This window comes from Acanthochromis polyacanthus, chromosome 16 (assembly GCF_021347895.1).
Source record: "Acanthochromis polyacanthus isolate Apoly-LR-REF ecotype Palm Island chromosome 16, KAUST_Apoly_ChrSc, whole genome shotgun sequence".
NCBI classification, from domain to species: domain Eukaryota; kingdom Metazoa; phylum Chordata; class Actinopteri; family Pomacentridae; genus Acanthochromis; species Acanthochromis polyacanthus.
In genome coordinates this window covers 2544689-2616514 of record NC_067128.1, presented here as the reverse complement: position 1 = coordinate 2616514, position 71826 = coordinate 2544689, and the positions used below count along the sequence as shown (strand labels likewise).

The 71826-nt window shown below is 39.9% G+C and overlaps 3 protein-coding genes and 1 long non-coding RNA gene across 4 annotated transcripts; 2 read left to right on the top strand and 2 right to left on the bottom strand.

The window, feature by feature from the left end:
• The first annotated feature begins 21843 nt into the window (after window positions 1-21843).
• On the top strand, window positions 21844-23931 carry LOC127530268 (uncharacterized). Its single transcript, XR_007936727.1, has 2 exons — window positions 21844-22207; window positions 22352-23931. It is a non-coding gene; the product is annotated as an uncharacterized LOC127530268 (long non-coding RNA).
• Window positions 23932-25365: 1434 nt separating this feature from the next.
• Window positions 25366-37263, bottom strand: brms1lb (BRMS1 like transcriptional repressor b). Its single transcript, XM_022210227.2, has 10 exons — window positions 36977-37263; window positions 36666-36756; window positions 36059-36186; window positions 34574-34653; window positions 34293-34389; window positions 30886-30975; window positions 30710-30774; window positions 30573-30612; window positions 30207-30336; window positions 25366-27059 (listed from the first exon to the last, which is right to left on the bottom strand). The coding sequence occupies exons 1-10, from the start codon at window positions 37110-37112 to the stop codon at window positions 26942-26944; spliced, it is 975 nt and encodes a 324-aa protein (XP_022065919.1). The 5' UTR covers window positions 37113-37263; the 3' UTR covers window positions 25366-26941.
• A 16091-nt stretch (window positions 37264-53354) lies between these two features.
• Window positions 53355-55777, top strand: nfkbiaa (nuclear factor of kappa light polypeptide gene enhancer in B-cells inhibitor, alpha a). Its single transcript, XM_022210226.2, has 6 exons — window positions 53355-53669; window positions 54261-54366; window positions 54488-54695; window positions 54800-54888; window positions 55000-55260; window positions 55352-55777. Exons 1-6 carry the CDS (start codon window positions 53434-53436, stop codon window positions 55379-55381), a joined length of 930 nt encoding a protein of 309 aa, XP_022065918.1. The 5' UTR covers window positions 53355-53433; the 3' UTR covers window positions 55382-55777.
• Window positions 55778-57466: 1689 nt separating this feature from the next.
• Window positions 57467-61900, bottom strand: psma6b (proteasome 20S subunit alpha 6b). The gene is made up of 7 exons (XM_022210228.2): window positions 61719-61900; window positions 60517-60611; window positions 59757-59838; window positions 59073-59228; window positions 58779-58957; window positions 58448-58542; window positions 57467-57666 (listed from the first exon to the last, which is right to left on the bottom strand). The coding sequence occupies exons 1-7, from the start codon at window positions 61792-61794 to the stop codon at window positions 57609-57611; spliced, it is 741 nt and encodes a 246-aa protein (XP_022065920.1). The 5' UTR covers window positions 61795-61900; the 3' UTR covers window positions 57467-57608.
• Between the last annotated feature and the right edge of the window lie 9926 nt (window positions 61901-71826).

Below are 71826 nucleotides of genomic sequence, written 5' to 3'. Positions count from 1 at the left end.
TCATCCATCCGTTCTCTATACACGGCTTCAACGCACACAGCGCGACTCACATTTCCGGGTTCATTATTACACACAGAAAAAAAGATTCCACAAAAAACGGGCATAATCCAACCTTTTACATCCAGATGACACAAGCCAGTAAACTATTTTGTCCAAAACATGTCTTGAAGTCGGTATAAAATCCACGAATCGGTCGTTTTCAAGGAAATGCACCTCGCAATGCGCGTCCAATATTCCCTGTATTTTTCGTAATTTTTTTAAGTTAAAAATAGAATATTAGCGATTTTTTGTACTGAAAACGGCTGGAATTGACTGAAGCTTAAAGGGTTAATTCGCCTTTTTAAAACCTGACGATTTGAAATCGAGGCAAGCTTAAATATATAACAATACAGATTCTTCTTCTGCCTTTCACGACTTGTGCACTGGCGTTTGCTTCCGCCTCTCATCTCCTTCCACCAAAACACTCACACCCCCGTCATGGCGGACAGAACAGCAGACGAAGAGTTGGTCACGAGAAAAGGGCCTCATGTTACATCGATTATATGGAAGTGGTTCGGCTTTGACAAGACTGACACAGAGCAAACTACAGTCATGTGCAAGGTTTGCAAAAGTACTGTGAAAACGAAGCACAACTAACCTCTTTCAGCACCTCCGGCAGAGGCATCCTAAAGAATGGGAAAAGTGCTGGCAGCTACGGAAGTGCGGCATGGCTAGCACGAGCCATAGCAAACAGACCGCAAAGAAACAACAAAAATCGATTAAAATCGTAATCGTCCAAGATGACTAAAAAAAAAAAAAAAAAAATCAAGATTTTATTTTTTGGCCATATCGCCCAGCCCTAATTTGGTGTAATAATATACAGACATCAGTCTTCGATTTCTTGTTCATTTCAATGCCTGGTACCAACTAGCTGCACCTGTGTGAGTCAATTTAAACGGGGGTGAATATCTTTCAATTGCAAATTTAATATATTGAACTACTGACATTACTTTGTAGAAATCTGTTTTTCACTTTGACAAGAAAGAATCTTCATTTGTAAATTCTTTTAAAATTCTAAATTGTATTAGTACAATTTTTATATGCAATAAAAGGAGAAAACTTCCAAGGGCTGGAATACATTTTACAGGCACTGCAACCATTTGGGCATTAAAACCTGGTTGTAATTTTGTGCCACTACTGCTACAAGCCCTGACCCGATGAAACATTAATGCATGTAGGTGTACTCTTAACAACCTCACTGAAAAATCCGACTCAACCTTTATGGAAGTGCTCACTCATATCATCATTACTATGCCATAATACGGCGCAGTTACATCAGACTGTGTACAGTTATAATCGCCAAAGAAGCAGGGAAAATGTGTTGCTATTAAAAGCCTATTGGAATTATTCGGACTTGAAAATGATTGGATGATGGTGAATTCCATTAGTGCATCCTCTCTCTTTTCTCTGCATCACGTAGTCTCTCTCTCCTTCCCTCACTCTCCAACCCATTAAAGGATGCATCCATTTCACAATAAAAGCCCTTTTTTCCAGCCTTCCCCCAGCCCCCTGCATTAGCTTGCTGACAGATAAAGGGAACAGAACGTTTCCTCATAAAGAAAACACTGACACATCAGCCTATTCATTTCCGCTTTAAACATGTATGTGGACGGATGGATGGGTCAGGTAGAAGGAGCTGTACTTCTGCTCTGAGGGCCCTCTGTCTTTATGTATGTTCCAGTACGCAGTCTGCGGGGCTTAACACGCACCCTTGGGCATCACTGAGGCTCAATGAAGCCAGCACATAAAGACAGAGCGAGCCGGCTCCTCTGCTTGCCCTCCTTCTGAGGGTTACATAAGAATGGAAGATGCAGGCATACTGGTGCTGCTGCTGCAGCCAGAGGTGAAAGTAGGCCTGTTCAGCCGAAGGGGCGTTAGGTGTGTGTGTGTGTTGATGTTAGAGAGGACTGTGTGAGGAGGAAAGAAGAAAAAAACCAAAACAGCTAGAAGCAGTGGGCTGAGCTGAGGCAAATGGAGCCGCTGCTGGACAGGCAATTCTGTTTACTTATTCATAAATAGAGACCTCGAGGGCTGGTTTCCAACACATCCACTGAGTGTGCTTCTTTGAATGTAAAGCAGTGATAATTACACCTACATCAAAAATAAATCAGGTAATGCAGATTACATAATTAGCATTCGTGTCTTCTCGGTGTCACAATCTGATTTTAAAGAGACAGAAACAAGAAAACAAACAAACGGGCCTTCGTCAGAGCCTTGATTGACAGGAACTCCCCCAGACGCCAAAAGATGAAGCTGCAAAACAACACTAATTGAACTCCCCCTGACCCCCACAAACAACCCCACGCTTCAGAGGCCTCTGAGGAACAACACAAGGCTTTTACCAAAGACAAGAAGACCTCATGAATATTCATGTCGTAAACACGGGTAGAGACGAAACAAAATTTGCCGAGATCAGCGCCGAGAAATCCCCATTGTGTGAAAACACACAAGTACACTCGTGCTGTACAGTATGCATGCACGGTGGGGCTCTCTCTCGATTTCTCTGAGCTTCTCGAACATCCTGCCCACCCACGCACATCCAAATGTTGGAAGTGTTCACGCACAAGCACAATCCTCCTACACGCTTTCATGTTTACATGGTCGAACTGGTGGACACGGAGCTCCACATAAACTCGACTATTTCTACGTCATGCTTGATCATCCGCCCGCTATAAATCTGCTAGGTTGATATACACATGTGGCAGTGAGTTTGGGTTGTTTGTGACGAATCCATATCGGGACAGCTGCTTTTCTTTCGCATTATTACCCACAAAAAAACACACGTGTGAGAAATTGCATTGAGAATCTCGGCACTTGGACAATTTCACGGTGCGTTCTCTCGTGCGTTTATGAGTCAGTGCTTCTCATCATGTCCTCGGATGGCTCGGCGTGACGTGCTCAACACCTGCCTTTCATCTCCTCAATTGAGAGTCGCTACAGTGGCTTCGACAACACAGAGGCAGACTCTTGATCATAAATGGAGATGACAGCCAATCTGATGTCAGCTTTGGAGAGCTGTGACGAGGCCAAGCCGATGGGCCCAGACATTGACGAGCACCCTCTTATTAGCGCGCTACTCTGTGATCCCCTGGCAGCGTTGCTCAGATCACCGCTGTGCATTTGATGTGGCGTTATGAGAGGAACAACACGGGTAACACAGACACTAGTGATTTTTGGAAACCGAGTTCCTTTGTACTAAAATATATTTGTGATGACGTGGCTCAGAGCATAGGTTTTAGTAAATTAAAGTTTGATACAAGTGTAGAAGGATATAAGTCTTGGTTTGCTCAGTCCTGCTGGGAGAAAATCTTTCAGCAACAGTTTATGTTACTCTACATTAACGAAGTAAAGCTGAAACGAAAAGCTGATTAATCTGCAACTGTTAAGCACCACGTTAGCAGATCTCTCTTGCAGACGTCACTTGGTTGTCATGGAGAATTTCTCCGTACTACGCTGCATTAAATACCCTCTACCTTTAAAAGCCTTCCAGGCTTTCCGCTGCAGAGAAACAGCCCCTCATCATGATGCCGCCACTACCATGCTTTAACGTTGAGATGGCAGCATCGTAATGTGGGGATGCTTCCGGGGCCTGCTGTCAAGAAGCATCCCCACATTGTGATGATGCTACCACCATGGTTCACAGTAGGGATGATGTGTTTGTGATGAGGTGCAATATTGATGTTGGCCATTGGTCATTACTTATTACATAGCATCTAGGCTGATGGCCAAAACACTCACTTTTGGTCTAATCAGACCAAAGAACTAGGGATGGACCCGGAATCTGAGAATATTCGGTCGTTGTGGTGGTATCCAAGTATTGATTTTGAGACCTGCATGCTGTATCACGCAGACCTACCAACTCTGACATCACGCTTCACTTTGCCCGTGTTCGTAAACAGAAGAAAAAAGCCGAAGATGGAAATATCCATGCTAATGCTATGCTAAAGCTGTGGGACTCTGATGATGAACACCCTGAGAAGCCGGATCAGAGCTCCCGAAAATGGCATTTAAAAAAAAATTTTTTGCATCATCAACGTTAGTGTATTTTGCTTACGATTTCCACTGGAAGTTGCCGTTAAAAAATACGATCAAGGCTAGAATACGGAATTTTAGGTATAACAACTAATGACGAAAACCACAACTTCCACAGACAAAATCGAGATAGTTCAGTCTCAACCACAGCTGTGGTCCACTCTCCGTTCATTATTTATTGAGTGGGCCTTTTTTTTAAAGCAAAAACACAAAATATTCCCTGCTTCTTTGTGTCATGGAACGAGAAATTAAATGTTTGTTTAGACATTTGGATGGAAGAAAGGCAAAATTCCATGACCTCCACTTAGCTATACAACAAAAACATTCCGATTAGTTGAGAAAATAAGTGTCAGACGTAATCTTACAAGTCATATCAATAGACTTGCTACCTGTGGTGACCACAGTAAAGGCAACTAAGGCTGCAGACGCTGGAAAACATGCAACGATGGTGGACGCTAAGAAAACCAGTGTGTCTGATGACACGCATTCAGTAAAACTGCCCTACATATATGTAAACACCTCATGAAAATTCTGTTTTTCCAATGGGACACGTGTTTTGACCAAAGCTGTCTGAATCATTTTCCTCTGGGAGGAAATGTGCTGTAATGAGCTCTGTGGCGCTAACCTCCGTTAATGCATCTGTGGTAAACCCCAAACGTTTTCCTTGGATTCCAGTGTGGCAGGAAGACATTAATGTCACCGGCTGAGTGTTATCTTCTTTACATTGTGGTAATATGAGAAGACGGCACATCGAAGGCTGCTGTACGTTCCAGTGAAAACCACAAAAACATAGCTCAAAAGAAAAAGGCAAGGGATGAAACACGTCACAAGCTATTTGCTCAGCTGGTATTACCAGTTCCAGTGGTGGAGAGTTATTAAAATTGGAACATCATCTGAATATTTCAAAATGTTAAAACTATCTATAGTAACAAGAGGTGAACTCTCAGCGCTTTGAACACACTGAACTCAAGCAGTCCTGTGTCCTCAAAGTCTCTTAAGTCATTTCCTCTCCATGACCTTCTTTCAGCCGGTGAATTATCTGATGAAATTAAAAAAAACAAAACACCAATAAAAGCTTTGAATCCACAAGCAGCTCTTTATTATTTCTATAGTTGCCAAGTCATTAAAAAGTTAAGAACGGAAAGGTGATTTTAGAAAGGTGAATTGTTAACCCAGATAAGAGCCCATTAACTAAAGCCGTCATCTGAGAAAGAAAACTGGACAGAGGGAGCAGGAATTAAGAGTGAACGAGAGCATAAGAGAGAGAAAACGTTTGGCAAGGAGAAAGTGATGTAACATTAAAGAGTCTGTCTGAGAGGAGGGAGCACAGCGCTGAGAAGAGAGACGGACTGTATTTTTAAAAATGTAGGGTCGTCTCCTGACGGGCCAAAACATCCGTCTGCTTCCCTTCCCTGCATTCAGCCAAACAGCAGTTTCACCTTTTAAACTTAAGAATTAAGAACGCTTGAGCTCCTCTCAATGCAGAGCCTCTCATGGGCTTTGAACATTAGCCTCCTGCTTTTTCTAGAAGATGCTCAGGAAGAATTAACAATAACTCTGCTGCCATGACACAAACGGTAGATTACAGTCATGATACAACACTATTTAAGGGCTGTTAAAGTCATTAAATTAATTCACTGGCTGTGTAGTAAATGAATTAACAACAAGACTAAAGGCTTACTCATGTCTTCTGTGTTGGTGTTCGCAAGGCTGCGCGTGATGTAAGGGTTCGTGCAGACAAATCTGCAGACATCCAAGTGCAGTTCAAAATTTGTGACTATGTGGACTCATCACAAAAGCTCATTCTGACCAGAGATTATACGAGGAGATTCTCTGTGATTCGCATATCCAGAATTTCTCATTTAAGAGTTGCAATCGAAGTAAAGGCTGCTGGACTTCCACAGGCAGTGGCCAAAGACATTGGGAAGCTCTAAATTCTCTAGGAACCCTGTGCTATGTCCACCCAGTGTGCTCAGAAAACCTGAAGGAATAATCCCACTGACATGGTGCTACAGGCTAATCTGCAAGCAACCTTCAAATCCAGTAAAAAGCACAGCCAACTTTTCATAACCATCCACAGGCCAGCGTGTTTTTTCACATTCAACATAAGGGGCGATGCTAACATCTGTTTAGCACCTATTATCGTACGAAAACAACCGTGCACGCTGTTCACATTGGACCTGCAGACACTATGAACTGGCCTTAAGAGGCTGCAACCATGCTAGCATCTGTCTGAGGCCACATTTAGGAGCAGCATGCGAACAACAACAGTCCCAATATGGTAATGTAGGGTTACCAAACGACCTGTTTTCACATCCTGTTCTGGCCGTCCTGGTTGTTTTTTAGAAAGTGAAGAAAATGTCCTAGTTTTAATCATATTTCATTGGGCCGCTAAACTGACCGGTGGTAGGCTTATTTGTTAAGCAACAAAAAACTGCTGGGAAAGATCAGCGCTACAGCAAAATATAGATATAGGCAAACAAGGAGGACGAGGAAGAAAAACAGGACGAAGAAGAAAACTAAAGATATATGCATTCTTTTGTTAGCTTTTGTAAGTTTGTGAGAGCTATTTTTGTTAAAGTTGGATTGCTAATATAGCAGAGGTAATTTTTTTTTCTAATACAGAAGAGACATTATTTCTATCATTATTTCACTAATAAACATGTTAAGGAACCTCTGAGAAGCCTGTACGAATTTGTGTCTTTGGTTATAGATAGTTTTTGGAAATATTACAGTTTTCTATCCATACAGAGGAGATATACTTTAAATGTATTGACATTATCTCTGAGTAAACTTTGAGTATCATTTGAGTATCTCATTGCCAGGCCGAGCGTCCTGGTTTTTGGTCATCAAACTATGGTCATCCTGTGTTAATGTATATCATAATTAGCATCTTAGACTGTTTTCACTTGGGAAAATTATTTGCAAATGAAAAAGAAATAGCAACATGTGTAAAAGATCAAGACAATTTGATATTTTTCCAAAATTGCTCAGTCTTACGACAGACCAAGTCAAGCTAGCTGCATCCTCCTACTGTTTTTATATTAACTATAAATCATCTTACAGTGACTAGTTTGAAGTTGGTGTGAAGAAGTTGAACGTCTTGATCTTGTGCTAACAGGCTAACAGGACTACATTGAAGTATGTAATCATGAGTCAGTGTATCTTTTATTAATAAGACTGTAGATTCAGATTTGTATAACTTCCTTTAGTTTTCATGGAGGATATCAGTCCGGCACAAATCTGTGATGAATATTCACAGCTTTTATCTGCTGCTCTTTGCTAGAGGTTTTCACTTTTTCCTCTTCAAATTCTCGTGTGATCATTGCAGTGTGTTGATCACAGTCTGAGTGGAAGATTCCTCTCCTGTCAAGTTTCTTGAGACTAGCAGGCATCTTTTCCATTTACGATTTGCATAGACACGCTTGCATTCATGGTGCCATCTTTAATGTCATGTCCCCTGCACCTTTTGCACTCATTCAGCCTCTTATCGGCTCAGTTTCTCCTCTATGAGTCATCGTCACTGTGGCAGTCCTGGCCAGGTGCATGCCAAAACTTCACAGTCCAAACAATTTTACTTTTGGTTTCTGACCAAAGAATGTACTGCCAATGTTGATCAGGCTTCTTTTCATCTTCTCTGGCAAAGTTTTGAGCAGTTTCGTGCCATTTTGTGGGCACTGGTGTTTTTGCACATTGTTGACAGAGGCGATGTCACTCCCACTGTCTGATCGTTACTGAAACACCAGTTTCTTCACATAATTCTTGTCTCAAGTCAGAAGTACAAAACAAATCGTCTGTGCCGTCATTCGTAGATGGTTGCTGTGCCTTCTGTTGCTGGTAGTATGTACGCCTCTTAACCACTGCTACAACTAGGTCTTGTATTATTTTGAGTCGTCAAGATCGTCTTTTTCGTTAGGAAGATTTGTAACTGAGTGAAATGGCCTAAAAGTGGCAGCCACAAGACCTAGTTGAGTTCTCTAAAATTCTAAGGAAAGGTGCTTCCATGTTTCCTTTCTTTCTGCCTTCAGCAGAGGATATGCTGGTCCATCCTTTACAAAATGGGATAATGTTGTTCCAAAATTCCTTGGGGCATCAACATTCAAAGTGACGCTTCATCGACATCACATTCAAGTCAACAACAAAGTGTAGTCACATGATTACATAGCACAGTGTCAGAACAGACAGATTTTCTTGTCTTTTACTATGTCCTCATGAATTCGGATTTATATCCCTCTTTGACCTTGTGATGCGAAAAGGAAAGGGGTTTAAGGAAAGACATGGGATGGTTTTGAATTTGTTTTGGACCATTAGTCTGCAGCCGTGCTCTAATATTCTCTCCCATCTTTAAGAGGTCTCTGGTTCTTACTTTTTCAGGCAGTTTCTCACCATGTTGCATCAGGCTACGACTTTGAAAACTGTGGTGTTCATGGAGTCTTTTTATAACCCTGTTCATGCAGTCAGCCTCAGCAGAAACTACACGTGTAATCACATCTGTTACAGTGGTCACAGGTTCACAGGTCACATTTTCAGTATAGTTTATTTTTTTGTTTCTACCTAAGATCAGATACTCTATATCTCAGCATGGAAACAATAATTTTGAGATGATTTTGAATCATTTCACGTTTTAGTTATTACACAAGACTTCTAAGTTTTGCTGTATCCGGTACATACAGTGCCTATAAAAGTAATTCACTCCCCTTGGAAGTTTTAATCTGTTATAGGTTTTCAATCATGGTCAATTTAATTTGCCTTGACTGGGCTGCAATTACAACACTGAACTTGTGTGGACAGGTCTCAATCAGTGTTGCTGGATGCTGCAGTTTTATCCCATTCTTCTTTGCTCAACTGTTCAAGCTCTGTCTGGTTACAAGAGGATTGTGAGTGAACATCGCTTTTTAAGAAAAGCTACATAAACCTCAGTTGGACTGAAGTCTGGCCTCTGATTCTCCACTCCAGAACATTTACCTTGTTGTCTTTAAACCATTTCTATGTAGCTTTGGATGTACGCTTTGAATCACTGTCTTGCTGAAAAACAAATCTTCTTCCACTTCTTGTGCAGACTGCATCAGGTTGTCCTCTAGGAATTTTTATTTGCTGCATTCATTTTACCCTACTAACCTCACTCCTGGGTAAGACATTAAACTGCAACCAGGTAAAATGAATAGGTCATGTGTGGGGGTTAGTAAGTCCCATGCTAACGTCTACAAAATGCACATAGTTGACTGCTAATATTCACTCTATGACTGGTGGGTCAGGTCGGCACCATAAAAATCGAGCTTCCCCGGATATCTGGGGTTAGGGACACCACATGTGGACAAATAGGCGGCTGTGGGACTGCAGCACAGGTGTATCTCATCCAGTGTAAGAGCTCTCCTGACGGCCACTGGTGGATTGAGAAAGGATGGCAGGCGAATGATTCCATAAGGAACAACGGCTGGCACACATCTCCCAAGTTAGCTGATTATTGTAACTAGTAGTCTCTTAGTGCACACCATGGATCAGAAAGTAGTATGTAGTGTCGATCTTGGCAAACGGAGCACCAGATTGGACTCTGGTGGCCCATCCCGGTGTAGGCCATGTGAAGAGATGGGCAAACCTGCATCGTCATCAAGTGACTATCTCAAAATTGGAACATGGAGTGATGACACCAAGAGGTGGAGTGCAAAAAAGTTAAACACTAAAGCGAAGAGAGCTGCGGAAAACAGACACAAATGGAGATCTATGGTGGCCAACCTTTGGAACAAAGACGGCATATGATGATGAACCATTACAAGCCTTCAGGTGCCTGTTGCCAAGCACCTTATCCACGTGATGATGCTGCCACCACCATGCCTCATGCTGGATACAGTGTGTTTGTGACGGTGTGCAGTGTCTGGTGTCCGTCAAACATAGCGTCTAGTCGGATGGACGAAAAGCTAAGTTTTGTTATAATCAAAGAAGCTTCTTCAGGTTGTCTTTATTCTACATGTCTGTGGGTGAATTCCAGGTCAAATTTAACATGAGCCATACTTATTCCATTTTTTAAATCATAGATATAGCTGTACTCCATTGGACATTCAGTCACTTGGAAATTTCCTTGTACCCATCCCCTGAGTTATGATTTCAATAACCTTTTCACAGAGTTGCTCGGAGTGTTCTTCTGTCTTCATGGCGTAGTAACAGCCAAGAGTACTGATTCATCAGTGACTGGACACTGAGATACAGAAGTCTTTCTACTACAATCGCTTCAGACACATTTGCTGCGCTCAGATCATCTCCATGTCACTAATGGTGTGAGTTCTAGCACCAATTCGCTGCACAACACTTACGTAATCAGTTACTTTACGTTTTAGATTTTTAATTAATTGGCATTGCTTTGCAGAGACCCGTTTACATACTGACATCATAGCTCCATGTTTTTGTAAATTGTTTAACCACGACTCAATGTGAAAAAGCAATATAAGGGGAAAGCTTCCAAGGGAGTGAACACTTTTTTCTAGGCACTGTACATGATGGACAGATGGTGAAGTGATACTGAAATCATTTTCCAAGCATGTTAAACTACTGCTTTGAGGAAAAATAACATTTTTAAAAAATATGAGCGCAGAAGAGACCAAGGCAAAATTTTAAAAAATATGTAAAACGATGATCCTGACTTTGCTAACCCCAGGCAGGTGTTTCACCTTCCAGTGCAAAAGCACGTCTCCTTTATCCCCGAGTCTAGACTGACGGACACGATGATGCTGTGTTATTCTTCCTGAACATGACTGGCTGAGTACAGCGCCGCTACACTTCTGAAAGGCATACAGTGTGTGACATAACTTCACATGAAGTGCACGCTATGTGAAAAGACACCTGCAGGGATGTGAGAGTCCGTAAAGGTATTTATGAATCAGAGAAAGAAGTGCATTAAGTGATATCATTGTCATCTGTCAGAGTAAAGTGTTGACTGAAAAGCACCCTGAAGCTGCAATCTTTCTCGTCTTTAGACATGGTTCATTTCAGATGCTGCTTCTTCCACTAGCAGCGGTCCATCAAAAGCCCTGAGTGAGCATGTGCTTTCCTCACACAGGAAGTGTACCATTATGATGAGTGCTACTCTTATTATCTGAACTCAGGACATTTGACTCTCTACGTTTTAAGTGCAAGGCTAATTAACACTTTGCCGTGACGTCTACTGTATATGCACCTACTGTACGTTTACACGGTTTTATTATACAAGAACTTAATCTCAGTATGCTCTTGTGAATACAACACATAGAAATAAACGAGCACATTTATGTCTGAAAATGTGCAGGTGTGTTCACGTGTTTGTGCATACATACACAAACACTCAAAGGGCCAAACAGGTCACCAGCAGTAAACCACGCAGGCCTGATAAGCACCAGAGAACAGTCTCATTAAGGCTGGCCTACCTCCAGCTTCCACATTCCTTTTTTTCTGCATCCAAAGACTGGAAAAACAGCAAGCTTTGTAACTTGTCAAAGGGCACCGCTTTGGGTTTTTTATACCTGGAAATGAGTAGAGGAGGGAATTCCTCTGAAGAAATACTTTCACACAGCCAGCAGATGAAACGGGGGAGAAAGCGAGTACCTGTCTGTGCAATGTGCTCTGTCCGCATCCTGTCAACAGCACACAGCCAATTAGGACTGCAGCCAAATGGCTGGGTGAGCTTTCTGTTTCTCACTCCACTGATTCTGCGTCCAGCACAAACATACACATCCTGATATGCACAAACACACATGCAGTAAACAAGGTCGACACACACTCAAGTGTACGTTCAACTGAAACATGTAGATGTGTACGCACACATTTGTGCACGCGTGTGCTTTTACAGTAAACAATAACAACCTATTTCTGGAAGGAAAAGAAGCCTGAATCTTAGTTAAAATGCAGGAGAATAGCCCTCATTCTCTGTAGTCTCCCGTCACTGACGCCAGTTGGCCATTTGACTACATTTTCATATTGAGCCTGTGAGGTTGAGGCGGATAAGAAGTGTGTTTATCTGCTCGGTGGAGATGATGCTGAATTTGATACCCTGTCTGTGTAAAATCTTAGCTGCAGTCCTGCCACTAGCTGGGGAGCCCATCCAGACACAAGAAGACAAACAGGGAAGGACAGAAACACACATCCCCACTCATGCACACACACACACGAACACAAAAACATTGCCTCTGTCTGGAGCTGCCATGCTACAGTGCTTCCCGGGGCTACTTTACATATCAGACCTGACATAATGAGGAGATACTGTATGGTGTCTGCGGACAGTGGGTGTGGAGTTGGAAGGTGATACTGCCACCTCGTCTGGTCTGCTAAATAAACCTGACACATGCAGGCCCGCCAGCTCGTTGGAGCTCTTCAGTTTCAAGCTATCAAGTCAGAAAGAGTTACAACTCCAGAAATCAATGCACTTCTGCAGGACAAGAGCAGAGTCTCAAAGGAGGTCGGAATTTTTAGGTAGGAAAAGGTCAGCGCCGCATGGCATCAATATTTTAAACAGCTCACGGACACTCGAACACTTTGTGCAACGTAGATTAATCAGTAGACCCTGACCGATGTGTAACATAGAAAAAGAAGCCTTGGTTAATTTAATATCAGCGTCCTCATATAGTTTGTCCAGCAGAGCAGTCAACTGTAATGTTTTAATAGTCTCAGTGCCCATCTGTAGCACAGAGCAATTTAAGAGAACTATTCTCACCTTTTAACCGTTGTGTCGTCCTGCAGGTCAAAACTGACCGTTTTAGTTTGTAAATGTGGACAAAACATATATTTTCACAGTGAAACTTCTGATGCCCACATTTTCAACATTTTTTGGTGGAAATAAGGAAATGTTAAAAATGTTTCTTCAGAACATTCACAAAAAAAATCTTTTTTTGGTGAATGTTCTTAAAGAAAATAGAAGTTTTACTGATATATATGTAATCACTAGATTTTTTTAGGATTTTTTAAAAGATTTTTACACATTTTTTGAAAATATTTACAAGAATTTTCTTGTTAAATATGGGGAATTTTTTTTTTAAAAAAAAATAAAACTTATAAGGAATTATTGGAATTTTCTTCCTGAAGGTCTTGCAAATTTTCAGAAATTTGGGGATTTTTTTTGCTGAATTTTTGGATTTTTTTTCAATATTTTCAATACTTTCAACAATATTTATTGGTGCTCATAAATGAAGACAACAGGAGGGTTAATTAAATGCATTTTTAAAAATCCACCTAGCCGATTTAGATAAACAATTTAAGTTGCCAACATTATTTTGACGGGTTAGGTCGACACCATAATGTTGCATCAACTTTATATTTTCTGTACTTTAAACTCAAATTACTGCATTAGTTGACTTCAAGCAGAGGTAACTTAATGAAGCTGGTTTGATAATTCAACATTTCAGTAAGTTATTATACAAAAACTTCCATATTTAAAAAAAATGTCTTTAGAATTGTGGTTAAGTAAATAATTTCCATGCACTAGTAGTTGGAAAATGTTTTTTTTAATAATAATCAACTTAAAAACTTGATGTTTTTAAAGCTACAGACCATTAAATAAATGGTAATTATCCAGCCCGATCTCACGAGGATTCGTGAAACTGTCACGTAAGTTTTAGTTTCGGTTTCGTGCGCACCAACACGATTTCGTCATGTTTTTCGTGCCGCTCACCACGAAATGCGCACCAATGTATTTTAAACGGCGGACTTTTCGTGCCACCCAGAACGTATTTCAAACGAATGTGTGTATTATATTTTTAATGTAAAACCATGGCGAATCCAACGCTATATTTTGCATGACATCGTCCCTAACCATAACCCTAACCCTAACCATAACCCGGTGGTACACTTACCTTTTTTTTTTTTTTTTTTTTTTTTTTTTTTTTTTTCCCAATTTGCATAGGAATTTCAAGAATGTCCGGCGGCCGGCGGCCGCAAACGCGATCACACAAGCAGTATACGCCGATGGACAGCTTAGATCGTCATGAATCCGCTGGTATAAACCACTTTCAGCTGTGATTACCACAGCGGGTTTCGTTGTGAGCAACACGAAAAACATTTCGTGGTGAGCGGCACGAAAAACATGACGAAATCGTGTTGGTGCGCACGAAAAAGAAACAAAAATTTACGTAACAGTTTCACGAATCCCCGTGAGACCGTGTTGAATTATCAATACCTTTGATTCTCTTCATTCGCACGAGGTTGTTGGATGAACATAATTTCATTAGAAGTTGTCATAACCCAAACAGATTGATGATACTGTACATTAATTGTGTTGCAGAGTAGTTATCACAGCTGAGCAGATGGTGGTGCAGAGTCAAGCTTTTTCCTGAACTAGTTTATGAAATACCTTGCTGTAAAGTTAATACACAATGACCCAATGATTCTCCTTTTTCAGTATAATTCTAACTTACATACATAAGCAACAATGGCCAATATTAGAACTTATTACTCCCTAAAAGTCACTATCAGCCCCAAAAACCCAGTGTCGGTCAGCTCTATTAATCAGCTTGACTGTAAATGTGTAAATATTAGCCAGACACACACAAAATAACCAACTGTTTCAGTATTTTAATCACGAGTACTCAAACTAATCTACATTCTAACCTAGAACATTAGCCCACAGACGAGTCTCCAACAGCTTTGCCACTTCCTGCCATGGAACTGTGCATTTAAAATGTGCATGTAGTGAAGAAGAACTAAGCAGCCTGGTTGGCACACCAGGCTTCCTGGGGAAAGTCCAAGAGGATGCAGTATCCTACTCCAACTGACAAGGGCGCACCAACTGTTCAATGAATAGTAATTTAGCAAAGTGAATCATTACACCTACTTTGTAAGTGATTGCAGGAGGTGTTGGGGACCTGGCAAAAAGGAATTCTGCTCTAAGATCCTGGTACAGAGAAAGAACTGACAGCGACTCGCATATTAATCACATAGCATTTAAGCCAGGGGTGTCCAACATGAGGCCCGTGGTCCAAAAGTGGTCCTCCAGAGGGTCCAATCCGGTCCTCAAAGTGGAAAAATTACAGAGAAGACATTAACTGCAGATTGTTAATTAGTAAAACTATAAATATAAGATAATTTCTAGACCATGATGAATTGTTTTGATCATAAAGTAAAACACTAGATTGTTCATTTTGTGTCTCATTTTTGTAATATTTTGTCTTGTTTTTTAATTTTTTTTGTCTGACTTTTGCTGTTCGTCTCATGCTTCTGTCGTTTTGTTTCTTGTTTATGTCATTTTGTGTTTCCTTTTTGTCTCGCTTGTGTTTTTTTTTGCCATTTTATGTTTCGCTTTATTTGTTGTTTTTTGTATTGTTTTTGTCGTTTTGTGTGGTTTTTGTCTCGCTTGTGTTGTTAGTCTACTTTTTTGTCATATTGTTTCTTGCTTTTGTCATTTGTATAATTTTTTATCTCATTTTTGCTTTGTTCCATGTTGTTTGACTAATTTTTTTGTCTTTTTTTCATTTTGTGTCTCATTTTAGTTATTTAGTGTTTTGCTTCATTCCTTGTTTGGTGCATTTTTGTCACTTTGCAACTTTGTTGTCTAATTTTTTGCCTCTTTTGTTTTGTTTCGTGCTGTTTGTCTCATATGTTGTCATTTTTGTCTTGTTTTTTGTCTTATTTTTTCTCATATTTTGTCTTGCTTTGGTGGGGTTTTTTTTTGTCTGACTTTGTTGTTTAGATCATAAAGTAAAATACTGTATTATTCAGTTCTAGATAACTGTGATTAAAATTTGGAGTTGTTGTTATTTGTAGGTTATTATGCTGTGGTTTTACTGGGCCGGGCCACTGGAGATCAAATTAGGCTGAATGTTGAACCTGAACTAAGATGAGTTTGACACCCCGTGATTTAAGTCAAAGCTAAGAGGTAACACCTGATAAAACGCAGGGCCTTTAACCATAAACCTAACATACAGATGTCCTCAACAGATGTTCAGCTGAGTAAGGCTGCTGCACTTCTTGTTGCGTATTCTCAGACAGCTAGCCTTGCACAGCCAATGGTAGCGCCTCAGGGGGTCCACTAACAACTCTGTCCGCAGAGCAGAAAAAGTGCTGCGTATCATGCCAACGCTCACACAGGGCATGGATGATGCATTTTTTTTCCATTCCTCTGAGCAGAAAAAGCACTGAAACTCAGCCACAGTGTTCCTAAACAACCTCGGCTAAGCAGGAACGTTCTGTCTGAAGGTAACGCCTCTCGCCTCGCTTCCACAAGCAAACAGCTTGGGTGGTATGAAAGGGCAAACAACTTATTCACCCTATTAGCTGTTGTCGCAGCTTGATGGATAACTGCTTTAGAGGCACCTGCCCGACGGGTATAAGCTGGAATTTTCTACCGAGGGGCAGAGGAGAGAACCACAGGATGCAGCCGCCTCAGTCAAATTCAGCAGAGGGCGGTTAAAAATAAACTCTATCCAAACCCCATATGACAAGAAGAGATCAGTGATGCATGCGCTTTAATAGTAGAATGTCACAGACAGGAGAGGGAGAACAGAGCAGATTGGGTCGACTCCCTCTCCTCGCACTGCTTCCAAAAGCTCAGCCATTTTGCCTTGCAGACAGAATTTATCTACTTTTTTTTTTTTTTGCCACCACTGCCAGGGTCACAATGCATCCTGTTGGTCTCAGAATCCAAGCCTTGAGAGGTTACTTCAAGTTGAGAACTGTGACAGCCTTGCCATTCGCCCGTGAACCCCAGCACTCACCCCAGTTTGGGGTCAGTAAGGGGTGAGTGTTTTGCTTCCGCTCAGATGGAGGAGAGGCAAACTGTTAAGCAGCCTTTTTTGGCCACGGCCCAGCGAGCATATCTGTTCCCAAGGCTGGGTGATCCTGAGGTGTCAGGGACTATGTGTTTTGATTCAACAGTCAGAGCAGGGTACCTGGAAAGACCTCGCCATCCTACCGCTGCAGTGAATCATAATCAGCCAGAGCTGCTGCAAGAGTAGCTGGGACATGGTGGGAGTTACAACTTTCACTGGGGCAAACTGACCCCCAATGTTCTGTGACCTAAGAAGAGAGATCTGTAATTAGTGTTTATTAGATTTGACCCTTACAATGTCATGTTATTTTATATATTTGCATGTACAGCCATATTCCTGGAGAAGTACATATACTAAAACCACCTGATCCATAAAAATATCAATCAAGTCTTGCGAAGTCACATTGTCGTAGACGTTCGCCATTGTGAATGTCGGCCGTGTTATTACGGTACACAGCCCCGATAAGAGCTTCGTAATTGCGGCTTCGTTATAACGGCTCATACGGCTTTATCGTTTGAAATAAGCAAATTCGGGGCCAGTGTTTATATCTTACCATTGATCGACTTAAATATACGGGTGTGTGCATATTTTATGTTAATTAGCAATCATACACAAGTCACACGTGTTGAGCCGAGAATGTTCGGTTTCGGCTATGTGTACGAGTAAGCGGGAACGAGTGTACTTGGTCCCGGCTTTTTAAGGGTTAATGATATTTTAAGATAACTGGGTCAATATATAATTGTGGGACTTTTTGTAGCATAGTTAACAGGTATCATAGTCAACATTTTTACTGTTTTGAGGTCTAAAATCAACATGGCCACCTATAACCAAACAGCATATGGCATTTTTACAGAAAGATTATTCTTAATTTTATATATACAATTGAGTAAAACTGAAACTTTTAAAATTTAAATAAAATTAAAACTTTAAAATTTTGTCTGCAAGGCAAAAACGGCTGAGCATCTGGAAGCAGTGCGAGTGGGTCGACCCAATCTGCTCTGTGCTCCCTGCTCCCAGCTCTGCCCCCAGTGGTGTACGAGTGTAAGTGCAAATGGGGAAACACTGTCAAGTGCTTTGAATACTACCATGGCAGACAAGCGCTGTATTAGTGCTAGCCATTTTTCAGATTATTTCTAAATTGTTGAATTTTATCACATGCAAAAAAAACCAAAAAAAAACCCAATCCTCAATATGACTTTAGCTTTATATTAAATTTCCCCGCTGTGGGATTAATAAATGTTTAATCTATCTATCTATCCATCTATCTATAGTTGGGTTTCCATTACAGTTTTTCACAAAATAAAAGCGATATTTCTAAAATTTCAACAAAGTATATTTGCGCTTTGAACATGTTTCCATTGAAGGTTGTTCTGTATCATCCCGCAAGATTTCACTGCATCTCCCTCATTTCCTCTTCTATCTCCTTCTAACACTCTGCATTCCTCTGCTGTGTGCTGTCTAGTATGGCAGTGGTGTTTTTCTCAAGAATAATGGCAAGAAAAGCCTCAGTCTCATCTTCTGTCCACACGTACCGTGCCATGTTTACTCCGAGAGAACTGGTCATGTGACCAGGTACGTCACGTCCGTTGACGTATAATTGCGGAAAAAGTGTTTCCATTGCGCTTTTGCGATATTTTTCAATATCGAAACGTCTGAAAAACCACCTCATGAGAGCGAAAAAACTTTTTAGCGTTATTTTAGTCCTTTTTCGAAATTCAGGTGTTTCCATTACCAGTTTTTTTATTGCACTATTTACATTTTGCGCATATCTAAGGGTAACGGAAGCGCAGCTTATATCTGCCATCGACCACTACTATGGAGCAGTTCTAGCGAAGTAAAGGGTGCATTCCAATAATTCCAAAAAATACCCACATTAACATACGATAGTTTGCCAGAAAATGTTGTGCTATGTCCTAATGCATTGCATGTCAAATTTAGTACACCAAAATTACGAGGACGCTCTACTACATCCGCTTGCATGCTGTTCTGGCCATTCTGACCCACAATCCTGAAATATGGCACATAAGTTGCAGTGTTTTGCATGATTAGAAACAAGTTTTAGTCATCGGGAGTGTGCAGACAAATCACAGCTCATTTCACACTACAGACTGCAACATTAAGACGAAGCAGTATGTCTCAACTGTTCACATACTGCATGAAACCGTATATTTTACTGAAAGGACAAAGAATGCAACTTGGAATGCAGCCATAAATCTGACACAAGCCAAAACATGCTACGCTGTAAACTACATGTGCTTCCTTCCTCGCTGCCAGAGAAGATGATTCTGATGAATCACCTTGTCCTTACTCCTTCAGCCAGAAAGTATAGTCCTGACACAAAGACACAGGTCAGAGGTCAGGGGTACGTTTCGAAAGCCAGGACACGTTGATAGAGCATCATGAAGCGGACGGATGCTGAGGAACAGTCATCCTCCTTCAATCATGTAGGAAGCCAAAGAAGGTGGTCGCGACTAATTTGAGTTAATGGAGACCAATAAAGGACCAAGCTAAAACGTTCTGACCTCAACCGCTTCATGCAGATCTGTGTCTTCAGAAATGGAGCTCGGAAATAGTCAAACTGTTGCTTGAGCTTCACTGGTTGAGACATGCTCAGAAACAGATCTGCAGTGATCCTTTGGGTTTCTGACTGATCATTCATCTAACTTCTGGTACGCACAGGTTGAAGCGTGTGAACGTTTCGCAACAAGCGATGCCTCATGGAAGAGACCTTTAAGTAACCCACAGTTGGCTTTAGAGTAGTTCTTCTTTTGCCAACCCTCCAATTTAGCCGTCAATCATCAATTTAAGCTGACTAATGCTCCATTTCCCAAAACATCAGCACTGTCAGGTTTCAGTCACGTGGAATTTGACATTTTTCTCCACCTAACATTTGTCATCTTGAGGGTTTATTTATTTATGCTTTAGCTTCCCTAAAGTGAGTCTCAGTATTTTTTACATGGCAAATGAAACCGTGTTGAAAATAAAGACATTTCTAGTGAAAGGAATGCTTAATTAAAAGTTTTAAAAAAAAGCGTTTTATTTCTCGTCCTCCTACTGTTTTTTGCCCCACTTGGAGTCATTCTGAAGGAGTTTGGTAGGTGGATCAAACGTTTCTACAGATTTATCTTTTAAAATTAGTCTTTGGATATCAAAAAAAAATCTATAAAAACACAACAGGATGTAATTTTAATGGAGAAAAAACATTCAGAAGCAGCAACTTGATGCAAGAAGAGTCTCAAGCAGGGGTGTCAAACTCCTTCAGCCCAATTTGATCTCAAGTGATCCGGGCCAGTAAAATGGCAGCATTATTAACCTATAAATAACCACAACTCCAAATTTTTCAAATCCAGGCAAAGAACACAAAAAAAACAACAAAAAAAGACAAATTTTAACAAAAATGAGACAGAATGAGAAAAGTGAGAAACAAAATGACAAAAAATGAGACATGAAGCAAAACAAAAGAGACAAAAAACAGACAAAAAGCTACAAAGGGACAAAACAATGTAAAAAACAACAGAAACAAGACAAAAAAATGACCAAAAAATTAAACGAAATGACAAAAACAACACAAAACAAAAAATAAAGCAAAAAATGACAAAAATTAAACAAACAACACAAAACAAAAATGAGACAAATGATACGAAACAAAGATACAAAAATAGACAAAAATGTTATAAAGTGACAAAAAAATTGACGAACAAAACAAAAAATTACAAAAGCGTGAAACAAAACAACAAAAACAACAGACAAAACAATGAATAAAGCAAAACACAAAATGACAAAAATGAGACAAAAAGGAAACACAAAATGACAAAAATATGAGACAAATGACATGAAGTAAAACAAAAAATGGGACACAAAAAATCAGACAAAAAAGTTACAAAGGGACAAAACAATGAGCAAATGACAGAAACAAGACAAAAAAGAAACAAAACGACACAAAACAACAAATAAATGATAAAAATGTTACAAAATGACAAAAATGAGACAAAAAGGAAAAACAAAACAACAAAAATTAGATAAATGACATGAAGTAAAACAAAAAATGGGACACAAAAAAATCAGACAAAAAAGTTACAAAGGGACAAAACAATGGACAAATGACAGAAACAAGACAAAAAAAGACAAAACAGAAACAAAATGACACAAAACAACAAATAAATGATAAAAATATTACAAAATGACAAAAAAATGGACCAAAGTGACAAAAATGACAAATGCATGCAAAACATAAAAACATGAGACAAAACAATGAATAAAGCAAAACACAAAATGACAAAAACGAGAAACAAAACAACAAATACATGAGACAAACTATAAAAGCCAGACAAAAAAAACAAGATAAAATATTACAAAAATGAGACACAAAATGACAAAATGAGCAATCTAATATTTTACCTTATGATCCAAACAACTTGTCATGGTCTAGAAATGATTTTAAATTTATAGTTTTACTAATTTACAATCTGCAGTTAATGTCTTCTCTGGAATTTTTACTCTTTCAGGGCCCTCTTTTCTGGACCCTCTGGAGGACCACTTTTGGCCCACGGGCCCCATGTTGGACACCCCTGGTCTAGACAGTATATAGTGGAGAAACAGCTATACCTCGGGTGCTAACGGTTAATTCTAGGGCACTGTCACTGACACCCTTAGAGAGGTGATACAGGATGCTCACTGCAGCCTCGTCCATTTGAACACGCCTCGATTTTCCCTCTTTCTCTCTCGACGATGAGCAGCTTGCCTCATTCATTTGATGGGAACTTATAGATGTATGCATTTAGCATTCTCTTACACCATCAGCATCAAACGTACACACGCCCACGCTCAGGCCCTGCACACGCAGCACATGCATGCATGCACAAAGAGATTCCACATGCTGAGGCCTCACTCTGGTAAAAAAAAACAAACAAAAAAAACACACACACACACATAGCTCTGCTGCACATACATCACACAGAGGGGCAGGGATATAAGTAATTTAGCACAGTGTGACACTTTCACGGTCTAATTAGCCCCAGTGTTGCAGTAAACACGTCCCAATGACCCTCCAGTTCCGGTTACTCATCAAGTATAGATGGAGTCGAAGATGGCCATCCTCTCTCATCCGTCAGGACCCGACTCGTCACAGCGGTGGCTCCCCAGAACCATCCAGAACCTCAGATACAACAAGCAGTGTCACACAATTCAAACAAGGAACCCCCACCCTCCCCCTCCCCTCCCTTTGCTGTTATGTGTTCTATCATTCATACGTGCTTTGATGTGCACGCTGACAGGAGGCAGATTGAAGCAAAGCTCTGGAGAGATGCTGCACGGCTCACAGAGAGGAAGACAGCCCCTGTTGCTTGCTTGGTTTGCTGCTGTTTCTGCCTTTGACGCGGTGATGGGGATTTTCCTCTTTCTCTCCCTCTCCCTAGGTTCGTCGCTCTGTTGCGGTAGCAGACGTGGCCAGCGAGCTGTGATCAAACTGTGCCTTCATTCCTCCTCTCTCTCATCAGCTGGAAAGCTTCAGCAGCAGGGTGCCCCAGATTAACAGACTACCTCCCTCCTCCCATCTACAGGCTGCTTCCTGCCTGCTGTGGAGTTATACTGACACCTTCTGGCCAAAGAACAGGAAGGAACTGCAGCATACAGGTACAGGGAGATGTGGTCTGAGGCGTCCATACAGAACTCACCACCGTCTCTGATGTGATTGTAGTCTACACCCAGAAGACATTTTCACTGGGCTCACTTCATTTTCTAATGTGTGAATCTGTTTTTCCACGTCCCCAGAATTTTTAACCCTCTTGTCTTCATATTGTTTCCTTGTCTGCAAAAACATAAAATAAAATTGCCCAAATTTCAGAAAATTTGCAAAACCTTCAGGAAGAAAATTCTAATAATTCCTTCAATGTTTGCCTTAAATGTTTAATTTATAAAAAATCCCCAAAATTTGGGACAAGATTCTTGTAAATATTTTCAAAAAATGAGCAAAAATCCTCCAAAAAATCCTAAAAATATCTAAAGTGATTACACATGTATCAGTAAAACTTCTAATATTTTCTTTAAGAACATTCACAAAAAAAAAGCAACCAAAATCCAGTGAAATTCGCTGGATTTTGGTTGATTTTTTTGTGAATGTTCTTAACATTTCTTTTTTTTTTTTCCACCAAAAAATGTTCAAAACGTGGACATCAGAAGTTTCACTTTGAAAATATCTGTTTTTTCCACATTTTCAAACTTCAAAATGGGTCAATTTGACCCGCAGGACGACACGAGGGTTAAAGAAGTCGGACGTCGGTTATTTCTACACAAAGCTCCCTCTGACTAGAATAGCTTCAGGTCATCTTCACTTTACAGGATATGTGCAATAACAGCAGAGAGATATTTGCAATATAATCATGTGTAAATGTTAATTAATTACTCCTTGGTAGCTGCCTTGGTCCCCCAGTTTTTGTCTGTTATGTGCGCTACGTGTTATCGATTGTTGTTTTTCTTTTTTGTATGTCTTTGTTCAGTTATAGTTTTTATATCAAGATTAATTTCTTTACCTCTGATCGGCCAATCGGACTCGAGATGGAAATTAGCTGCACGGCTACAATCTCTCATACTTACATGGAAATGTACATTCATATGAACTGTCCCATTTTTAAAAAGAAACTAATTTTGCATATTTAGTTCATTGGTGCTTCGAATTACTGCAAAATCAAACCGCTTAAGATGCTGAAGCTTTCATGAGTCGTGTTTGCTTTTCTTTTCTGGTCCAGCTTCATTTCTGACTCCTCATCAAACAGAAAACACTCACAAGTTAAAATGTGGAGAAAACTTTTGCAAACTTAAAACGGTGCCAGATGATGAATGACTAATTACATTCCAGCCTTACAACTTGTGTGTGCTACAAGTTAAAACTAAATAAGCTTTAAATATATTGTGTATTTAGATACAGTGGGTGTGGGATTTACAGACATACTGTTTCTGGCTGAGTGCAAACATTGTAAGGAGTTATCAGCTTCTTTACTAAGCGTTAGATGATCATCATTTCTCCACTTTTGCCTCTGTACATTAAATATTATGAGATGCTACATGTCAAAGGGCTTTTCTTTCAGTAAACTCAATGTGAGATTTAGAAATGCATTCCCTTTAATAAACTTAATGCAGTGTGCTAATAGATTCCAGCACCTCATTTTTGACCCTCTGAACTTCAGACTCTGCCGCAAGTTTTGAGTAAAGAATCACTAAAATTGGAGCCTCAAGTTGCAAAAACAGAAAAAAAATCGTCCGATTTCAAATTCTCTGCAGTCCTCAAGCTGATCTTGTGTGATATGTGGTTCCATTGAAGAAACGGACCAAATCTAGGTGTAAAATTATTATATTCAGTCTAAACCTTGTTGATTCAACACGTCTCAAAATGGCCAAATCTTAAAAAAAAAATCTAAATTCTGTGCTCCCCGGCTCTTTTGGCTAAGCTGTGACCAACAGTCACGTGACTTTTCAGGTTAACTCAGAGCAAAACAAAGCATAACTGAAGAGTAAAACAAATGCAGCACGGCTCAAAAACGGTGTGCAGAGGAGCACGTTGCTGGACAACACATTCAGCACGGTGAAACATCTTTCTAGATGTCAAAGCACAAAGTTTGCACGGTTTTCCCCCCCGCGCTTTTTTTTTTATTTTTTTTTAGGCTTTATACCATTATAACATATTGAACTGCACAAAAGACAAGCTTCAGATCCGTTTATATCTGCACCACTGTTTCCATAGAGGTGCAGGACTTTATATTGCAGTGAAAAATGAGCCCACAGTGGGTGAAAATGCCTAGAAACTGCTTGGCATCCAGAGGGTTAAAAAAAAAAAAAAAATCGAAGCTGATTATACAGCTCAATCTAGCGTAGCCCAATTACCCTTTGAATTGATTCCCTTATTTTCCAGGCTAGGCTACCACCTCTGATCAATATTCCCAATAGATCAATCAAAGGTTGCAGCGGTTCAGTTTGAGGTTGCTGCAGGCAGACGGAGGGCAAGAAAGTGGTACATCAGCGTCGATGCTGAACGGACAGCAGTGTGTGGTGTTAATCCAGTGAGTGGGCCTTTGGCAGAAATAAGTGACAGAGGTTGAACAGCGCAGCAGACCAAAGAGCCATTATCAAATAGAACCAGCTCAGCGCTTTTCTTCCAAATAAGCCACTTCTTTTCTTTTTTTTTTTTTTTTTGTGGTGGTGGCAGGAGTGTAGCCAGGGTTCAGCCCACCTCGGGGTGACTTTGGGTTGAGCACTGTCAGGGACTTTCTCCCTTTGTTACACTGGAGTATTATATAAGATTGCATCTGAGCTTTTTGTGCACGCTACGCCAAATCCAACAGGATATTCAAGTTCTATGCAAAGCCCTGATTTTTTATTTTATTATCCAAATCTGCAAAGTTCAAGAAAAGGAAGTCAGCTTGACTAAAGCTGAGAAGTGCAATGATGATACTCTAATCACTGAAAAGCACAGACTCCCTCTTTCATATGAGGGACAGATTATGATGATGAGGATTAGTTACTTGCGTGCAAATTAGACTCTCTTCAAATGACAGAAACAAAATCTTTCATCAGTTGTACATGCATTGGCACAATGTCAAGTCTTTATTTTTACCTGTAACGTGGAAAAAGGGAACAATGATGCATAAAAAGGTAAAAAAAAAATGAAAGTAGAAATGAATGAAAGAGACTTGCAGCAAAAAATGTCAAATGTTCTGCTCAGTGGAGACCACATGAGTCCTCACAGACATTTTGTTCCTCATGATACATGTTGCAAGCGCCTCTTCTTCACAATACTGTTGGCAGGTCATACTTTGAAATACGTGCGCAGTGCTAAAAATAAAGCCCTGTAAATACAAAGCAAGATCTCCTTCAATCAATCAAGCGTAATTTACAAAGAAAGTTTGATCGGACGGATCACACACACTCACAAAAACAACTTGATTTTTCTTTGTTCTGTTGATACATCAGCGTTGAGGAATATTTTCACTGACAGGAAAGAAGAAGACAAAAGAAACAGAAGTGACAACAAAGAGGAAGGAACAAAGACAACAGGAGGACAATGAATAGAAAACGCTGAAAAATGGCACCGCAGATTTGAGGCTTTCATGACCCCACAGAGGAAAAAAAAAAAACAGCCCAAACCTGTGGAGTAGAGCTTTTTTAGTTCCAAGTCTTGACTAAACTAAAGCCTGGACCCTGCCTTAAATGTAAAGTTCTAGGCACTATGAGACGAATGGCAACATGACAGGAATTACAAAACATCAATGTGTCTATTTACAGGCAGCTCCCATGACGGGACGCTCAAAATGCAGATTCAAACTGTTCTGGTTTACTAAGTGCAAGAGGTTGTTTTGAACTTAAAAATGTAGGGAAATATTACACTAAAACATCAAAAGATCATTTAATACATCGGCTCCCCAAGTGGGTCTAAACCAAACCCCGGTCAGCTTAATCTCATTATGTTCACATGATAACCATTTACTCAATATTGATTAATCTTTCTCCGTCTCCATATTGACACATTTTTTTTACTAAATCAAACTTGTTCTGGGCTCCCTGGGGATCCTAATACAGATTTATTATACTCCGTATGAAATTCAAGTCTTACCGGTGCGTCCGGAGAGGCAAACCAAACGCACCTCTGACGTTGACTCGTTCACTGACCCGCTTCTGTCCTCCTGGTGCTAACCCAGCACAGAGTAAGGCTTCACTGCGTAGAGATTCATAGTTCAGGGCTAGTTTTTTTTGTTTGTTTTATTTCATATTTCAAAGCCCCGCATCAGTCGAGGCGTCGTCTCGTCTCAGAAAGGCACGCGACTGAGCTCCGCGCTTCACAGTTTGCTACTGCTCCGGTTTTTCTCCCTTCCGTTTTTTTCTTTTTAGCAGCACTTTGCATTGATCTCCGTTCCAGAGAAAATGACACTTTGTGACCTTGTCGATAATATCAACAAACATATACATATGTACAGTCTCCTAATACCAGCATGTCTGTTTTTAGACAGCATTTTTTTTGTTTGTTTTTGTGCACACGGGGCGTGAAGTGAGGTGTGCATCAGTTTGTGTGAATGTAACAAGATGCCACACAGAAGAGGAGACGACAGGAAACACAGCAGAGATGATGGTCTTTGTGTGTACATGTGAGTAAGTGTGTGCTTCTACGAGTGTTTGATCGTGTATTTGCCTTTCTGCAGCTGGGAGATGTACAGCTTTGACTTGGTGCCGTCCAGCCGCTTGAACCAGACCTCGTCGTTGTTGATGGTGGTGATGACGGCGCTGCAAGATACACAAAAAGGTCAGCGCGAAATGAAGCCCCACCAGAGGATAGAAATGAGATGCTAGCATGTGCACAAGTCAGCCTTCATCATGAGGAAATAAACACTGACCACTCTGATTTCGTGAACAGTAAAGAGATGCTGTGCATGTTTGTGTTTTTTTTTTGTTTTTACAGATTGACCAAAAACTACAAAGATAAAAAACCTAAACTATAAAGATAAAACTCTTAAATTTACCAGTGGAAAGTTACTAAGTCCATTTACTCAAGTGTTGAGCTTTTGGTACAATTTTGAGGTGCTTTACTCGGGTATTTCCATTGAATTTGACTTTCATTTCAGAGGAAAATATTGGACTTCTTACTCTCTGGCAGCTTTAGTTACTTGTAGGATGAAGCTTTTACACAATGGATAAAATAAACAAGCTGTAGGAATCCAGGATTACAGATTAAAGTTTAAATGAGTTGTTAATAGCTTCATGAATTTGTGATTTTTTTTCCCCCTCTTCCTCTTTCTTTCTCATGTGGTTTCATTTCAATGAATGTTCAAATACTTCCAACTACTTCAGAACAGATTTGTGCATCAGAACTTTGCTTCTTCTCTCTCAAATTAATCAACTGTCACTCAGATTTATCTGCTAATCTGTTTGTAATTTTACGTCAGTAAAAGATCTGAACATTTGTGAACCTGTATGTGTACTATTGTTACTATTAAAGCAGAATTAATTGCTTCTTTGTGATCAACAGCAACTATCTGACTCTTTTCTATTTATTCTGTCAGATTTAGTGAAGCACTTAAAGCACTTAAATTAATGAAACGGACGGTGCTAAAGGCTTGTGTGTAATGACGGCCGCTCTGTTGTTGGAGAGCCTCGCTGATGCAGCAAAGTATGAGAAAATGCACAACTGATCTACATGTTTCAACATTTTTATACTTAACATGAGACAAACTGTATCTTTATCCACATAAAAAGGAGCTAAAGGAGTGATTTGTGCAGCTTAATATGAAATATGAAAAATGAAATGCATAAAACAAACCATGCATTCACACAGCACACACAAACCTACCAACAGTTTGATGCATTGGGTGTCTGCGTGTCCTGAGGCTTTGTTTTGTGTACTTTATCTTCCCTAGTGTGGAGTTATATATACACAAATGGATCTTTTGGCATCGAGTCTTCAGTTCTCTGGAACTGTACTGGATGGATGAACGGTATATAAAGATATAAACAAGTCCCCTTTTGGTGTTGCCATGATGTTTTTAGTTCTCATCATCGAGTTCCATCACATACAACTAATATAACATTTAATACTAAAGTAAATCTCATTGTTCTGTCACTTGTGTGTTTGCTTAAGGAATGCCTGTACATACCATTCAGAAACAACTATCCAAACAGCCAAATAATAACAACTCTGACAGATCACGGTAGTGGAGCTGGACCTCTGTGGGTTCTGTGTCAGCGAATGATCGTGAATGTCAGAGGAATAAATCTGTGCATGTGTGAGAAAGCTCAACTTCTGGCTGCAGTTTAATGTCCACTTGTCACCTGGTGTGAACCAAACCCTCCTCTACCTGTTCATAGCAGTCATCTGTAACATTTGTTTTACACTCGGTGCTGCAGTGGATCCATACTTTGTAGTTACTACGGATCATGTGCTGTCAGGATGCACAAAGAGCAAAATGTGGAACCACAATCAGTCAGCCTCATGCTCAGCATCGTCTCTCTTTGCTTATCCATGAGCATTTAGAAAAGAGAAGCCACGTGAGCACACGGCCATGATTTCGAACTGTCCAAAATGCAGCTGCTCGTCTTTTAACAGGAACTAACTGGAGATCCCACATCACCCCAGTCCTATCCTCTCTGCCCTCGCGCTCCATCAATTTTCGCACATTTTAACTAACTTTCAAATCTTTACGTGGCCAATCACCACGGTATATTTCCGACCTCCTCCACCTGTATGACCCCAATAGAGCTCTCAGGTCAGGCCAACAAAAATGACTTGTTGTCCCTCTAACCAGGTATAAACCCGTGGGGAGTGTGCTTTGAAAGCTCTCGCACCAAAACTGTGACAGGGTTTTGGTTAACCTGTAACTGCTTTATTTTATTTATTGTTTCTGATGCACTGTATTTTAGCTGCGGCTCCCGTTTTAACAATTGATTGCCTTTAGCATTACTGTTTTTGTTTTGTTATTGCTGTAAAGTACCTTGTGATTTTGTACCTGTGAAATCTGACTTACTTACATGACTTCCACATGAAAGAAACACCAACATGCAGGTCATTTTGTGTCAGAATTTACGATTAATGATGCATAATGGATTTTCCCCCCCATTTCATTTGCTTCAGGATGTATATGACCTCTTCAGATTTCTGGTAATTTGGACCTAAACCCACCCCCTAAATCCTCGCCTAGGATTTTGCACTATTTAACTGCTTATTTCTCAGCCTCTAGACATTGTTGATGGCTGAAATTTGGCAGATAAGCTCACAGCAACCATCTGACATCACATGTAGCCTCACAGCCTCCTAGCTACTCTCTACAGACTACAGGAGCCTTCTAAAAATCCTAAAAATTAAGAAAAACACACACGGATGTCAGATGGTTGCTGTGAGCTTGTCTGCCAAATTTCAGCCATCAATTATGTCTAGAAGCTGAGAAATAAGCAGTTAAATAGTGCAAAATCCTAGGCGAGGATTTAGGGGGTGGGTTTAAGCCCAAATTCTAAAAAAAATTCAAGATCCCATAAGTTTGGAACTAATAGAGGTAGAGCTCAAATTTTTTTGCATGGAAAGTTGTTTAGTGTTTATCTTGCATCACAAGAAAATGCAGCCAATTTGTAGATGGTGCAGCAACACCCATTATCGAAACCACATGAAATGACCCACATCATGCGCAGTAAGCTCATCTTCAGCCCTCATTAGTCAGGGTATCAGATTTGGAAAGCACAACCATCATCGTTTGTGGCTGATACACAATTCCTCTGGTTCAGCTTCAATTGAAATGCTCCATTGCAACTTGACATCTCACACACAGAATATGCAGGATGTGCATATTACAGATTGGACGGCTGCTTCTGTGCATGTTGCAGATTGTTTAATTGGATGAAACAGATGGGCGTGCATGTGTGCATGAACACTCCTCCTACACTCACCTGGTCGGGTACTCGTCCTTCCTGTTGATGCAGATGGCCTGTCCCCTGCAGTACCACTGGTTGTCGTAGAAAAGTCGACCGTCCTCGGAGCGCGCCACGTGGTGATGTCTGTCAGGCTTCACTGCAGGGACTGCAAGGAGAGAAAGCCGGTGAGGAAGACGCAGGAAGTCGAGCGCAAGGGACGGCGTAAGGTTAAAAGAAGACAACACAAAATATGAACAGGGAGAGCAGGCTGTCTCCGTTTCAACTCCAGTCTTCAGTACTTTTAGGAGGAGGTATTGAATCAAGCCCTCCTGTGTGAGCGCAGGTCGATCGCTGCACTCAGCCAGATATTGACTGTAACTGAGGACGAGGAGTAACTCTTACCGTCCACCTTCACCCTGTGTGGCCCCAGCGATGCCATAGCCTGTGAGGGGGAGGAAGCAAACACAAGCCCAAAGGTCAAATCACAACTTGGATGCATCCACCAGGTGACTACTTTATCCGTTTTCCAACAATGATACCTTTCTTATTGCGGTCCAGTCTTCAAGAATATCCAGATCTTGCAGCATGTAAACAATATAAGGTCGTAATAAAGGTTAAGGAAGCCAAAAAGCAGGAAGCATCTGTCTCAACAATGTGTCAGTGGAGATGAACGATGGGAGGAACGGGACAAGGACAGGACAGTGCGGAAGGATATCGGAAACAACAACGGGCTTCTTCTTCTTGACGGGGCAGAACGGGTCCTTTTTCTTGTTTTTCCGTGAGTGTAATCCATCATTCCACAACTCTGGAAAGCAAAAAGGACGGATTAGAAAGAGGGAAAGTGCTCTGCTGCTGTGTCGCTGACTTTCTGAAACATACAGACAGATGACAAATTAAAGGAGAAGCTGAACACCTTGACGAGATCTGGTGGCTCCGTTCGGCTGTGGGGGCATTTTACCAGCAACATCAGAGAGAACAACCTTTATCTTATGACAGAACATTCACAGGGCACGAGGGGTCACTGAGTGGTTTGATGAAAATAATGTGAATCAGATGTCTATCGGATCTCTAAACCAAACAGGTCTGGGAGATTAAAGAGTTCCAAAGACTTAGAAAGGTAAACGGAAGCTTTTCTGGCTGCACACAGCTGTCCAAAACCTTACTACTTAGAAGACACTTGTCCTTTAATTCCAAATGAAACTTGCAAGGTCTATTCACCAGCTCTTCATCAACGCCGAGGGAGTGTGTCCACGAAAGAATTTTTAGCCTGAAACCAGCATATTCCTTGAACCATTCGCGATGGGAGCGCCGCATATTTACACAGTAATGAAAATTCCAGCAGCGTTACAAAGTGTTGAGCTTTGATTGCGGCTGAGAACAGATAAAAATGTTCAATTTTGGGTAAAACACGGCACTTTGTACCCTTTTGTCTATTGATAGAGGAGCGGTTAATAATCGGATTACAGCCTTTTACATTTACGTCAAATTATCAGATAAAATATTCAGTATTTTAACAGCACTGTTGTGTTTTTTAACTGATTCTAAGTGAAGCAGCCTCTCTGTATCTGACGTTATAAACAATATGCTGCCTGTAGTCTTATGGGAATGGTTGTACGCCACGAGGAGGACACTATCAGCACTAACAGATAAATGTTGGAAAGTGTAATTAAACATACACACGTGGACAAAATTGTTGGTACCCCTCAGTTAAAGAAGGAAAAACCCACAATTCTCACTGAAATCACTTGAAACTCACAAAAGTAACAATAAATAAAAATTTATTGAAAATTAAATAATCAAAATCAGCCATCACTTTTGAATTGTTGATTAACATAATTATTTAAAAAAACAAACTAATGAAATAGGGCTGGACAAAAATGATGGTACCCATAACTTAATATTTTGTTGCACAACCTTTTGAGGCAATCACTGCAATTAAACGATTTCTGTATTTGTCAATGAGCGTTCTGCAGCTGTCAACAGGTATTTTGGCCCACTCCTCATGAGCAAACAGCTGCAGTTGTCTCAGGTTTGATGGGTGTCTTCTCCAAATGGCATGTTTCAGCTCCTTCCACATATGTTCAATGGGATTCAGATCTGGGCTCATAGAAGGCCACTTTAGAATAGTCCAACGCTTTTCTCTCAGCCATTCTTGGGTGTTTTTGGCTGTGTGTTTTGGATGGTTGTCCTGTTGGAAGACCCATGACCTGCGACTGAGACCAAGCTTTCTGACACTAGGCAGCACATTTCTCTCCAGAATGCCTTGATAGTCTTCAGATTTCATCGTACCTTGCACACTTTCAAGACACCCTGTGCCAGATGCAGCAAAGCAGCCCCAAAACATTACTGAGCCTCCTCCATGTTTCACCGTAGGGACAGTGTTCTTTTCTTCGTATGCTTGGTTTTTGAGTCTATGAACATAGAGTTGATGTGCCTTACCAAAAAGCTCCAGTTTGGTCTCATCTGTCCAAAGGACATTCTCCCAGAAGCTTTGTGGCTTGTCAACATGCATTTTTGCAAATTCCAGTCTGGCTTTTTTATGAGTTTTTTTCAGCAGTGGTGTCCTCCTTGGTCGTCTCCCATGAAGTCCACTTTGGCTCAAACAACGACGAATGGTGCGATCTGACACTGATGTACCTTGGCCTTGGAGTTCACCTTTAATTTCTTTGGAGGTTGCTCTGGGCTCTTTGGATACAATTCCAACGATCCGTCTCTTCAATTTGTCATCAATTTTCCTCTTGCGGCCACGTCCAGGGAGGTTGGCTACTGTCCCGTGGGTCTTGAACTTCTGAATAATATGAGCCACTGTTGTCACAGGAACTTCAAGCTGTTTAGAGATGGTCTTATAGCCTTTACCTTTAAGATGTTTGTCTATCATTTTTTTTCGGATGTCCTGGGACAATTCTCTCCTTCGCTTTCTGTTGTCCATGTTCAGTGTGGTACACACCTTTTCACCAAACAGCAGGGTGACTACTTGTCTCCCTTTAAATAGGCAGACTGACTGATTATGAGTTTGGAAACACCTGTGATGTCAATTAAATGACACACCTGAGTTAATCATGTCACTCTGGTCAAATAGTTTTCAATCTTTTATAGAGGTACCATCATTTTTGTCCAGGCCTGTTTCATTAGTTTGTTTTTTTAAATAATTATGTTAATCAACAATTCAAAAGTAATGGCTGTTTTTGATTATTTAATTTTCAATAAATTTTTATTTATTGTTACTTTTGTGAGTTTCAAGTGATTTCAGTGAGAATTGTGGGTTTTTCCTTCTTTAACTGAGGGGTACCAACAATTTTGTCCACGTGTGTATGTTTTCTATTGGAGGTGGTGCTGACATTAATATTTTTGTTTTTGCTGCACTTGTATATCAGTTCCAAGACTCAGGTCTCGGCCTCTTTGATTACTACTAATAAATATACACTTACACCCCCTGTCAAAGGTTTTCGGATGCTTTCTCATTCAAATGAATGAGAAAGCGTCCTAAAACTTTTGACAGGGGGTGTATGTACCTTGAATTTCCCTTGGGATTAATAAAGTGTCTGTCTATCTATCGTAGGAGGGAAGGCACCAATGACACACCAAGAAATCCTTCCATCACATTCTGCACTCGCTGACAACAAAGAGAAAAAGTAATGAATTACTGCTGCGGGTCTCTGAGCGCCCATGACTGTACTAAACAACATCCCCAAACCACCACAACATTACTATGAAATGTCACCGTGAGTTTACCGGTAAGCAGCAGCCAACTGCCAGATAATCTGTACGTGCAACTCATCACTTCTGTGGATATTTAATATAACAACAACCAAAGTGTATCAGCTAAAAAAAAAAGCAATGCAGCACCACCAAAGTCTTCTCAAGCGCTCCCAGCTGACAAAACAAGCTTTAGTGGACTCATTGTCTCATTATACCCTGCTGTGTTGGTACTTCCTGTTACTCAGTACTAGGTTCTGCTTCATATGAATATAAACGGATAACAAAAAGAAGTAAGGAACTTCAATATGTCACTGCAGGCCCAACTTTTGATGGATTTCTGACATTCTATCGACTCACTGATGAATAAATGGATCAAAAGAAAGAAAAGTTTAGACAACAGTCGGTTGAAGCGCCGCTTGGTACCTGAGGTAATGTCGATACTGTGTCTGTCTTCCTCCAGTCTTCTTATCTTCTCCTCTAGTTCACTCTGTACGGTGTCAAAGAGCAGCAACTTCTCACTCTAGAAGACAGAAAAGACAAGCTGGTCAACACACAGCTATATTCATCATCAAAAGCCTTCTCCAGAGGCAGGACCGGGGTTCAATTCAAACGTTTCTTCTAAAATTTCAATGCCTTTCCTACTTTTTTTAAATCTGATTTTCTGTTTGAAAAATGTGGGTTTCTCTATTTGGTTGGCCTCTCACCTCCCAGTGTTGGCAAGCAGCTTGGATCTCACACTCATATTTGTTCTTCACCGACTCCAAGCACAGCTCCCTATAGATTCCTGCCAAAATAAAATAAAATAAAATAAAATAAGCTAGTGGTAAATCAGTCTGAGGGAACAGAAGGAAAGACGTCAATTTGTCTTGATCCAATTGACATGTACACTATAAAAAATAAAAATAAAAAGACTCATTTGTAAGCTCATAAGTTATTATTGAATCATTTCACTTTCTATTTTAATCTCACTTACAGGTTTATTCACTTTCAGAGGAAATGCTTTCAGGTTAAAGAGATCTCAGAGCATAATGAGAAAATCTGAAGAAGCTTTCTGGTATGATCACGATTTCTTAGGCTAAACCAGGGGTGTCAAACATGTGGCCTGCGGGACAAAATGGGCCCTTCAGAGGGTCCAATCCGGCCCACAGTACGACTTTAAAAATGGAAAAATTACAGAGAAGACATGAACTGCAATTTGTAAAACTATAAATTTAAGACAATTCCTATACCACGACAAGTTGTTTTGATCATAAAGTAAAATACTAGATTTTTCGTTGTTCTTTTGTCATTTTGTGTCTAATTTTTGGAATATTTTGTCTTGTTTGTTGTCTGACTTGAATCATTTTTTTCCTCATTTTTCTCATTTTGTGTTTTCTTTTTGTTTCGCTTGTGTTTTTTGTCTCATTTTTCTCATTTTGTCTTTTGCTTTATTCATTGCTTTTGTTTTTTGTCCATTTTTTTGGTCACTGAAACTTTTCTCAGTTTTTTGTCACTTTTTTGTTTTGTTTCGTGTCATTTGTCTCATATTTTGTAATTTTGTTTCTTACTTTTATTTGTGTGCCATTTTTGTAATATTTAGTTTTGTTTTTTTGGTTTTTTTTTTGTCTTTTAAAAAGTAAAATGCTATATTGTTCAGTTCCAGATAGCTGTAACTATATGTTGTGTTCCTTTGTAGATCTGGAAGTTGTAATGTGGAAATGATAAACTGAGGCTGAATGCTGCTGAAATAGAATTTATTTTTCTGAAGAAATTTCAGGTTGGTTATAATGTTTCGTAGAAAGATATTTCCTTAAACGTGAACATTTTCAAAATGTACTTTTTTGCAGTAAAATAAAGGAAAAATTTAGAGTTGTTAGGTTACTATGCTGTGATTTTACTGGTCCAGCCCACTTGAGATCAAACTGGGCTGAATGTGGAACCTGAACTAAAATGAGTTTGACACCCCTGGGCTAAACCTTTAAAACCACTCAAAACAAGCTGCAGCGCTTGCACTGTCTTCCTATCTTTCTTTTGTAACAGATTAGAGCATAACCTAGCAACCTGTCAGGGTTTTACGTTTTATTTTTAAAGATCACAGTGTTTCTTTCTCCATTAGAAACATGCAGGCTAAGCTTTGTGTAGCCTCTACTGTTGTAACAGTTCCAGAGCTAATGATCCCTAAAAGAAATCTAACATATTATTTGACTCACCGGCCACTTTGGTCCTAATCTGCATGTTCTCCTGTAGGTTGGCCAACGGTTCCAGGTACTCCTGGGCACAGCCGGCCATCACCTCCTGCAGCTTGATGTCTACCTGGCTCAGGCGCTCTTTATACAGCCTGAACGGCAAGCAACAAGGAGGCAAAGCACATCAATTCCAAACTAAAATGTCCTGGCATCACTACTTTAGGTGTAGTGATTTGAAGCCATCTTGTAAGAGTAGCACAGAGGTCGCTCAGTACTCAGTCTTACAGATTGTGTTTAGTGGTAGTTCAGCCAAATCTGTCATAGTATGAGCCAATAGCAAAACAACTGCAGCTCCAAATAAAGTCAGTTTTGCACCAAAATTGCTATTAGAGAAGATTCTATCAGCAAAAGTCAAGTCTTCCTTCACTTTTACGACTGCATTTGGTAGATTTTAGTGCTAGAAGGCCCACATTACCCACTGTGTGATCAGAGGAGAGTATTAAAAACAGCTAGACGAGATGACAATTATCTCAGAGTTTCTGACACAGACTTAAGACCTTCAGACATCAGACAGCAGCAGGTGGAGGTTGAGTTTATTTGGAAGCAACATGTCAGAGAACTTAGGACTTACTGCTCCTTCAAGTCAGTGAACTGTTTCTCTAGTGTGGTCATCTCATCCAGACACTCCATCCTCCTCCTCTCGCAGTCCTCATCGTCCATCTCTGCTCACATGAAGACATGACAGGTTTGACATCAGCTCCACATCAGCTGCTGTCCTTCTAAACCCCACACAGTACCTCCACTCCAGGCTGTATTTCTACACATTGCTTAAAATGTCAACTGTCAACACTAGCCACATATTCTGTTAAACCCACAAGACAGAGACAGGTGTGTTTTAAAGAATTCCAGTGTCGGCTGATGTTTAAGGCCTATTTTTCCTACCGGAGCTGTCTCCATCTTCAGACACGGACGAGCTAACGGTGTCCTCCTCGTCTGTGCTGCTGCCGTCTTGCTCTGGAAAATCCACCTCCATTTCTTCGTGGTTGCTTTCTTTCTTCTCCCGCGAGTGGACCGGCATGGCGACTTTCACAAAAGCCGTCGTTAACGGGTTGGCAGGGCCGCTCCGTTATTTTTCACCCCGAAGAAAGAGGCAAAAGCGGCTCATATGGCTAACCGGTTAGCTAGCCCGCATCCACCAGCTGGAAATACAAACATGGCCACCGTTGACCAATCACAAGACGCTTTGCTGAAATAGACCAATCAAATGTTGGCGCGAGCCACTAAAAGCGACCGTAGGCTTGCAGGAATTTGTAGTTTTTTTCATCTACATATATATATGCTTTTAAAAGCTTTTTTTGTTTGTTTTTCTATTAAAAATTAATGAAATCATAATCATCGTAATTTTCATCATAATAAAGGGTATAATCATGTAGTTAAATAAATTTAAGTCAGGTTTAAAAAATACAATAAATTAACTATATAATTCCAATAATTATGATTTTATTAGTAGTAGTAGTAGTAGTAGTAGTAGTAATGATAATAACAAAATAAACAATAATATATATATATATATATATATATATATATATATATATATATATATATAGAGAGAGAGAGAGAGAGAGAGAGAGAGAGAGAGAGAGAGATACTTTACTGATTCCACAGCAAGAATAATAATGATAATTATATATTAATAATAATATTAATAATAATAAGAATATTAATAACTTAAATCTTGTTGGTTTGTTTTTAATCTTGACCAGACAACCATTTTTGTTATTCATTCCTTATTATTGTTGTTGTTGTTGTTGTTATAGTAGCAGTAGTAACAGCAGCAGCAGTATCATCATTATTAGCAATATTATTATTTTATCTTTTAAAAAATATTTACAGACAATAAAATTTATAGTGAAAGTTTGATGTTTCATATTTTTAGCTGTCATTTTCTTACTGTTTAAATGTCTGTATTTCTATGTCTTCCTTTTCTTTCACTCTTTTCTATTTTTGCCGCTTTGCTTTTATTGTAACTCATTCCTGTATTATGAATATTATATATTATAGCTACTACTTTCAAAGCTACTCTTTATTTATTATCTTGTACTTGCACTTTCGTGACTTTTTGCACTCCTCTGTTTTTTGTTCCTAAGAGCCCTGTAACAGTAAATTTCTCCTTTGTGAGATCAATAAAGTCTATCTTATCTTATCTTATCTTAAAAATTATTTTCTGAGTTTCTGTAGGTGTCCATTTGCTTCTATAATTTATAGCTCTATAGTTCATTACTCCTCTTCCTACCCTTTTACCCCTCTCTGAGAACAGTCCAGTGGGACATCCTGCAGCATTTTATTTATTATTGAAGACTTCCTGGCATGTATAGAGCATCACATGATGACTTATTAATCAAATGACTTGCACCTCCTCATAACCCAGAGGTGGATCTTATTGATGCAGTTTTATGCTTTATTGTACTGTTTCTTGTCCAAATAAAGGATGAGAAGCGTATGACAGAAGGTGTGGAGGTGTCATGAGCTGCAGAGACGGCATCCTATGAGCCGGCTGCTGACTCATGAATGACGGCGTGTTCGTCCTGTGTTTGGCTCTGGAAGCAGACAGGAGGTTTTCACAGTGAATGCACCCCACACAGCTGCAGGAAAACATGGCAGAGGTGTTGGAGAGCCTCTGCTATCTGACTGGCAGATGATTGGTGCACCCCGGGGTCGAAGCTGTCACGGCTCTCAGCCCGACTCTCCTCTCACTCACCTGGGTGGCAGTGATGGACGGACGGAGCTGAGTGGAAGCTGGAGTCACGGTGCTGCTTGGAGTGTGATGGACAGCTGGAGGGATCAGAAGAGAGGATTTTCTTTTACCTGAAAACCAGTCAAGCACAAAAATGTTGCCTGATTCCAGCTTGGAAAATCTGAGTTGCCATAAAGAAAATGCTATAATGGAAAATCAGCAAATGTCCAATTGTGTTAATATCCACTATTTGATCAAATGCATCTTTGATTGTTCAAAGAAATCACAAAATCACTGTGTTGTTGTTGAGCTGAGACAATAACCACATCAGGTTCCGTAAGTCTACAGACATTTCACACTATTTACAGGATGTTTCAACCTTTAGAAAATGGAAACTAGTTTTGAATATAATTAAAATTCATTATGATTTGTACTGTTTGTGTTTAAATTTGCATTTAGGGCTGGAGAACACAACATTGCAAGACAATTTGAATGTGGTAATACAAGGTAATTATGATTTAATATTTCTAGTTAGGCCACTGTGGGCATACATGTTGCAAATGTAAATATTTCTATTTGAAATTAACAGATTTTTTAAATATTTTTTACATCAATATAAAGAAATTGTTTGATTTTTCAGTCACTTATTAGCTGGATGAACCTAAAACAAAACGTCTTCTCTGGATATACAAAATAATCAAACAGTACATAATTCCTCAATTGATTTTTCGCAGAATTTACTGCGTTGTAACAGAAAATCAAATGTATTTTCTTCAAGGTTTGTGTCAGAAGGAGCGGCAATCCCACATTTCCACCACATGAGGGCAGTAAAGAGCTTTGGTGGAAGTTCTTCAAATCATTCCTAATGAGTCTGATTTATTCAGGAACAGGAGGAATTAATAACGGTAATAAAACTGCAGCAATATAAAGGAACATTATTTGAGAATGTAAGACTGCGAACATAAAAGAAAGCACAGCTGAAAAGGCCTTAAATATCACACTGTAATGCTTGCTATATATGAACGTAATAAAGATATGATATGGCACCGGTGGGGGAGGAAATGTGAATCCCTCAAACTGTAACTCACCATTTAAATATAAAGTTCCTCAGTTATCAGTTTAATATATTTATTTGAATGGAGACAATGTACATTAAATCAATATACAGATAAATGCAAACGTAAAAGGCACATTTCAGCAACTCCTTTGAAACAAAAAAGGACAATAAAACAAATAACAGTACAGATAAAAAGTTCACTTACATGGAGCATTATACAACCCAAAATACAGATATGTTATGAAATATGATATGATGTAATGTAAGGCTCTGGGTCTCACTAGCCTATAAATTTCCCAGTAAAGACACAAGTGTAGCCATCTTTTTAAAAAATAACGTACAGTCCCTAAATCTGTATCATTTGTAAGATACATGCAAAAACACCCCAACTTTCTTTAGTATGGCATTCACAGTGAAGTCCTTTATGTCTGGTATTTTCATTACTTGAACATTTAGGGGCTATTTCATAAATAATTCCCAGTGAGCTCTTCTGGACAAATGATTATAAGAGACATAAGCTGTGTTTGAGGAAGGGAACCTTTTGTGTGGCTGTTTTATTTTCAGAGACATTAGACAAAGCTGATTGCAGTGTAATAAAAGGAGCTAGATATATTAGATAGATTAAACCTTTATTATTCCCACAGCGGAGAAATTTACACAATTTACAAATTTATAAGCTGTACTCTTGTCCCAGTATTTTGGTGTGTTGTTGGTCCATGACCCAATAAATAAATAACCAACTATACCTCCACAAGTCTGAGACAAGCACCTGTTAATCTCCATATTAATGACTCTTCTTCTGAATCATAACTCTATTTCTATACAGTCTAACTTCAGAGCTTCTCATAATCCCTTTAGGCCAGGGGTGCCCAGGGACCAAAAGTGGTCCTCCAGAGGGTCCAATCCAGCCCTCAAAGTGTAAAACTTCCAGAGAAAACATGAATTGCAGAAATGAGTAAAACTATAAATTTAAAATCATTTCTAGACCATGACAAGTTGTTTTGATCATGAAGATTGTTCATTGTTCTTTTGTGTCTCATTTTTGTAATATTTTGTCTTGTTTTTGTTGTTTTTTTTGTCTTTTTATTGTCTGGCTTTTGTCGATCGTCTCATGCTTTTTTCATTTTGCGTCTCATTTTTGTCATTTGTCAATTTTTTGTCCCTTTGTAACTTTTTTGTTACATTTTTTGTCTCTTTTTTGTTTTGTTTCATGTTGGTTATCTCATTTTTTTCATTTTGTTTCTCATTTATGTAATATTTTGTCTTGTTTTGTTGCTTTGATCATAAAGTAAAATCCTACATTGTTCAGTTTCAGACGCCTGTGACTAAATGTTGTGTTTCTTTGTAGACACTCTGTGATCTGGAAGTTGTAAAGTGGAAATGATAACCGAGGCTGAATGTTGTTGAAACTGAATTTATTTTTCTTTTAAAAATTTAGGTTGTTCATAATATTTTTGAAAAAAAAAAAAAGAAGATAATTCCTTAAATGTGAACTTTTTTGCACTAAAACATGAGGAGCTGTGGTTATTTATAAGTTTTTATGCTCTGATTTTACTGGTCCAGTCCACTGGAGATCAAACTGGACTGAATGTGGCAGCTGAAATGAGTTTGACACCCCTGGTTTAGGCTTTAAAGTATGTTACTGAGCCTCCACAGCGTCCTCTACTGGCCACACTGTCACTCTGCAGCTACACAACAGTGAACTGCTCTCCACTAAGTTTGATGAGGTCAAGGACATTTACTTCCTTCTTTCTGGAGTTCAGCCTCCTTAAACCTACCATTTTTCGATGTTTTCCAAATAAAGCTCCACAGAAATGCAACTTCAGAATTCAAAAAATCAAACGTCATCAACAAACGAACCATGTGTGCGTCTTATGAGTGAATTACAACACTCTCTTCCTTTCTCACTGCTACTGGACAGGATGAGGAGGTTGACTTCCATCCATCCCTCTGGTTCAAGTTAGATGAAATCCCACATGGACCCCATATGTGATAAGAGGAAGAGGCTCTCTGCTAAATATATTCCAGCTCTCAGTAACCAGCCTGCATCCACATGTTCTACTTTTTGGCAATTCTCCACGAAACAAAAAGCTCTCCAGATGACCAGAGGTGGAAGACAGACTCAGATTTTTGCCTGAGTAAAAGAGCCAATACACGAATGTAAAAATACCGCATAAAAATACTGCTTAAGTAAAAGTATGAGCAGCACAATGCAGTTAAACTAGTAAAGTAAAAGTCTTGGTTTGGCCCCTCTGACTAATATATTAATAAGCGTGACATCAGTAGAGCATTTATAGAGAAGAATCAATGTGTCAGCAGAAGGTTAGTCTTGAGGCTTTGCAGGTGGAACTACTTTCAGCTACTTTATATCCTCTTTTTTCTGCAGGGACAGCAGATAAATCAGATGCGTCATACGATGATTAATGTGAGAGGAAAAGGCTCGGTTATGATACACAAATCTGCTTTTGCTTTTTGGGACTTTTTTCTCTAACCTTTGATATTTGGTGAGATATTGGCTCATGAGAACATTTACTGAAATAAAACCTTGTGAGAAGTTTAGAGGGAAAAATCCACAGTGAGCGGAGCATTAATAACTCATAGACATGTGAAATGTGAACCAAACTACGCAGCGCTTTTAGGAAGAATAAAAAAGTTTGGAATAAAAATGCCGCATTTTAATGTTTTTTATATTATCTATTCCAGGGGTGTCAAACTTATTTTAGTTCAGCCCAGTTTAACCTCCTTTTAGTGCAAAAAGTATACATTTAAGGAATTATCTTTTTGCAAAACGTCATGAAATTTCTTAAGAAAAATAAATCCAATTCAAAAGCGACAAAAAATGGACAAACGACAAAAACGAGGCAAAAACTGACAAAAGCGAACGACAAAAACGAGGCAAAAACTGACAAAAGCGAAAAACAAAACAACAAAAACGTGAGAAGCTCTACAAAAGTCAGACAAAAAAAGACAAAAAAACAACAAAAACAAGACACAAAATGACAATAGAACAATGAACAACCTAATATTTTTTCTTTATGATTAGAATGACTTGTCATAGTCCAGAAATTATTTTAAATTTATAGTTTTGCAAATTTGCAATCAGCAGTTAATGGGGAACTTCGGTTTTTTCCAACCTGGGGTCTGTTTTCATTTGTCATATCATGCATGTGAGTGATGGAGAAATGAATTTTTGACATAGCTCCAGTATTTAGCCAGGCAGGCAGCTTAGCAGCTCAGCTAGCAGCTCAGCTAGCAAAAAGTATGGGGCAAGTTGCCCCCCCGCGTCAAAGTCCGCCCTAATGTGCTTTTTTTCCTCATATTGACCGGCTCGGATAGTCTCAATGAGTGTCCCACAACATACTAGAGATGAGAAGTGATCGAAAACCTCCACATTACCTGGCGATCGCTCTTTGTTGTGGTCTGTATTCAAAGCTCAGGACGCTAGAAAGCAAATCTCGTTCCGAAATCGCGCGATAGCGGTGTTTTGGCGCAAGCTATCGCGGACTTTGACGCGGGGGGCAAGTTGCCCCATACTTTTTGCTAGCTGAGCTGCTAGCTGAGCTGCTAAGCTGCCTGCCTGGCTAAATACTGGAGCTATGTCGAAAATTCATTTCTCCATCACTCACATGTATGAAATGACATGAAAACAGACCCCAGGTTGAAAAAAAATGAAGTTCCCCTTTAATGTCTTCTCTGTAATTTTTACACTTTGAGGGCCGGATTAGACCCTCTGGAGGACCACTTTTGGTCCGTGGGCCGCATGTTGGACACCCCTGATCAATTGTGCAAATCATCTTGAAAGTAACTAAAGCTGTCAGATAAATGTAGTGGAGTAAAAATATACAATATTTCCACCTGAAATGTAGTGGAGTGGAATCATAAAGCAGCAAAAACTGAACCTCAGAGCTGTACTTCAGTAAATGTACTTAGTTACTTTGCCTTCTCCATTTTAATAGTAAGACAACTGATTCTAATCATTTAAGAATAAGTGTTATTCAGTGTTTCCTTCCGTCAAACAACAAATCTTTTGCTTCATCCCACTTACATATTAGCAACTAACTTCAGAATACTTCACCATCAACAGATGAAACAAGAAGCTGGAGTTTTCTTTGTAACATCAAAAGTGAGAAAACGGAGCGATGCCCCGTTTCAACAAAGTACCCATGAGAATATTAAACAGTGAAAGAATTTGCTCAGTTGATTTGTGGTTTCTGTTGTAGCCGCACTGTTTCCGTGGTGAGTAGCGCGCTGCCAGTCACATCCATTTTCACACTGCTGTAAGTGTGTCAGGAAACTCTGCTGGGCTCATTTGTATTTAGGGCAGTGCAGTGTGCTAGCAGAAAGTCTGAGCTGTCTTTGTGGTTTATTTTATAATACCTTTTTTTTTCTCTCTCTCTTCCATTTCTAGTCTTCCACTTTGCAATGCTTACACAAGGGGCGATCGATAACGCTGCACAGAGGAAAGTAGCAGAAAACCAAACAGAGAGTCAGAGTTTATGGTCAGCTGAATGTTTTCCACAGTGATTTCCAATAGTATTATTTAAAGCTGTGTGCCTGAACCCTGGAGAAACGACTTTATCTGCTTTGCATGCACGTTCACATTAAAGCACTGTGATACAAAGATATTATCAATGTAAATGAGTCACTATCTTTTATTTTCTGTGGTTTTAAGGCTTGAAGCTCTTGTTATATTTGAAGGTCTTTTATGTATGACATTCCTGGTGATCTATCTTTCACTTCAGGTACAAATGACATTGAAAGATGCTTTTATTCCATCATATCGTCTTCAAACTGCTGCTTCTCTCATTATTCTTGCCCTCTTTAAAAGAAACTTGTCATCTCCAGCTCAATCAATATGCAGCAGCAACTATTTGAATAGTTGCCAAGCAAAGCGTTTGTAAATCCCCTTTATTAACATTCCTTCTCTGCTTCCTGCTATAAAATTTTATTAAATCTTTAATGACCCTGTCTAAACCTATCTCACACACAAGCTGCACTATGGAACTTTTAGTTCTACATGTGCATCAGCGTGAGTTTCTGCAGCCCTCATGGTTCACTGTTTCATAATGATCTTTGAAGCTATGCCTTTAATAGCATGTAAGAATGTAAAGGTTTGCTTTTTTGCTGAGAGTGAAATGATAAGATTTCAGGTCTCTATGCTAAATATAAAGCTTGAGCCAGCAAGTGTAGCAATTAGCTTGAAATTAGCTTAGCTTAGCATTCGGGCTGGAAATAGCTAGCCTGGTTCACTCAAACAAGCATCTACAACCACCTCTAGAACTCACTAATAGATGGAAGTTGTAGTGTAGGTCACAGCAGTTTAATGCACATGAAGATGACACTGTAGAAAACACAAGTTCTTGTTTTACTTTGAGCTGGAACTTTTTTACTGCTGGGTGCAAAGACTTCCTGGAAACTCTGTTGTTTACCCTGCAACCATGTGATCCATCCATTATACTTTCATCCATTTCTTCTGCATACTTTTGGTTGCGTCAGTAAACCAAGCAGGGCATTCCAGGTGTATCTATAACTAGGACTGTCTTCTAGTTCCTCCTTGGAAATTTCTGATGTATTTTCAGGCCAGATGAGATTTGAAACTCCTCCAGGAAGTTTTGGATCTACCTGGATTCTCCTTCCAGTTGCCCGGAAGGTCTCTCAATCAGATGCCCGAATACCCCAGCTGGTTCCTTTTAGCGTGAAGGGGAAATGACTCCACCCCGAGCTCCATGTAGACATTCAAGCTCCTCAAGCTAAGCTATCTCTAAACCCAGCAACCCAATGGAGCAAACCCTTCTGGGTTGGGTATTCAGCCTCTCAGCCAATACCCAGAGGTGTGACCACAGATTGAACATAGATTGGTAAATTGAGAGCTTCACCTTCTAGCTCCAGCTCCATTTCCCTATCACTTATGAGCAACACCCCAAGATACTTAAACTCTTTCACTTTGGGCAGCAAGTCACCCCCAAACCAAAGGAAACAATCCACCATGAGAATCATGACTTCAGACTTCCTGACTGTCACTTTTTGCTTCACACTCGACTGCAAACCATCTCTGTGCACTCTAAAGGTCATTATCTGAAGCCAACAGAACCACATCATCTGCAAAAATAGCAAAGACGCAGCTTTAAGGTTCCTAAAGTGGACATCATCCTCACCCTGGCTATACCCTGTCAGTTAACGTCACAAACAAGAGCAGCTTTGTCTCTAATCAACACCCACTGGAAACATATTTGACTTTCTGATGCTGACATGAACCTCGTGATGAAGCACAATTTGTTGTTTGTAACCTTTTGGACAATTTGGACAAATCGGCTGCGTCCACCTGCTCCCGTTCGTTTTGCTAAGCTAAGCTAGTGAGCTGTTGGACGTTATAAACAGCACAGACAACTTCTCAAAAAGTCGAACAAATCCTTTAAAGAAACCGGAAATCTGGTAGTTATTTTGAATTTGAAAATAATAAAAAGCAATTAGTGGCAAAAATATCTGCATGGCCAAATACTACAAAAGCTAAATGAGGAAAAAATGATCATTTTTAATGTAATATTCTTAATTAGGTTGACTTGATGTTGTTCTCTATTTCCTTGCTGCTCACTTCTAGCATCACCTTAACTTTGACCCTGATTCCTTATGGCAGACAACAGATGTCAGGTTAACCCCTTTGTTTCTCTGTATGTATATGTATATACGTATATAACACCGTGGGAATGCCTATGAAGGAAAATAAAGGTATTACCCCTTCTCCGAAAAACACCCACGCTTCCCCGAAATAATATGCATGTGCACATTCAGCGCGAAACCAAGGCAACAAAGGGGAGGACCTCAGAATTTTTCACCTCACTTTGAAAGTTTCAATCGATACACCGAGTCTCAGATGTCTTCAAGTCCCTTTTTCAGAAGCCGAATCACGAGAAAGGAGGAGGAAATGCAAAATCTCAACATGCTACCGTGAAGTAAACAGGTAGAGAAACCTGTCTGAACTGTTTTGGTTTTTTTTACTTTTTCTTGTAAACACACAGGATTATTCAAGCTTTTCCTTGTACCTTTGTCCTGCATACCAAATGAGATCATTACATAAGGTCAGAAGAACGGAGGCCACACATGCTGTTCATTCATATCTCCTCATCTACTACTCATGACTCCTTTAAAAACAAGTCAGAAGCAACAGATGACATCGTGAGCTGTGTAAAGGCAAGCGATAACAACGTTGCATATCGCACGACTGCGGTGAAGTCCCTCTGACAGAGAAACAGTCTTACTCATTGCATTAAACAGACCCACCTATTATCTAATACAAGCCATGGAAAACAGCCATGTGTGAAGCTGTCATAGTAAAACACACCTTTTAACATTAAACCACACATTGTGAGAGCATAACGTGGGCGTACTGTGTGTGAACTGGGTGTCAGTGCTGTGTCACTGCACCCACACAACAAGTGGATTGGTTTATGCTAACTGTCAATGTCCACTGAGTGATTACTGTAATAATGGAGCTATAGCTTCCTTGTGAAACAGGAGCGAAGTTGTCATCGATGGTGTGCACACATCTGGGAAGCTGAAGATATTTTTAGACAGCTGAGCAATACAAGTAACCAGTAACAGATAAGCTAAACTATGATTTTTTAAAAAAAGCCTCCTGCTTATTTAAATATAAATTACATAGCCTAATCAGTTTGTATTTATCTTACACTTTGAAAACTGGGTGGGTGTGCTTATTCTTTTTAAAATAGATGTTTTCTTAAATCTTCTATTTTTATTTATTTTAGTTGTATTATAAATGTTATATTATTGAAGCAGATATGCTTTAGATTGGCTATTTTATTCATACAGTTGTCTTCACAAAGGTAAATACTTGAGGTTTGAGATTCTTGTCGTTTCCTCCATGCTTTTCTTTGCGCTACAGACATTATTTACTTTGTGTCTTGTCTCTTCTGTACTTTGTGCTTTGTCCTTTTGGTATGTTTCTGAATCTATTTTTGGCTCCAGAGATGCCGGTTTCTGTCCTCTTGTTTGCTGTTTGATCGTCTCTGATGTCTTTTTCTCTTACTTGACCCTCACCCTTATTGGTCGAGGCAGATGACCGCCCTCCTTGAACCTGGTTCTGCTACAGGTCTAGTTCTTCCTCTTCGCTGTGCTTGATTAATAGGAATCTTTGGATTTGTTGGATTATCCGTACATAATTTCTGCAGGGTCTTAACTTCAACATTTAAATTAGTCAAGGACTATTTGAATTACACAGGTCAATTCATAAAATAAATATTATTTCATGGGGTTAATAATTAACATTGTTAATTTAATATGTAATGTCAGTCTTTTAACATCATTTCTTGACTGAATCGAGAATTATAGAATGGAATAATATTCATTCCTCTTGTACGTATGCTGAATATGCAACTGGAGAAAGGAGGAGATTTGCTAGAATGCAGATGGAAAAAGTTTAAAAAGCAAATATGACAAGCTACACTACAAAGTGTACACTAATAACTACAAAGGTGTGTCTGTACGCTAATGCCATATGTGGCTTAGCATAAAGGTTGATATGAAGAATGCAGATAAGGTAACCTGGCAATAGCCAGATTAATAATTGTGTAGTACTTGATAGTACTCCACAATATCAATCTGGGACCGCTCCATGTAAATCCGTTCGGAGGAAAGAGGCACGGATTGGACAATGCAACAGTATGTCCCGCCTCTGACAGGTTTGTTTTTAGCCAATCGCGGGATCTTCACAACGAGCGGAGCCAATTGGTAGATTAAACTCTTACCAAAACCCGTAGGTAAAAAAGCACAAACATCTTTACCATCCAGAAATGTGCAAAGCGCCTCTCGTTGTTCTTACTTCAAAGAAGCGATAGGAGATTCTGCTAAAACTGACTTAATAGCAGCATCTACACGATCGTTGTCCTCCGTTGCCGTGTTTGTTTTGATCTACTGGCGTTTGGTGTCGTCTTCACACCCGGATATCCCGCCCCACACACCAATACTGCTGCGTGATTGACCCGTGCCAACTTGGCTCTGTCCGAACAGTGAATGCGGAGCGGAGTAAGATGGTTTCTTGAGAGATTTGTGAACTCACAAATATCGCGAGAAATCAACTTGCTGGCAAGGTTCCAGATAAGGCAGCCTGGCTGACAGCAATGGAAAACACAAATATGACTAGCTACACTTCTAACGACAAACAGCTAACTCATTATTTCAATCCTATTTTATTTGAATGCCAAAAAAACAAAAGCGTGTCTTATTTATCATGGAAGCAATGCTAGGGGTTATATGTAGCTTTGCTTAAAGACAGAAAGCAGGAAAAAAACTGCTCATCTGGCTACCTCAAAAGAAAAAAGTTAATATGTTATTTTACTTTTGTTAAATTTCTCCATTTAATCCTCCATTTAAACGAGAACAAGACTGACTACGTTTTATTTGGGGACAATGTTCTTGCATTTTCAGACTCTGTGTTTTCAAAGTTAAAACCATCTGTAAAGAACCTCGGTGTCATTTTTGACAACAGTTTTTCTTTCACAAAACAGATTGACAACATGGTCAGAGCCAGTTTTTATCAGCTATGTCTTTTATCTAAAGTAAAGCCTTTTTTAAGTCACACCAACCTGGAAAGGACTATTCATGCTTTTATTAGCTCACGTATAGTGCATCAGCACATCACCCCATCCTCTTCTCCCTCCGCTGGCTTCCAGTTTCTTTTAGGATTGATTTTAAAATTTTACTTTTTGTTTTTAAAGCCCTGAACGGTCTGGCGCCTAGTTATTTAACGGAGCTTCTCTCTGTCCGAAACCCAAACAGGGAGTTAAGATCCTCTAACCAGCTGTTTCTGGAAGTCCCAAGGACCAGGCTTAAACACTGGGGGGATCGAGCCTTTTCAGTTGCTGGGCCAAGACTCTGGAACAAACTGCCCCCTGACATTCGCACCATCACTGACTTCGGCTAAAAACATATCTTTTAAGACTGGCTTTTAATAAACAGTAATATGGTGACATTTTATTTTATTTTATTTTATTGTATTTTATCTGATTTTATTTTCCTGATATGCTCTGTTGTTGCTTTCTTAATCTGCTTTTATTTCTTATTTTAATGTTTGTTTTTAACTGGAAAGCACTTTGGTCATCGTGAGTGTTGTAAATGCTCTATAAATAAATTTTGATTGATTGATTGATTAAATTTGTACACTAAAAATGCAGGTATATCTGTCTGTTAATTACTGAACCAGCACTAGAAGATTATGTTCATTAGCTTAAAACATGGAAGAGTGAAAATAGCTAGGCTAACTCAGCAACTAGAATAAAAGCACAGACAAAATAATTGGAATAAGTAAAGTACAAGGCTTTCAGTGTGCTGGAAACTGTTTTTGAACAAAGGTCAGCTGTCACGTTGTTCCCAGTGAAGCTACGCTAACTGTCTCCCAGCTTTAGAGCCATATTTTGTGACAGAAACATGATTGTGATCTTCTCATCTCTTGACAGGGAAACAAGTAAGCAGCTCGTCCTAAATGTCAAACCATTCCACTATTCTTTTAAGTGACATTAGTGAATGCTCTCCAGAGATTACGAGCGTTTCAGTTTCACAAATTTGCCATGATGTAATTTCAGTAACGTAACTTTACAGCTGTACTCAAGCTGTCCACCACATACATCAAACTAACTTTTGCTATGACTGTTAAATCACTGCCTGAATGAAAATGATAAACACTGTTTATAGTGAGCGACTATTTTGAAAATGTTTTAGAAGTTTGTAGGCTTAATCTTCTTTTGACTTGTTAAATATTATCATTTTGTATTAAATTTGACAATATTTAGCAAATATATTTCATTCAGTGGAGGGTTTTCGTATTATTATTATTGTCCCTTAATGCTGCTGTCATTAAAAATGCATTTTCTTCTTTTTCTTTTTTGTTGTTGTGTCATTTTTTTGTCCACCCCGTTTCTGTCTTTAAGATCTGTAGACTTTAAACAAAAACAGAAAATCACAACCTTCATATGTTGTGTTAGACTGGGTTAGTTTTGTTTTTTTCTGCCTAACAAAGGGCAGGGTGAGGTTAGTATTGGTCAGTGAAGAAAACTTGAAAGTTTCATGACCATAGCAGCGTCAGATGACCCTCCTGGTATCGCAGCAACAGGGTGTGATGCCCCCGAGGCACATTACTGACTCAGATAAACGGCATTTTACCAACACGCAGACAGAGGGCAACGTACAGCACTTAACACTGACACAACATGAGCGCTTCCTCGTTGGTTGCCCATAGCAACCGGGTGTAAATACAAGGCAAGTGGAGACAAGAACGACTTTGCAAAAGGAAAAAAAAAAATCCAGAAATGTTGTAAGTGGAAGTCCCAGTATTTCCCATGTGGGTCAAATAACTGACCATGTAAACACAGACAACCAGAGGAAAAATACAGAATTCTACAAGAACAGTTTGTCCCTGGATCCTGAAACTTGGCAGAGATTAAAGAATGTGTGGAATTCAGCTGAGACACTTAGGAGATGCATGCATGCATGACGTTTATCTGATGTAACGCCCTCCAGCAGACGGTCGGGCAGGGAGACAGACGTCTAGCAGATATTGACATCACAGCCCTGCTGGGTGGGTTGCTGTTTGGTTTGTATGGCGTAATCTCGACCGAGTATCGCTCCGCAGAGGTGTGAAAGCTTCACTGCTCCTGGATACAGTTGCTATGTTTTCACCGAGCGTACCTTTCACAACGTAAACAGACGTGATCCTGGGATTTTTATGTCAAATGTCAGGGAAGCACAGGCAGGTAGCTCTGTCACGCACTTCAGCCGCTGAGTTATGCAACAGGAGAAAAAGGAAACTGCTCTTTATGACTTGACTTAAACAGTAGAAGGAAAATCGCAAAAGAAGAAAAAAGAACCTGAAGGAAAAACATTCAAAATTCCTACTAGAAATGAACAAAGTTGTGCATTTTCTGTGGGGGCTTCACAGTAGTTTCCAGGATCAAACGCAGGTTTGTGCAGGATTTCACCTCATGTGCAACGCTGGTCGGGTAAAGCCCAGAACATCCTGTTGTGCAGTGTTGTGTTCACCAGGGAGTCTCCATGAGGAAAGTTTAGAATCTTTCCCTCCCTCCTCTGCGCTCAGAGTGTCAATTCACAATACTGAAAGACATGTGGAAATCCTGGAACCTTCCTCTGTCTGACTCCTGAATATCCTGTGTGTAGATTTTTGTGATTTTTTCACACCATGTGCACTATTTTCACACGTGATGGTGAAAGCATGTATTTTTTGTATGTGCTTGAGTTGAAAAGATATTACTGTTTGGCAGGTCTAACTGTCAATACATTTAACACTCATGTCGCCCTGCAGGTCAAAATTGACCCGTTTTAAAGTTTGAAAATGTGGAAACAAAACACACTTTCACAGTGAAACTTCTGATGTTCATATTTTCAGCATTTTTGGGAAATCTTTGAACATTTTTTGGTGGAAAAAAAAGAAATGTTAAAAATGTTTCTTAAGAACATTCGCAAAAAGTTGTTTTTTTCTGAATGTTCTTAAAGAAAATATCAGACGTTTTACTGATGTATGTATGTAATCACCTTAAATATTTTTAGGATTTTTTTTTGAAAGATTTGTACTCATTTTTGGAAAATATTTACAAGAATTTTCTTGCCAAATTTGGGGGATTTTTTTAAAATAAAACTTTTAAGGTAAACTTTGAAGGAATTATTGGAATTTTCTTCTTGAAGGTTTTGCAAATTTTCTGAAATTTGGGGAATCTTTTTGCAGAATTTTTGGATTTTCTTCAGACAAGGAAGCAATATTTTTAGTGCCCATAAATGAAGACAACAGGAGGGTTAAGCGGAAATAATACATCAAAAAAATACACACTTGCATTCTGAACATGCACACATATAAGTGTGTTTTTAACTCTTCTCTGTAAAGAAACTGCACAAATCACAACCAAAAAATGAAAGGCATTTTATACGTTTTGGATTTCTAGGAGACTTCACGTGAGCTAATATCAATCCAAACCAAAAATATGAATGTGCTTTGTACTTAAAATTTGATTTCTCCACTGAAACAATGATCACAGCCACAGATTTCAGACCTCTTATGTAAACCCGGTGGGGCTACTGGTGTGTGCCATATTTAATTTCGAGTGCAAATTTTGAAATCCCGGAAACTTGGATGCATCTCTTTTACATTCAAATTTGGCCAAAGGTAAAAGAAAGGAAAATATGCACTGCTGCTTCGGTTAGCCACTTGTAACAGATAATTTCCCCAGTGCAAAAGGGAATTCTTGAAGAGCCAGTCAGGGGCCGTCTCCCTCTCATTCATGCCCAATGGTGTCTCATTCACTGAAATCCACGGTGACATGTCCCCTAACCTACATCACAGGTGAAAATAGGTGTCTAATAGGAAACTACAAGTTTTCATTCTGAGTGTCTTTGGGGGGGATTTTTCTCACAAAAGCACAGGCCGGTGTGATTTCCCTTGCTTTTTCTAAGATAAGTCAATTGGAAATCCCCGGCCATTGGCTCCGCCCGCCGAGCGCACAAAAAGCCGTGCGCCTCCCTCGGCTGCACTACTCTGCCCTGACCTTTGGAAAGAGACGGAGCTGCTTCCACAGACAGAACAAGTCAAACATGGACGCCCACAGAGTGTCGAACCACAACCAAATGGATTACAACTTAGACAACATGGAGCCCAAACACGGGAAATTGCTGCCTTGCCCGGAGGACCGTTTTGACAGCGGCCTGGATTCCCTAAAGGAGGACGAGCTGGTGAACGATTTTGTGGAATTGAACGTGAGACCTTCTTGCGAGGACCAGTCGCAGGAATACGAGCCTTGGAGAGCTGCGCTGACGGAGGACGGTGACACGTAAGTGGAATTTCTGTGGATTGTTGTTTTTACTGCAGTTGCGCATTTGCAAATGTCGCCTTCCGTGCGTAAAAGTTTTGCACCGGAGCGCGGCAAATACATTAGAAACACAATGCATTGAAAAGAATTGGAAAGTTGCAAAAGTGCGCAATGGAGTCGAAAGTTGCATGAAAACAAGAGGTCTTTAAAAGCTGTGTGTGTGTGTGTGTGTGTGTGTGTGTGTGTGTGTGTGTGTGTGTGTGTGTGTGTGTGTGTGTGTGTGCGCGCGCGCAGCACAGTGCGTACCCAGTGCGTGTGTGTGTGTGTGTGTGTGTGTGTGTGTTTTGGCTGAGAGCGCAGTCTGGGCGGTGCTAAAGTCCGCTCTGCGCGTTCAGGAAAGTCCCTGGCCCGATGCCAGTAACTGATAAAGTATCAGATGTGTCAAGCCACAACTGGTGGAAATAACCCGACAAAACTCCATTCTTGCGAAACGCTCCACTGCTCAGGCTTTGTTCTCTCTCAGCGCGCTGGAACCACTTCCTCTATGCGTAATTTTTTTTTTGAAAAGCACTATTTTAACTAACCTCGCTCTCTTTTTTTCTGTCTCCACAGGCTGCTCCACTTGGCCATCATTCATGAAGCCACTGAACATGCCTTTCACATGATCAAACTGTCCCACAACCACCCTTTCCTCAACATACAGAACCAGCAGAGACAGGTAATAACCAAAAATCGACTGTTTTTTTTTTTTAGACAAAATAAACCCTTATATTCTTCATTACACATATAAATTCTCTATAAACATCAGATAATAAATGTTCTAAATGTGCCCTCCACAGACTGCCCTCCACCTGGCAGTGATCACAGAGCAGCCCCAGCTGGTGGAGAGACTCCTGAAGGCTGGTGCAGACCCACTGCTGGCCGACGACAGCGGCAACACAGCCCTCCACATCGCCTGCAAAAAGGGCTCGATGGCCTGCTTTGGCGTCATCACCCAGATTTGCCAGCGCCACCTCACCTCCATCGTGTCCTTCCCCAACTACAGTGGTAAGTTTTCAGTTCAAATAGAACCCTTAAAGGCAAACGGACTCTCATGTTTCTCCAAAACAGCTCTTCAACTGGATTGTTAACTGAGATTTTTCTTCTTTTAGGACACAACTGTCTCCACTTGGCGTCCATCAACGGTTACATCTCCTTGGTGGAGAGCCTGGTCCAGCTTGGTGCAGATATCAATGCACAGGTAGGTGTCATGACTTCACGACTCACTTCTCTTTATTTTGCAGAGAACACATCCAAATGAAAGCAAAGCAGTATGCAGGAAGCTAACTTTGGCTTTTCTTGTTTCCTGAAGGAACAGTGCAGTGGGAGGACGGCGCTCCACCTGGCCGTGGATCACCAGAACCCAACGCTGGTCTGCCGCCTCCTGGAACTGGGCGCCGACGTTAACTGTTTGAACTACGGCGGCTTCACGGCGTACCATCTGACCTACGGCCGCCAGAACGAAGAGATCCGCTGCCAGCTGTTTGAGAGGACGGCTCAGGAGCTGAGAGAGCTGCCTGACAGCGAATCAGACGAGAGCGACATGGAGTACCTGGACACGTCGGAAGATGAGGTCAGTATCTGCCCCAATGTCCTGACAGGATTCCATCTACTTGTTCCTTCAAAGTAAAAGTCTCTAATGTTTTTTCTTCTCTGTCCTGCAGCTGTACGATGACATAAAGTTTGGAAAGTAAACCCAACCATCCCTCCACTGGTGGTGTGAACGTCTAGCTGCTACCGGGTTTGCCGAGCAACGGCGCCCCCCAACTGGGGACAAACCAGTCCACGTCCCCCCCCGTCCAAGGCTCAAGTCCACGGGTGCTGGCCCTGGGAACGAGAATGAAGATGGCGCCCAGTCCGGTCAAGATCACTGAAAGATCTGCACCATAAGAAAACACAAAAAAGCAGGACCATGCCTTCCATTTGGTCTTTGTGTGACTGTATAAATATATAATAATGTGTATATACCAGACGAGACGTGTAATATATTGTAAATACAGAGATATTATTTTTGTACTTGTACATACGTGTGAATTTAAACACTATTAACAAAAGTGTTGAATAAATAAAAAGGAGTTTATGAATATGAACAGCTCTGACTGGCGTGTTTCCTCAGTCGGTACATTTCCTTCCGCTCTGACTCTTTCTGAGGCCTTTTACGAGGCGCAAAACGAGCATCATTTACACAAAGTGACGATGTAGAAGTCAGACATGTGACATACACGCAGACATAAAAAGATCTCACTCAGCTGCTTGGAACAGAATGGGATTTCCTCTGTTGGGCGAGGTCACCAGGTTGCCTGAGTCATCGCGCTGAAAGTCCCTGGGCGGCATAAGAGGAACAAGATGTGCTTAAATATTCCGCCTGAGCCTGGAACAGGGCGACTGGCAGCGCTGGGCAGAAACGCTAAGGAAATAGGGGAAGGAGGAAAGGTTCCTTACAAATATGGGAAAATGTGTCAGAGAGGGTTAGAAAACTCTTACTGCTGTGTCATCAGGACCGGGAAACGTTGCTGGAGTCTGGGAAGTCCAAGATTTCCCTGTCAGCTGATGCATACATGCTGTGAAGCTGGGAATTTTTCTGAGAGGAATTATCCAAAAATAACTGACGCTGTTTAGTTTCCCTGGATGGAGTAAACCTGGAGTCAACTGTTGACTCAGAAAATATCCCTGATGACTGGTCTTCCTATACCGAAGCTGCAGCAGTTAAAGGATTGACAATTATTACATTAATTGCCAACTATTTTGAGTAGCGAGTCATTTTTAAAGAAGAAAAAAATCAAAATGCTTTGATTCTAGCTTCTTAATGTTTTTTTTTTTCTTCTTTGACACTAAACTGAATATTTTTGGATTCTGGACAAAACAAGACATTTGAAGATGCCATGTCAGGCTTTAGAAAACACTTTTTTGGACATTTTTACCAGTTTTTTTAATGCACGATTCATCAATCATTTGACAATAAAAGTAATAATTTGCTCCAGTTCCTAATCTCGTTGTACCCGGTACAATGACAATAAAGGCTATTCTATTCTATTCTATTTTAGTGCTTACTGCATCTTACTGAGCTGCAAACATTAACTCAGCTTACAGACCTGCACCGGTTTGCAGGGAGATTTCACTATGACTAAAAAAAAACCTCTTGAGGACAACAAAAATTGTGCAATTAAGCAAAAAGCCCCATTTTGGGTAAAAAAACAACTATTTTAACTGTCTGATTTTGCAGCAGCAGCACAAAGACGAAGAGAGAAGTGGAAAGACAAAAGATGATGTCAGGAGACCGATAGGAAACCGTCTAAAAGCAGCTGAGAATGACTAGCTGATGACCAAACCCTCGTAGATGCTGAGCTGAACGGGGTCACTGACTGGAACCATCTTCCCCTCTGACACGCTGAATGTCAGCTGTGTCAAAACCATTCTGAGATATCTGAGGGAACTACATTTTCCCTTTGCAAAGAGGAGCTATTTGCGTTGTAAGATGTTTCCGGTAAGCCGAAGAGAATCTATTTCATACTACATGCGTGTAGAGAAAATGAGGTCAAATCTTGTCCACATCACGACAGCGTGTAGTAGAATAAGTGCACCTCAGCAGGTCATGTGATTTTAGTGCATTCAGAGCCACAACAGGAAGCTCAGAGGTAGAAGCTCATGTTCCCATCAACATGTTCCCCAGCTGCTTTACCAGCCCCACAGTTTAAAAAAAAAACCTACGTATTTATAGTAAACGCTGTTAAAGAAACAGCCTCATGTGCAGAGAAACCGTAAACGTCATAACAAATGTGCTGTTTTACTCCAAAAACTTGTTTTTATTGTTGAATGAAACAGTGGGGTAAATGTACAGCAAACAAAGATAACACCAGCCTCCATCTGGGAACTGCATATCCCATCATGCTCTGAACTCCATCCATCGGTGACTCTGCTCGCTCAGTCGCGCTCTGCCAGGGACATCAGGTGGGTGTCTACTTCAGTCTCTGTCAGGATCCTGCAGAGGAAAGACGGATCGCAAATCAGCTTTAAATATTCCATTAACTGATTGGTAGAAAATTCAACCCGATTTAAGCTAGAATTCAAGCAAAAATGACAAAAAGCTTTTCAGACTTCACTATTTGATGCTTTTCTTTGCCACATTTGATATTAAACTAAAATATTTGAGTGTTACATTAAAAAACAATAATAATCTGAGCATATCTCTTTATATTACGTAAATTATAATGAACATTTTCCATCTTTTTTTTCTTTTTCTTTGTAAATATTCAACTAACAGGAAGCAGAAGCAGAACATTAATTCAACAATCGACCCCAAGATAATAAAGGGAGAATTATCATCAAGTATCATGAGTTCATATGTCGATTCTTCAGCCACATCAGGCTAAATGTGAGCAGCAGTAACTCTTCTTTTTTCCACTCTTCTTACAAAATCAATGCAAACAATAATGGCATTTGGCAAGTTAACGTGTGTTCTGGTGTTCTCCGGTATAGAGGATTTCTTGGAAAAGCCTCAAAGAGGTCGCAGTCAAAACGACAAGGAATGAAAATAAAATGAGCACTTTTGTTTTTATCCAGTTCCGTTAATCTGGGTTTCATTTTTTCAAACGCAGTGATAGCCTGTAACGGACTAGAAGCAACAGAAAAATGCACAGATTTCTGTCCAATACTGAAACCCAGACTCATTTCCTGCACCGTGCAGACAGTCAAGCATAGTTAGCCCTCAAATGACATTTTTTTTTTTTTTTTGTGGTTCATTCTGTTTCCAGCTGTTTTACCTGAACTTGGGGTCCTGTGTTGTGACGACGCCAACCTCAAGCTCAGAGGGCTTGAAGTCAATGGAGAGAACAGTTGACAAGCAAGAGATCGCCGTCTGAAGGGGGACAAAAAGCAAACAAACAAGTTAAGATTACATTTACGATATCTTTACTATAATCAATAAATAATGCAGAGCTATCATAGTTCAGTTCCTTTTAACTTCACAGAACAGGAACATGATAATGACAAAATGATCATGAAAACACCTGGAAACCCCCGTACGTTCCACAGGAGGTCTGTTCCTTCCTTATCTACCTGTGCTGCATCAGCAAAACTGTGTTTCCTAAATACCTCGATAGTTTGTTCAAAGGTCCAATCCAGTTTCTTTTTCACTTTCTTCTCCAGGAAGCTGGTGGCTTCTGTCTGCTTCACTCCGGCGGCGGTGGCCTTGAAGCCACAGTAGTAGCCGGCCGGGTCGCATTTGTACACCTGCGGGCCGTGTTCCTCGTCGATGCCGATCACGATCATACCTGCAGGTTCACATGCATCAGAGAGGATGAAAAGAGTCACAACTGGCTCCACATGGTGCCAAAACTCGACTTTAATCTCATGAGAAAACGCCTGGGAGTAATTAAACAGACTCACAGCAGCCCAGTGGTCGCATCTCAGCGTTCTGCGTGTAGACTTGTGAGATGTCAGCAATTCTCTTACACAGCATGTCCACTGGAATCTCATAACCGTACTTGTACTGCCAGTTGGCCGCCTCGTAGCGAGCTCGCTGGACCTGAGACCTGCTGTCAGCTGCAAAAGATTGGAGAGGGACAGAAGATTTGCTTCAAAGCAGCCGTTAAGTGTTGCACTGTTTTAACGACACTTCAAATGTTTAAATGATGTCTGCAGACAGCTGTTCTCATGGCAAAATAACAGCTGCTTGGAAAGAGGATCCATCAGCTACAGTGAATGCAGCAAGGCCTGCTAATTTCAATTCAAAAATACCATTATTTGTGTTTGGATTAAAGCTGTTTTTATCCAGTTTGTTGTTTCCATGAGCTAAACAGATGCTGTTTTCTCCTAAAAGAAGACCTGACCACAGGAATTTACAACTTCAAAGAAAAGCTGAAGACAAAATGCTGAATGTGAGAGTGACTCAAGCTGAAGAAAACAGTTAAATATTGGGAACAGAAACAAAGGAGCTGCTTAAAACGAGCAGGATTATAAATAAATGGATAAAGTACAGTGTTTTATGGTTGCATTTTTTCAGAGTTTAATAATAAAATTAATAAGACATAAAAAATAATCCAGATAACTGTAAGTGCCCAAGTTTCTTACCCGTCATCCCAGACATTACACATCCAATGTTATCTGTTATTCTGAATAGGTGGGTCACTGTGGAGGCATCGAGAAGCTTGTCCTGTTTCAAGGAAGAAACAAAGAAAGATTGAATAGGAAACATTGTTTTTTATCATTTAATACCATCACTGTATCCAAACAATTTACTTTCTACTGAATAAGTTTCTTTTGTATTCAAGAAATTAGAATAATCTAAGGTGTATACAAAGATTGCAGGCAAACAGAAAGCACACAAGTGTCCCACTGGCAGCATTTAAAGATACACTTAGCATTGCAATCAAGAAAGTAAATATAATCAGGTATCCAAGGTATAGAATTAAGTGAATACAAAGTGAATAAACAAATCATTTCCTATGTCAAACATCTGCTGTTTTTCAGTTCTAATTTGGCCGGATTCATAACTTAAACTAAACACTATAAAGCGAGTCTTTTTACAGCTTGTTAGACTAAACACACACTTGGTGCTCCAAAAACATGATGCTCATCTATTAAGATTGCAACATGTTTCATACTGACTAGAGATCGATCCATACATCCAAACTGTGAAGCACTTTCCCAGCAGATTTAGTAAAACTGAGGTGTAGTAGCGCATCTTTCTCCAACAGTAAACTGAATATAAACACTGGATGATATGAACATGGTGTTTTCAGTGCAGGTAGACGCCTCCTGTTTTCACATCCCGGTGTGAGCTGACATCACCTTCACACTGCATGAAAACAAGATCCAGACGTCAACTCACCGGTACTTTTTTCTGTGTTACAACAATTGCACAGTCCTTCCCCCTGACCGCTACTGATGTAAGTCCTCCTTGATTTATAGCCTTGAAAGCATATTCTGCAAAAGAGGACAAAGCAGCTTGTTATGAATGTTATGACATGAACCCAGCAGACAGAGGAAGCATTCACTGATCGCAGACAGTCCAGTCGATATGTGTAAACACAGACGGATGTCTCAGCTGGATAATTGAAACAAAGATCTGTTCTCAGGTGTCATCTGATTGGCCTTCTGACACAGGATTATTGATGGGCTCACAGTTTTCCAGTTATCCAAAATAACAGCAGTAAACAAGCAGCATTTAAAGCTGTGTCTATCCCCTACACAGTACTATTACATTTTCAAAGACTGTACTTGATATCATTGTGACAATTGATTAACTATTTGATCATCAATTCCGTTAAATGTTAGAAAAAAATATTTGTGAATTAAACGTGAATATTTTCCTCTATTGGAGTAAACTAAATATCTTTGGGTTGAGGACAAATCAAGTAATTTGAGAATGTTATCTTGAGAAGCATAGGGAAATATTGTTCAACATATTTCACAATAACTAATGAAATAACTGAAACAAAAATATATAGATTTATTTACAATGAAATCAATTGCTGGTTGCAGTCCTATTGACGGAGGAGCTTTACGATTAGATGGCATCAACGAAACTTCAGTTAAGTTCAGCTGAATAAATAAAGCAACCTGAACCGCTAATTTTCTATAACGTCCCTTTAAACCTAGTCAAAACTTGTAACTGCATTAAATTCCTGCCCCTGAGACCAAATGCAACAATTAAAGATAAAGTATAATAAAAGTAAACGTTAAACTAACTTCCCAAAGCCGAAAAACTTCACTTAAAAGCAAGTTGCTACTTTCAGCAATGAATCAGCTTGCTTTACTGCAATGCTAACATGCTAACTAGCCTACTAGCCAGCTAGCTATTTTGACTGGCTTTGTTTTGGTAAGTGTTAGCACCGTGAAACTAGGTGTAAAATAGCAACTCGCACACCATTAAGAATACTTTCAGAGTCGTATATCACAGCACTTTCGCTTTGGCGGGGAGTAATTTATCAGCTAGAAGCCGGACTAGGCGAACCATGACAGAGCATTTAGCTAGCTAGCACAGAGTTAGCCAGCGAACCGGCTTTTGTGCGAACAAATCCTCATACTGACCGACTTGATAGAGTCTGCCTTCGGGAGAGAAGATGGTAATGTGTCGATCGAAGCCTGCACTCGAGCCTCGGGACATTTTAAAAAGGTAAAGTTGGCCGAGAAGTTCGTCCAAATGAATTTGCAAGCAGATTTCACTTCATGCAGAAATGTTTGTACCCGGTAGTTGAACTGGAGGCACCAGAAGCTCATCCGGGTTGAGAGGCCTGCTCTATTTCCATGGCAACGCAACACCGGGGCTCACACTCAGGTGGTGTGTGAACACAGATTGTTATTTATTTATTTAAATCATCTTGTTTATTTATTTATTCAATTGTATACATAATATTTACTTATCTATACTTATTTATTTATTTTTGTTAATCCTGGTAACCGGATATGCATGTCACTAAAGCACATTCAGGGGAGAAAAGTATCTTTTAATGTAACCTTTTTTTGTGATTTCCTGCCTTTTTGGAGCTACAATTCTACAATTCTACAATTTCATTTAGCAGACGCTTTTTTCCAAAGCGACGCACAACACAAGCAAGAATTCAGACATAAGGAAAAACCTGTAGTAAGTGCAAAAAGTGCTTCAAGTGCGATTGGTCAAAGGTGTTGCCATCAAGTTGCAGAAGAATTGCCAACCCCCCCGCCCCCCCCCTTTAAGTGCTGGGTTTTGGACCACCTGACTTATTCTACCCCTAAGGTGGAGTCAGATTAAGTGCCTAGGTGTTCTCTGAACAATTGAGTCTTCAATTGTCTCTTAAAAGTAGAAAGGGACTCAGCAGAATGCACAGAGTTTGGTAGTTTGTTCCACCATTTAGGAACAACAGAGGAGAAGAATCTGGTTAGCGATATCGAGCCGTGCTGGGCTGGAAGCACCAGGCGTCTCTCACATGCAGAGTGAAGTGGGCGTGAAGGGGAGTAGACCTGGATCAGGGAACCCAGGTAGGCTGGGGCCGTTCTTGTAAATGTTTTGTAAGCCAGGAGGAGAGTTTTGAATTTGATTCTGTCTGCAACTGGAAGCCAGTGAAGGGAGATGAACAGGGGAGTGACATGAGCTCTTTTGGGCTGGTTGAAGACCAGACGTGCTGCTGCATTCTGGATCATCTGCAGAGGTTTGACTGTACATGCAGGGAGACCTGCCAGAAGAGAGTTGCAGTAGTCAATGCGTGACATCACAAGAGCCTGAACCAGAAGTTGCGAGGCCTGTTGGGTCAGGAAGGGTCTGATCTTCCTGATGTTGTAAAGGGCATAACGACAAGATCGAGAAACTGAGGCCACGTGAACCTTAAAGGTCAGCTGGTCATCAATCATGACACCCAGGTTTCTGGCTGAGTTTGTGGGCATAAGTAAGCTAAAACAATATTTCACAATCAGACAAAAATATTTTCAGTTTAAGTTTTACAACATGCCTACTTGTAGTGGATAACAGAACGATGTTTGTGACTCTTCAAAATTAAGAAAATAACAATGTCAGTCCATTTTCTGATGGAATTCTGATAAACTAAATAAAAAAAACAACAGTGTAAAACTTAAGAGGTTGCATGAAACATAGTCATAAACAACTATTTATTTACTATATTAATTGCTTTACATAGAAAATACATTCAAAATGTTTATTACCCCACAAACAAATGTGTTTTGGGTCAGAAATTTGAATGGAAACAAAGAACTAGCATGCTAGTTAGCTATTAGCTAACCCCATTAAATCATTCTCATGTCCACTACAGCTGACATTCATAAAGGGAGATTATTTTTCATGTTAGGAGAAGAAGTGAAATGGCAACAAACAGCCACCTGGAACTTTTACTGTTGTGGTAATTCTTTCTAAATAAATGTGATAAAAAATGGCTAGCTCTTCCTTGCTTAGGCCCACCAAGTTATCTGATAACATATTTAAGAGTAATATGATTCTATCATATCTTTTAAGACAGCATTTATTTTTTCCAAAATGTCTCAGAGCAACGCTGCATTTTATCTCCACACATTTGGTGAAATGGGACACCAGCAAAATGAACTTTTTTAAAAAGACAAAAGCAGTCCAGAATTTATTCTTAGTCATTTTGCTAAATAATGATACCCTTATTACAACCCAACACAATAATCCAGTATTAAAACATATAATAATAATAATAATCTCTATCTGCTTCAGTTGAGTCCACATAAGTAGTTTTAACATTTTAATGTAGCATTACATTTGTGCTATTTTCACTGTAGTAAGAACTGAATACTTCTTCCAGAATAGTGCAATTAGCAGCTATGTGTAAATCACCTGCACTTGAGGAGTGTTTTTTTTCTGTTTCAGAGCACTTTATAATGCCCCTTTCATACACAAACAAACAAGGCACTTTCATGTTATTGGGAGTAACTTGGAGTTCAGTGTGTTTTGCCCAAAAGACTCTTCAGTATATGAAGGAGCCGGGGATCAAACTGTTAACCTAGCAATTAGTAGACAACCTGCTTAACCATCTGAACCACCGTCACCCAAGCAGTGAGCTAAAGTAAGTCACAAGTGTGATAAATAATAATAATAATTATTGTTGCTGTTACGCATGTTGACTCATTACTTGGCTGACCTACAAACCCAGTTTTAACTTTAACGTTTCAGTTGGTTCAAAAACATCATAACTTAATGTCATTTTTTTAGTTTTGATGAGAACAGCTTATTAGCGTGATTTACGGGTTCAGTAGTTTGCCATAGAAAATGATGTCACTGTAATATACAATCGACTGTGACAATAATATCTTACCCCAAATTATTAGAATATGATTTATATTACTGGAGTTTTTGTTTAAAAAGTCTAAAACTGAATTATATCTCCAGTTTAACGCACAGTGAAGGGTTATGAAAAGACAAAGGAAAAGTTAGCAGGTTTTGCAATTGTTACTATTATTGTCCACATGCAGCAGTGGGGGTCTGTGGGCTCCAAAACAAGGAAGTATCATATTTTATCATTTCCTTTTAGTGCACAGCAGTTACACATGTTATTGTCTTGCATGCAAACTGCAAAAACAGTGCAGGGGTAAAAGGTGCACTGTATACAATTAAGATCTAGCATGAAAATGGAATTTACCCAAACTGCTAGCCAAATATTTTGCGTCACTCTCGTAGGTAAAGCACATAATGGTTTTGTTCACGGTGTCCCAGTAACCCAGAAGAGCATGTACAAGAGCCAACCAATCATCCGTTTCATTTCTGACACCTGTGCTGTTCCTCTTGTGAAATGTTTGAACGGTTTTCCACAGAAAAAAATTGGTGCTATTACACTTTGTGCTTTTCCAGCTCATGTTTGCTGAGAAAGCAGCCGTGTACTACCTCAGTAAAATACCCTGGAGTTTTTCTTCCCTAAAGGAAATCCTTAATATGAAGCAAAAATACAAAATGACCACTAACCAAGTGCAAAGACAAGTCAGCATTTTTCTGACAGACCAAAGAAAAGTGGAACAAGGTTGAAAAAGGTGACATGTGACACACATGCACATACAAAATGTAAGTATTCATATGGAAAATTATGTATAAACATGCTCTACCGCTCAAGAGATTGGGGTTTTCCAGGAATACTCCCATTTTTATCCATGTGCTAACATAACTGCACAAGGGTTTTCTAACCATCAATGAGCCTTTCAGCACCATTAGCTAACACAATGTAGCATTAGAACACAGGAGTGATGGTTGCTGGAAATGTTCCTCTGTACCCCTATGGAGATATTCCATGAAAAATATCCAGCTAGAATAATCATTAACCACATTAACAATGTCCTAAATTAACTAGAGCTGCTCTGCATTAGTTAAAGTTGCTCTAAAATGAGTTAAAGTTGATCTATATTGCTCTAAATGAGTTGCCCTATATTAACTGAAGTTGCTTTATATTAGTTTAAGTTGCTCTATATTAAAGTTGCTCTCTATTAGTTAAAGTTGCTCTAAATAAATAAAAGTTGCTCAAAAATGAGTTAAAGTTGTCCTATATTAACTAAACTTGTCCTATATTAGCTAAAGTTGCTCTAAATGAATAAAAGTTGACCTAAACTAACGTTCAAAAGTTTGGGGTCACCCAGACTATTTCATGTTTTCAATGAAACTCCCACTTTTATTCATGTGCTAACATAACTGCACAAGCGTTTTCTAATCATCAATGAGCCTTTTAACATGACGAGCTGAAAGAAGTGTGATCAACGTGCTCGTACCTGCTCTGCACCTAAAACTGAAACTCGATTTGACAAAATGAAACCAGATGCTCTTGTGATGCTGCAGATTTACTTGTCCTAATAACTTGACAAGCCAAAGTGAAAATTATGCCATCATGTAAAAAGAACTTGGGGTAAGATTATCATCAATATTATTTTTAGCTTTTCATGGAACCAAATCTCTTTTCCGAGTCCCATTTCCTCCTTAAAAACCAGCAAATGCGCATGTGTCGTTTGGGATTTTCCCGTGGCCACCAGGTAGCTAACAGATCTGAATAGAGGATGTTTGCTTCCTCTTTATAAGTTACTAACACATTCAGATTGTGACTCATAAAGCGAGTCAGTGTGATATCATGATGAGCGATAGCAGCGGTTGAATCTGAGGTCTGCGATGCCACCGGGGTTTATCTTAATAAATTTTTATGATTATGGTTTTATAGCAGAAAGTCCCTTTCTTTGGTTGTGGTGTCATTTTCCTGTTCTAAAAACTGCATATTCTGTGACATTATCGCACATGACATATATGGGGGGATTTGGATTTAACCACTGAAACACATTTGTGAAATCTGATTCACTTGCACATCGTTTATGCAATTTTAGTGTTTTAACAACAAACAGGTAGTCGTCTAAAATTAAATCCAGTATTGCGTAAATGTCTGTCTCCTCCTACACAGCTACTCATTCTCTGCTGCAGAAAGATAAAGACAACGTGGATTTTGCAACTTCAAAATGTACAGTTTTTAGAAGAACTAACAAATCCTGCATTAAATCAGCAAATATATGAGGGCCAACTGTCTGTGATAAGGACAAAGATTGAAAATTTCTCCTTGTGGGACTCATAAAGGATATTCTAGGTGTAAAAATTACAGTGAAGACATTAACTGCAGATTGTAAATTAGTAAAACTATAAACTTAAAATAATTTCTAGACCATGACAAGTTGTTTTAATCATAAAGTAAAATAATAGATTGTTCATTGTTCTTTTGTGTCTCATTTTTGGAATATTTTGTCTTGTTTTTGTTCTTTTTTGACTGACTTTTATCATTTGTCTCATGTTTTTGTCATTTTGTGTTTCCTTTTTGTCTCGCTTGTGTTTTTGTCTTATTTTTGTCATTTTGTGTTGTTGCTTTATTCATTGTTTTGTGTGTAGTTTTTGTTTTGTCATTTTTTTCTCATTTGTGTTTTTTGTCACTTTATTTTTGTCTCTTTTTTGCTTTGTTTCATGTCGTTTGTCTCATTTATTTTGTCATTTTGTTTCTCGCTTTTGTCATTTTGTATCTAATTTTTGTTATTTTGTGTCTCATTTTTGTAATCTTTTGTCTTTTTTGTGGTTTTTGATAGTAAAATCCTGTATCATTTAGTTCCAGATAGGCATGACTAAATGCTGTGTTCCTTTGTAGACTCTCTGTGATCTGGAAGTCATAAAGTGGAAATGATAAACTGAGGCTGAATGTTGTTGAAACTAAAATTATTTTCTTCAGAAAGTTCAAGGTGTTTATAATGTTTTGGAAATAGATCATTCTTTTTGCACAATCGTTTGCAGTAAAACAAAGGAAAGATTTGGAGCTGTGGTTATTAATAGGTCTTTATGCTGTGCTCCACTTGAGATCAAACTGGGCTGAATGTGGAACCTTAACTATGATAAGTTCACACCGTTGTTTTAGTGGATGATACTGGAGCATCTGCACCTCCTTCACTTTGATATTTAGACAGCAAACACCCCCACCCCCGCAGAAGCCCCTCCATCCCGATACCTCTCACTTTCCTCCCCCTTTCCTGTCCCCTCCCCACCTCTCTCTCTCTTTCTCTTCCTCCTGCTTCTGTTTTCACTCTGTGAAAGCGAGGCTCATTCATACTGTACCAGCGCGACATTTGCACACTGTATCCGAAACCAGAAAGACCCCCACCCCCGCTCCCACTAGAAGAGGCGTGGGGCCGATTTCTGGAGTGCGGGGGGATCTCCACCATTTATGAAAATGCTTTTTTTGCATTGAGAAGCCGCAGCCTGTCTAATGTTTTCCAAGCACAGAAGTTTACATGTTGGGCAATGAGGGAAACATTTGTAAAACCTTCGCAATGCAAGATGAGACATTAGCAGCTGTGACTCATTTTAGCAGCTTGTCTTGCCATAACTGTGGACTTTAAAAAAATAAATTTCTCTCGAGACGTGTTCAGATTACTCCGAAAAAGGCTGAAAATTCAGAGGAGGCAGTGCTTGTGTTGCAAACAGGACACAGAAGAATCTCAGCAGCTTCTAAGAACTTGAACACAGCGATCAGCTTCTGGGAAAAGCTTATCTAAAAATGACCTAAAACGCTGAGTGATGCAAAGATTATATAAGTCCACTGCGTGTTTGCTTCCTCGTACTGCGAACACCTTCTCATGAATTTGCGCATCCTTCCTTGTAAATTGTTTGGAGGTTTGTTGTGTTGCTCAAATGTTGCACAGCACTCAGGGTGTTTTGCAATTATCGGTGTCACGCTTAGTTGGAAGTGCTTGAATTAAAAGGCAATGATTAGAAAACAAAACGGTGTCATTCCAGTCTGTTTGCATGCCAGCGTTTAAAGCCTAACCACCCAGGTATTTAGAGTTTAACATGTACAGTATGCAGAGAGTGTGGTTTCAACAGAGATTAGATAAGCGTTAGACAAGTGTTAAATAACTGCAGCACAGAACAGATGTCACGCTAAAATACAACTTTGCTGCTTTGGATAAAACAAACCTTGATTTACTGTCAAAAAGCACTGGCTCATGACCAAACTCTCTTCACTTATTGACCCACAGTGGAAAAAACAGGCTTGCATTGTTTTCCGTGGAATGAGTCGGTCAGCAGTTATGTTGCAAATATGCTTTTTTTTTCTCCTACTTGGCAGGAAGTTTTTCCTGTTGGCATTTACAGAATCTGTTGGCACATCTTGCCTATCATCCACTCATGTACTGTTAAGGTAATATCTTTGCTGGTGTGATCACATTCCTATCAGTTCTGCTCTGATGATCTTTCAGATAATTACTGGATGTGTTAACACCAGTAACTACAGACAGAAACACAACAGTAACTGTAGTTCACCTCAAACAGACAGTTCACGTCTCGCTCAGCACAGAACTAAAGGGACTTGTTGCCTTGCGATGCCCCATAAATGACAATGAAACTGACGTTTCTGAAAATGCAAATCCTTATCAGATGTACACCCGTCAAGTAGTAGCAACCAGGAGGCCGCCCTGTCTGAGGCGCATCAAGTCTTGACCTGTTTGTTGACAAGCCTGCCAGCCCTGCCTAACGGATTTGCATCAAGATGCAGACTCTGAATCAACACACTCACTAATACCAGGTGTAAATTCCAAGACGTTTGGATCAGACGTTGTTATCCAGATAATGTGTCTCTGTACACAGTATAATTTACCTGCTTTTATCATCAGTGTTGAATCAGGGGTCAAATTTAGAGTAGAAAAAAACGATATGATAGTTAAAATCAGTACAACAGACATTTAGAGGGAAGTGCACCAACACTGATGCAGCAGAGACATCATTACTTATATTCTCTATCATGGGTCCAGTTCCACAAACACTGACTGATCAGATGTACTGTACACCTGGGATATAAGCTTACCATTTCTGCCATGTATTTCACACGATATTCTCCTCCTCTTCCTGCTTCCTTCAGAATCCCCTTTACTACGGGAAAAAACAACAACTAACGAGCAGCAGTTTACATGCTGAAAACGACCTGGTTGCTCTGTCGGTGAATTATTCATTGTAACTACAGCCTAAACAGTTCCTACCGACACTATTTTGCTGGGGCTCTGGAGTTGCACCCTGGGGTCAGCATTGCCCAAGACAATTGTGTTTGGATGGAAGAAATACAAACAAGCCAGAGCAATATCTTCCTCTAAAGCAGAATGATAATGATGTGCAGTCAGAGCATTATCCAGAGGTGATACAGGGCTAGTGAGATACTGGATTTCTATCCCTGCCTCCTGAATCCACTCGTCTTTCAAGCACCACACCTCAAGTTTGTAATGTAAGCTTGAAGCTGAAGCCCTGAGGAAGTGGACTAGACTTTGTGGTGGTAACGAGCAAACAACTTCATTACCAGAACAAAAAACATTTTTCCTGGAAGAGATCAGAACCCATGAAATGAGTCCTCCCCTTAAAAATTCCAATTATTTTGGTCTGCTATCACGTGGAACATCAAGTGGAGCAATATTTCATCTTAAATGGCCTCGTAACACTGAAGTGTGAGAAAGCACGCTGACACACGTTTTGACAAAATACCACTGAAAGTGTCATCATCAACTCTCTCCAGACAAAAATGACACAATACATGTGTTTTCAGACAGCAATTTGTTCTCCTTTTGATGAATTACATGACATTTATGTGTAAATTCTGTAGATATCATGTCTGAAATGGCATGAAGTCGATAAAGTGAAGTCATTTTTGATGCTCTCTCATTTAAACCAGTATTCAAGTTTCCCCTGCAGCCAGAAACCAGCACCTTAAAGACACTGGCTCTGCTGGTGTTGAAGTCCACGTGACTGGGCTGATCTTTGCTGGCATGAAGTGATTTTTTAAGTTTGTTTGATGAATTTCAAGTGGAAAACATAGAATTCAACTTTAATAGCGATGGACTGACTAAAGTTTACTGAAACCAAAGAGAATCAAAGAGCTGAATGCAACCGCCAGTCATGATTATTACGCATTTACACCATATGCCTTTAAAGATGCCTTTTCTGCTTATTTTAAATCACATCCAACTCCGGCAAGTTCTGCACAGTTTGCGTCTCAGGTTTTCTTGTGACTACCGAAGGTTTCTTTTGCGTGGTCCGAGGCTTAAGGTGACTGTGACGGTAAAACATCGCACACGGTAAAGTTCAGCCTCGTGAATCATGATATTTTCACTCCTTCTTTGCAGCCATATCTCCATTTTCTTGTAAAAACCTGTGAATGAGCTTAACAGTGAGTAAGAGCTGACTGGTTTCTCATTTTTCTGGTCTTTCTGAGTGGAGCATATAGAACAGGTGTTTGCGGTAACAATAGAGCCAGCATGGAAGTGGGGGATATCCGTGGTTTTAACCCACACATCCTACTATAAATGTCTCATGAAAATAAAGCCTTGAATAACCGACACGTAAAAACCCTGTGATAGGCACAGCGCAAATGTCATTAACAGACCTATTTATTTCAAAATAGATGCACTCTTTGTCTGTGCACAGCCTGTAATGTAATATAAAAATACAAATATGCAAAGAAAGCCACATGGCTGGATGTCAGAGAGGTGGGTGGTGAGATCAATAGCAGTTTCAGACAGCCAGCTTACTCCTACATACTTCCTCTTTGTCTTGAATATATCACAAAGCTGTCCAGTGGGTTGGATAGATGAATTTAAATCCAATACCTTGGCTCCGTACATTCACATTGCTACATTAGAGTTCAGCTTGAGTGCATGGAGGTAAAATGAAGAACACAGATTAAACTGGACGTAAAGGAAAAATCCAACTGGGGCCTTCAACATATAAAAACAATTTTAATGTCACATTCTCCGAAGTCAGCCACTGAGGAAGTAAGCATGTCTAACTCTGTGCCACAGGGCAACAGGAAACCCAAAACCTCTTCGACTTTTTCGAAATCTCTCGGCCCTTTGAGCCTGAGAACGTTGCAGAGCGTCTCTGCAGCAGCAGGCGTATTCAGACAGGCCTTTAAATATCAGGTTTTTCTGGTCGGCTTTGTCCGCCGTATGCCTCATACCCTACTCACTGTATCATCCTGCCCTGTCAGTGATGCCTCATGCAGAACTACCTCATTATCTGTACTATTAATGCCCATCATTTGATAGGAGCGTGCAAAGCAGACATGCAGTGATACAGTCTTGGGGTTTTACTCATGCGCTGCCAGCGAGTGCAACTTTACTCCTTGCCCTCAGGCTCTGAAGTAGTTGAGTCTGA

Excerpts from the sequence above, each read along its gene's own strand:
- nfkbiaa (XM_022210226.2), top strand. The coding sequence starts at position 53,434 with ATGGACGCCCACAGAGTGTCGAACCACAACCAAATGGATTACAACTTA. Across the intron at positions 53,670-54,260 it reads CTGACGGAGGACGGTGACAC|GCTGCTCCACTTGGCCATCA; the intron begins GTAAGTGGAATT and ends CTGTCTCCACAG. Across the intron at positions 54,889-54,999 it reads GTGCAGATATCAATGCACAG|GAACAGTGCAGTGGGAGGAC; the intron begins GTAGGTGTCATG and ends TGTTTCCTGAAG.
- psma6b (XM_022210228.2), bottom strand. The coding sequence starts at position 61,794 with ATGTCCCGAGGCTCGAGTGCAGGCTTCGATCGACACATTACCATCTTC. Across the intron at positions 60,612-61,718 it reads AGGCAGACTCTATCAAGTCG|AATATGCTTTCAAGGCTATA; the intron begins GTCAGTATGAGG and ends CCTCTTTTGCAG. Across the intron at positions 57,667-58,447 it reads ACACAGGACCCCAAGTTCAG|GATCCTGACAGAGACTGAAG; the intron begins GTAAAACAGCTG and ends TTTCCTCTGCAG.
- brms1lb (XM_022210227.2), bottom strand. The coding sequence starts at position 37,112 with ATGCCGGTCCACTCGCGGGAGAAGAAAGAAAGCAACCACGAAGAAATG. Across the intron at positions 36,757-36,976 it reads TGAAGATGGAGACAGCTCCG|AGATGGACGATGAGGACTGC; the intron begins GTAGGAAAAATA and ends TCATGTGAGCAG. Across the intron at positions 30,613-30,709 it reads ACTGGACCGCAATAAGAAAG|GCTATGGCATCGCTGGGGCC; the intron begins GTATCATTGTTG and ends TCCCCCTCACAG.